General features: G+C 40.5%; 1 protein-coding gene across 1 annotated transcript; it reads right to left on the bottom strand.

The window, feature by feature from the left end:
* Positions 1 to 24791: 24791 nt before the first annotated feature.
* Positions 24792 to 25265, bottom strand: LOC133364130 (mitochondrial import inner membrane translocase subunit Tim8 A-like). Its single transcript, XM_061584274.1, has one exon. It carries the CDS (start codon positions 25210 to 25212, stop codon positions 24958 to 24960), a length of 255 nt encoding a protein of 84 aa, XP_061440258.1. The 5' UTR covers positions 25213 to 25265; the 3' UTR covers positions 24792 to 24957.
* Positions 25266 to 72089: the final 46824 nt, after the last annotated feature.

Below are 72089 nucleotides of genomic sequence, written 5' to 3'. Positions count from 1 at the left end.
GATATGTTCTGCTACAGATGAAACAAATAGTGTGATAAAATACACCCCTGTCTCACACACTTTCCAATTGGGAACCCATTGGTTTCTCCATATTCTGTCCTTACAGTAGCCTCTTTTCCAGAGTATAGGTTGTGCATCAGGACAATCAGATGCTGTGGCACCCCATTTCTTTTAAAGCATTTCATAGTTTTTCATGATCTACACAGTAAAAGGCTTTGCTGTAATCTATAAAGCAGAGGTTGATTTTCTTCTGAAATTCCTTGGTCCGTTCCATTATACAACATATGTTTGCGATATGATCTCTGGTGCCTCTTCCCTTTCTACATCCATCTTGGTCGTCTGGCAATTCTCACTCCATATATGGTAAGAGCTTTTGTTGTAGAATCTTGAGCATTACTTTACTTGCACGGGATATTAAGGCAATAGTTTGATAAGTACTGCATTCCCTGGAATCCCCTTTCTTTGGAATTGGGATATATATTGAATGTTTCCAGTCTGTGGGCCATTGTTTAGTTTTTCATATTTCTTGACAAATGTTTGTCAAAATTTGGACAGATTCAGTCTCAGTGGCTTTTAGCAACTTTATTGGTATGCCATCTGTTCCTGGTGATTTGTTTCTTCCAAGTATTTTAAGAGCAGCTTTTACCTCACATTCTAAAATTTCTGGTTCTTCATCATATGGTTCCTCCATGAATGAATCTGTCATTCTTGCATGTCTTTTATAGAGTTCTTCAGTGTATTGCTTCCAACTTCCTTTTATTTCATTTCGGGCAGTCAGTGTGTTCCCCTGTTCATTATTCAACATCCCTAGTCGTGGTTTAAATTTCCCTTTCATTTCTCTAATATTTTAGAATAGGGCTCTTGTTTTTCCCTTTTTTCCCTTTCCCCCCCTTTAGGATGCATGCCTTAACATGGTGAGGGGGCTTGAGAGTGTTGACGAAGCTGAGAGCAATGCCATCAGGAGTCTAGACCAAGAGGCTAGACTCCTAGCTGGGGCACCCAAGGCAGAATGGTCAAAGCTGAGACACTAGACTAAGACGCATCCAAACTCAGAGGAGGGCAACTGGTCAACCACCTCTAGACTCCTAGCTGGGGCACCCAAGGCAGAATGGTCAAAGCTGAGACACTAGACTAAGACGCATCCAAACTCAGAGGAGGGCAACTGGTCAACCACCTCTTAATACCTCTTACCATGAAAACCATATGAACAGTTACAATTAAATGGCCCAAAAAAGTAGTAATTACTGTTACAATTGCAATTGCTCTGAAAGTAACTGATGTAGACAAGGTGCTTGCAATGATGCGGCCGGCAACGTGTCCTCTCAACCCTTGTCCTTCTTGGCTTATTAAAGCTTGCCAAGGGGGGTTGACCGAGTGGATCCAGAGTGTGGTCAACGCATCATTGCGGGAGGGAGTGGTTCCAGCCGCCTTGAAAGAGGCATTGATCCGACCACTCCTGAAAAAGCACACCCTGGACCAATTGGTTTGTGACAACTACCGACCAGTTGCAAATATCCCCTATTTAGGGAAGGTGATTGAGAGGGTTGTGGCGCAGCACTTGCAAGTACTCTTGGATGAAGCAGATTATCTTGACCCATCCCATTCTGGGTTCAGGCCTGGTTATGGGACTGAATCGGCCTTGGTTGCTCTGATGGATGACCTTTATCGGGAGAAGGACAAGGGGAAGTGTGATCCTGTTATTCTTACTTGACCTCTCAGTGGCTTTTGATACCATTGACCATGGTATCCTTCTGGGCTGACTTGGGGAGGTGGGTATTGGAGGGACTGTTTTACAATGGTTCCGATCCTATCTCCAATGTCGCTCTCCAAGAATAGCATTGGGTGATTGTCTTTTGGCCCCCTAACTGTTATGCTGTGGGGTGCCTCAGGGTACCATCTTGCCCCCATGCTGTTTAACATCTATATTGACTCCAATATTGTAGCAGTTGAGCCTAATGAGGTGTCCGGAGCACAGTCCTGTCCTGTTTTATTGGATGAATTTCAGTTGGTTCAGCTCGAGGACGTGGACAAGGTGCTTGGACAGGTGTGGGCGACCACTTCTGCTCTGGATCCTTGCCCCTCATGGCTAATAAAAGCTAGCAGGAACGGAACAGCCGGATGGGCCAAGGAGGTGATCAATGCCTCTTTACGAGAGGGAGTGGTACCACTCTGCCTGAAACAGGCGGTGGTGAGACCGCTCCTAAAGAAACCCTCCTTGGACCCTGAAAATCTTGACAACTATAGACCGGTAGCAAATGTTCCGTTCCTGGGCAAGGTTTTAGAGCGTGTGGTCGCTCACCAGCTCCAGGCTCTCTTGGATGAAACTGATTATCTGGATCCATGTCAATCGGGCTTTCGGCCGGGGTTTGGTACAGAAACAGCCTTGGTCGCCCTGTATGATGACCTCTGTCGGGAGAAAGACAGAGGGAGTGTAACTCTGTTGGTTCTCCTTGATCTCTCAGCGGCTTTTGATACCATCGACCATGGTATCCTTCTGGGACGTCTTGCGGACTTAGGAGTTGGAGGCACTGCTTGGCGGTGGCTGTGCTCCTACCTCAAGAATCGTCTCCAGAAGTTGGTGCTTGGGGAGCATTACTCGAGTCCCTGGATACTCCAATATGGGGTCCCACAGGGTTCAGTTCTGTCCCCCATGCTCTTTAATATCTATATGAAGCCGCTGGGCGAGGTCATTAGGAGATTTGGAGTGCGTTTCCAGCAATATGCTGATGATACACAGCTCTACTTCTCCTTTTCATCTTCTTCAGGTGAGGCTGTTAATGTACTAAACCATTGCCTGGCCGTGATAATGGACTGATGAGAGCTAATAAACTGAGACTCAATCCTGACAAGACTGAGATGCTGTTGGTGGGGGGGCTCTCTGCCCAGATGGTTGATGTCCGACCTGCCCTAGGTGGGGTTACACTCCCCCTAAAGGAGCAGGTCTGTAGTTTGGGGGTCTTATTAGATCCGCTCCTGTCACTGGAGGCTCAAGTAGCCTCGGTGGCACGGAATGCGTTCTACCAGCTTCGGCTGGTAGGCCCAACTACGACCCTATCTGGATAGGGAGAACCTTGCCACAGTTATCCATGCTCTGGTAACCTCTAGATTGGACTACTGTAATGCACTCTACGTAGGGTTACCTCTGAAGACGGTTCGGAAACTTCAGCTGGTGCAGAATGCTGCGGCCAGAGTTCTTACTGGGACAAAAAAAATTGATCATATAACACCTGTCCTGGCCCAGCTGCACTGGCTACCAATATGTTTCCGGGCCAGATTCAAAGTGTTGGTTCTTACCTATAAAGCCCTTAACGGCATCGGACCGCAATACCTGGCGGAACGCCTCTCCCGCTATGTACCTACCCGGTCGCTGCGCTCGACGTCGAAGGCCCTTCTCCGTGTCCCAACGCATAGGGAGGCACGGAGAACGATAACTAGAGCTAGGGCCTTCTCAGTGGTGGCCCCCGAACTATGGAATGCCCTCCCTGATGAGATACGCCTGGCGCCTTCTTTGTTATCTTTTCAGCGCCAGGTAAAGACCTACCTCTTCGCCCAGGCATTTTAAAAATTTTAAAAATTTTAAAATTTGAATTTAAAATTGAAAATTTTTAATTATGTTTTATTGTGTATCTACATCCACTTGTATTTTAACCTGTTTTATTATGCTGTACACCGCCCTGGGAGCTTATTGCTATAGGGCGGTCTAAAAATGTAATAAAATAAATAAATAAATAAATAAATAAATATATGAAGCCCTTGGGAGCAGTGATCAGGAGATTTGGGGCAAGGTGTTAGCAGTATGCTGACAATACCCAGCTCTATTTCTCTGTAACATCTGAATCGGGAGAGGCCATGCAAGCCCTGGACCGGTGCCTGGACTTGGTGGTGGGCTGGATGAGGGCCAATAAACTGAGTCTGAATCCTAGCAAGACACTAGCAAGGCACTGTGGGTTGGTGGTTCCTGAGTTCGGATGATTGGTCGATTGCCTGCTTTGGATGGGGTCTTACTCCCTCTGAAAGAGCAGGTCCATAGTCTGGGGGTGCTCCTGGATCCATCTTTGTCGCTAGAGGCCTAGGTGACCTCCGTGGCTAGGAGTGCCTTTTACCAGCTTTGACTGATAAGACAGCTGCGTCCATTTCTGGACTGGGATAGCCTGACCACAGTTGTCCACGCACTGGTAACCTCCAGGCTGGATATACTGTAATGCACTCTATGTGGGGCTGCCCTTAGGTTGGTCCGGAAGTTGCAGCTCGTACAAAATGCATTGGTGAGACTGCTCACTGGGGCAGGGTATCGCCAACATGTCACCCTGCTGCTGAAAGAATTGCACTGGCTGCCCATTTGCTACCCGGGCAAGTTCAAGGTTCTAGTTCTGGTGCACAAAGACCTATATAGCTTGGGACCATGATACCTGAAAGACCATCTTATCCCTTATATACCCAGTTGATCACTGCGCTCTGCAGGCGAGGGCCTCTGCAGATACCATCTTATCAGGAGGTCCGTTCTGCACAACATAGGAAATGGACCTTTAGTGTGGTGGCACCTACCCTATGGAATTCCCTCCCCTTAAATATTAGGCAGACGCCATCTCTGTTATCTTTTTGGCACCCATTGAAGACTTTCCTCTTTCAACAAGCCTTTTATGTTAAGACTTATCCCAGTCTGCGTCTGTGTTGGAATTGCTTTTAATATGTTTTTGTAAAAAAAACTTCCCCCCCCAAACAATATGTTTTTTAACCCTTTTTATTTAATATTTTTGTAAAGCTTTTTTAAAGAATGTTTTTAAAGTTGTTTTCTTTTAATGTTTTAAGGCCTGTTTTTATGACGTTTTAAAGTGTTTTTACTGCTTTTGATTGCTGCCCTGGGCTCCTGCTGGGAGGAAGGACAGGATATGAAACAAACAAACAAACAAACAAACAAACAAACAAACAAACAAACAAACAAAGAAACAAACAAAGAAACAAACAAAGAAAGAAAGAAAGAAAGAAAGAAAGAAAGAAAGAAAGAAAGAAAGAAAGAAAGAAAGAAAGAAAGAAAGAAAGAAAATCAGTATTGTAACACGAATAGCTATCCAGGGCAGGAATAAGTTTCTATACATTAAGGAAATACAGTGCAAACAACCAGTATTCTAGTCAAGGCATGACTCAGATTCCTTTGAGGATGGCCTTTCCAGACTGTGGTAGTCAGTAGGCATCAACATTGACCTGTCTGTACTTTTCTTAGAACATCATGAGTGAAGAATAGAGACTTGAATTATAGCATGAAGGATCTGGCAAAGCTCATTTGGAATGAACCATTGGGTATGGTTTAAGCACATTTGAAAAGGCTTTATACAGATTTTATGTTGTGAAAAAGAGAGAAGCTTTTATGAAAGTGGCTAAGAGTCAAAGAGCCAAACGTGGAACACAAAACAAAGTCAGTAGTAGCTTTTTGGTGTCCATTAGATGAGAAGGCTTTGACATAAAGTCTGCTGTGTGGGAAGTTCATGCAGCTCAGTTACAATTATTGCTAAAAAAAACCCCACCAACAACTTATTTTGACAAATGTTTCTTCAGGAAGGGAAAAGAGAGCAATTCTGCTTCAAACAGTATAGAGTTGCCTTCCTTAATGTGGCGCACACCAGATGTTTTGGACTACAACTCCCAGCAGCCCCAGCCAGTATGGGAGTTGCAGTCTAAAACTTTGGAAGGGACCAAGTTAGGGAAGGCTAGTATAGACACACACACACACACACACACACACACACACACACACACACACACACACACACACACTGAACAATAAGATCAAAGAGAAATCCTTCCACCCAGATATCTTAGGCCTCTTCCTTCATAATTACTGTATTCCACAAGGTAGCTTTGCAAAATTATGTTGAAAGATCTGAACAAATAAACTTAGCACTATGAAACTCTAAACAACACATTCATTCAAAATGGCTGCTACCTTAGCGTTAAATTTGCTGGTGGTGTTCCCAGACCTCTTTTCCTCCATGTAGCCACTCTTATTTATTTTTATTTATTTTTGCATTTATATCTCACTTTTCCTCCAAGGAGGTCCTCCTCCCTCTCAATTTTATCCTCACACCAATCCTGTGAGGAGGTTAGGCCCAGCCACATTCACACATCCTTCAGATTACATTATTCCTCTGTTCATGGTCCACCTAAGATGGTCAAAAAGAAATTTTCAGTTAGTATTCTACTTTAAGCTGGCACCTATGCACAGCTGTTACATACACCTGGGGGTTTAAAACAGGTGGTGGTGTTTTCTTTTAAGTGCACCAAATATAAATTTCTATACTGACAACATAGTCTGACATTTGTCCTATCCTTCATATTTTCTGTTACTTCCTGACATTCTCTGCTATAGATGGAAGGATCTGACCATTTCAGTTCTCTCTGTTTCTCATTTTTCCTATCCTAAATTCATTTCTTCATATTTCTGCAGCAATCTGCATTTTTTTTAAAAAAAAAATCCGTATGAAAATTCTTCAGCAAATTTCTCCTAACACACACATTTTTAAATGTATTTTGCAAGCATTTTCTCCTAATATAATGCATTTTGTATGTTATTTTCACAAATATATTCATTTTTATGCACACTTTCCTTTAATATATGCATTTTTGTAATAAACCTTTGGTTGGAGAACTGCATTGCAAAATTCGGATATGCGTGAATTTTGAAGGATGGCTGTGTTTTGGTTCTCATATTGTTTCACAAATTGTGTATTTGATAGATTCAACTTTAAATGTGAACTGAATCAAATTTCTTCCCTATCCCTATTCCATGCCAAGCACCATGGGAAATGACTGGAATGCCATACAGATCAGACACTGGCTCCCTGCTTCACTTTGGCTGCTGCTTGAGTGGGGGAGCTGCACATAATTCTACCTGGGAGACTTACACACCAGTGCATCATCCACCTGGCTTGGAAGTCAGGTGGTTCTGGGGAACAAATCCAGGCATGTCACTGGCAAAGACTCTCCCCCCTTCTTCTGCACTCAGTATATTGGGTATGAGTTCTTTCACTTGAGGGGCTACCCATTCCATGTGATCCAGTGTTTGAATTACTAGCAAGTAGAAAGATTATCTGGAAAATGAACACTGGATTCTGTCCTCTGAATTTAAGTATATGGGTATTTTGGTGTTTAATCTCTCGGAATTATTGGTAATTAAATGGCTGAAATGAAAGCTGAGGGAGCAGTTGCTCAAAGGGTTATAGATGATAATAGCCTTTGGGATAATAAAAATAAAGGATATTATTAAAAGTAGTGTGAAGGAAATTGGCAAGAGTACTGAGACAGAGTACTGGGATAAAGGTTAATGTATTTAATCTAGAAATGGGGAATTTCATGCTCTTTAAACAACTGCCTTATTTACAGTATTGAGAGGGCATTGTTTGTGTTTTGCAATTTAATTTATACAATCTAGGAAGATTCATACTCGAAAGTTAACCCTGTTGCCTGTATGCTATGGGATTGCACTAAATATATCATGAACAGGAGTAACTTTGTCCCAAGCAGATATCATGGAGGGTAGAAAGAAATGGAGTATAGTCAGTGCTTTTTTTGGTAAAAAATTAGATGCCAGTGTTCATGCCTTGATAAAAGTACTGTGGGTGCCAGCACAAAATGGTTGCCAATGGCAGCCAGAAAAAGAGGTGCTGGCACTCCGTAATGCTGAGTTCTATCACAAAAACAGCCCTGAGTACAGTTATGTTAGATCATATGAGATAATTGTGGACTATTGGGCCACATGGAAGCATGCAGTTGTTGGAAGTGTGATTCACTTTCTGTCCAGTAGGTGGATGCCAGAGAGCCTACTTAGGCTCTGCCATGTCATTAAATAATAGCAACAGCAAAAGATGACTTCCATCTGGGCATCTTTTCACTTGGGGAGGCCACCCCATTTCCTCTGTGCACCAGACTACTGGTCTACAGCCTGTATTCAGACTGCCTACTTCCAAGATAGCTGTATGCCCTCAGGCCTGAGTGCCCAACATCCCACTTCTATTACAATAAACTTCCTCCATTTAGTTTCAGCCACTGCTGCATCTGATTTTCAGTTACTTGCACAGATTTCTCAAAAGTTCTTTATTCTTCTCCTGTATTTCTCAAGCATTCTAGTCCCAGTCGAATATTTACAAAAGAACTTGAGGAATAGGAAATACTGATGTAAAACTTGTTTAGACCACACAACTGCTTCATTAGCACCAGTTCTGTAATACTGAATATATAACATGAGCAATGGACTTCACCAACTTAGCCTACATTGTTTACATGAAAACAATCCTAAACCTGCCTTCTGGTATGGATGATGGATGATGATAACTGTATTTATTGCCCACCCTTTACCCATTGGTCCAAGGGCAGGTTGCAGAAATTTACAAAACAGCATTAAATATAATCGAAACACATTATTTCACAAGAATAGGGTGGGTCCTGAAAACATACATCTCAAGTGCCAAAGGCCGGGGTAGAGAGTTGTGTCTTTAGTACTTGCCAAAAACTGTACAGCAAAGGTGCCATATGTATCTCCATAGGTAGATCAGGATATAAGATGTGATGATTTCAGGTGATGCTGTTGGATTCATGGATTTCTAAATTTGCTTATATCTTTGTATGTTTTGAGGGGTGGAAACTATAACTTAGTAGGAGACAACATTTTTTTGTGTATAAAATCCCATGCTCATTCCCTGTTGTCACCAGATAAAAGTATATCTGAGGAGTTTCCAGGCCTTGCTACTAGAGAGCTGTTTTGAGGAAAAACAGAAAAAAATGTGTTAGATTGGCCAATAATCTGACTTAATATAAGGCTGAGACAGTATGTTTCTGAAAACCAGTTGCCGGAGCCTCAGGAGGGGAGAATGTTCTTGCACACAGGTCCTGCTTGCAGGCTTCCCCCAGGCACCTGGTTGGCCACTGTGAGAACAGGATGCTGGACTAGATGGGCCACTGGCCTGATCCAGCAGGCTCTTCTTATGTTCTTAAGGCAGCTTCCCATATGATAAGTATTGATATTCAAAGGCAGGATACAAGTTCTGCCAGATTTTATGCAGAAGTTAAGTGCAACAGAGTAAAATGAATTTACTCTCAAGTGTACATATGTTTGTAGCCTGGCAACTCAATCTTGAAACCATATCCACTGAGTCAATAGGACTTTGCCCCCACACCTGCAGAGAAGACTCATGAGGCAGAACTTGGATAAAATGTTATATTTACTAAAATACGACAGCTTGCAAATCTGTAAGAAATTATATATATCTAATTAACCAAATTAGAAACTATAGACAGGTGAGTCATTCAACTAATTCTGGTAGGGAAGCATCGCTCCAGACCCCTGGGCATGGAATACAGCTAACAGCTATGACTCCCTAGCCAAAGATATGAAATAACTCCCTCCTTCCTTGCTGGAGAACCATTGCATGTGGATCCTTCATGCATACCATAGCCCCCATTGTACTTGTGTTCACCCCAATGTACATGACAGGCCACAAGGGGCACTCCCCAGTTCCCCCCAGACCTGAAGACCTGGCAGAAGGTGTCTTAACCTTCAGGATACCTAAATATTTTCCCCAATGTTCCTCATCTACCCATACCTCATGCCAAAACAGGCAGGCAACTGCACCACTCCCTAAAGCCAAATGAATTAAACAAAAAAAAATCTTACTTGGCTCCCTAACAGATGACTGCTTTGCCCACACTGCATGTAGAGAAGGAGGGAGGGTGCAAAAAATGCAAAGAGAAGGTTTGTGGGGGCGGATCAATATTTTAAACCATATCATATGCCCTTCCCTCATGCTATTCACTTCAGGAATCACCCTCCCAAGTCCTCTTTGCTAAAGGGGTGGGGATGAGGGCAAACCTACCCATTATCATGGGAATGTTATTCTTTTTCCCAAGAAAGTGTGCATTGGATTTCAGCTCTACAGCATGATCCTCTATATTTACAGAGAAGCTCACTGAGTGACCTTGGGCCAGTCACTGCCTATCAGCCTAGCCTACCTCACAGGGTTTTTGCAAGGATAAACTGGGAAGAGGAGAACTGTGCACACCATCTAGAGCTCCTTGGAGGAATGGTGGGATATAGATATAAATAAATGAGTTCTGCTGTGTTTAATGGGGCTAATACACATGTGCTTAGGATTACAACATCAGACTCCTTTTGAGTAAATGATATTTGTTTGTGACAATTAATCAGTATCAGAATTAAATGAAAAAAAATTAACCCAATAATATGGAGTAGGTCTGTGTGATGTCCTTATATGTTAAAATGTGTAAATAAGGTAAGTGCGGGTTTATTAAGGGATATATGGTAAGTGAATTGAATGAGAGGGGGGAGAGCATGGGTTGGAAGGCTGGAGAATGCTGGATGATGATTGCCTGAGTGTTTGAATGGCTGAAGGTATAAATGGGAGGATGACAGTTGAGAGGGGGTCAGTGGTGAGAGTTGTTGGGGAGTCGTTAGTGGAGAGTTATTTGGATGGGCTGGTTGGCAGAGGTCTGAGGGAGGGTTGGATTATATTTGGCTGATATTTAGACAGTATATATATGACCAGAAACATAAAGAGTGACACTATATGAAACCATACACTTGTTAAACATTCCTAAAGTAATCTTGTTATTTCCTGGTGTTATCAAATAAATGCTTTTATTGGTTTACCAAAAGCCTGATCCTTGGCTGGGAATACACAGACCAGAAGGGAGGGCAGGGTAATTACCAAGGCTGAAGGGAAACTGTATCATATGGTGGCAGCAGTGAAGGGAGATATTGTAACAATGTCAAGTATCCAGAGCAACCCAGGATTGTATGCTTTATAGACAAAGATACAAGGGGGTTGTGGACAGCAAGGGCACCCAGACACAAAGTAACAAGCTACAGAGAGACTGAGGCAAAGTCTCTAGCAGTATTGTTTACAGGGAGTGATTGGTGGTGCTCCCTAGCAGTGGGATCTAGTGAGATCTGTACTAGAGCGGAGTGAGAAAAAATAAAAGCGACGATCCTGACTGGTGGTGTCCTGAGGTGGTGCCTAGTGAAAGGCGGTAGCCACAAGCAGGTGGGAACCTGACAGGGGGAGCCAAAGGTGGGATCGTCACAGTCTGCAATATTTATTTGTCCTAATCAGTCTAGTGAAGGCAGGGGTGCTTTTAATAGAAACAAACTGTTCATGTTTAGGCCCTCCAAGCCCATTATGAATAGGGCCCCAAACACTTCTAAGTTCAGGGCTGTGAAGGAGTAAGACTTTCAGCCATTTTGTGTTGGGTTTTTGGTTGTAAAACTTAGGTTGTAAAATGATTGCTTTTTGTTTTAAAGGATCTCAAGCATAGAAGGATAAAAATTTCACAGGAAGGTTAAAAGTACAAGGGGCTGTTTTGCTTAGGAAGCTGTTCGCAGGAGGGTTGAAGGTTTAAGAGTTTTGTTCAAGGGGAGGTTGTGCACAGGAGGGTCAAAGGTTCATTCTAGGAACATGGCAATTAAGGGGAAATAGAAACTTAACCAAAACTCTACTTTCTTTCTGATTGACTAAAACGTTAGGAAGGGGAGTAAAAATATTGCATAAAAGACAAGCTACAAAATAGGGTAGTTAGTCAGAGCATTGTGGAGTCAGAAACTTGAAGAACTGGAATTGAACTGCAACAGAGAAAAAGGGTTGAAACACTTTTAAAGGAGCTAGAAAATGTTAGAGAACACGAGTGCTGCCGGAGGATGCCATGACAGCAAAAAAACCCCATGAGGAGCTATGGCAACTGTAGTAATCATGGTTCCTGATGTCCCCACATCCAAAGTGGTGCTCTTCATAAACCTGTCTACCCCGACTCACTACTTTTCCTAGCTATTGTATCTAAGCAGTCTCTGCAATGTGTGGGGAGAGTTGACTTAGCACTAGAGTCTTGGGAGGTACCTGGTTAAGTAGGGAAGGTCTTCATGTGTAAATGACGGCTCCAACAGAGTTTCACCCTCTGAAAGTCTCTCTTCTCGCACCTCCTTGTGCAGTGCGAGGGAGACGATCCTCCAACAGCCCATCCGATAGCATGGCTTCACTAGGTGACAGCGTGGGCTCTGGAAGTGGGATGCTGATTGGCGGGGAAGTGTTTGAAGAGCCGGGTGGGGAATCCTGCATGGGCAGCGTTGGCATGAGCGGAGGGTCACTTTCCAATGGTTCAGGCGGGGAACTCGCAGGCGGGGCTGGAACTGCCTCGATGGGGGTGCTGGCCATGGGGGTCAGTGGCCTGTCTGAGCTCTCTCTTCCTCCAGTGCCCCCAGGAACCTCGTCCTCATCTGATTCCTCTCCCTGTTCTAACTCTCTCTGCGTCTGGGGTGCAACACTAATAAGGCAAATGGCACCTTCTTAATCTTTGAGCTCTGCATACAAAGTTGTTTCTTCTGACTTCAGTGACAAAAATAATTTGTACTTGTCTTAATCCTAGTTGCTTTAAAGGGCCAATCCAGTTCAGAGCTGGATATACTCTACTACATGATTAATGTTAACAATGCATTATGTTTTTGTTAGAAAGCCCAGTTTGTTTAAATTCAAGGTTGTACAGTCAAGCCAGGATGAAACATTATTTACAACAGGTTAGAAATTAAGTTCCCACCTCTTGCAGAATAATTTTTAGGAGTTCCTCATTGAGTAGAGTGTATCCATGTTTGCTCAAATATTGGGCTTTGTTAAAATATATTGCTAATCAGATTATATTGGCAGGGTTGTCACCTTTTTCCCCCTGGGGGAAATTCTGTGTCCTTGACAGCTGCAACGAAGATATAAATTCATATAAAGTTTTCCCAGAAGCCTTCCTGAAGAATTTTAGCCATACAGCTGCAAAAACTGACAGAATCTCTGTAAAAAAACAAATGTGTTTTTCCTTACTCAAAAAGCAGAGGACAAATGGCTCCATTCCTAGCTGGAGGTAATCTAACCTATCTATACAATTTAGCCATCAGGAGGAGCAGACTATTACTTTAAAGTTCAGGGAGTGGATAATATGCTATGAAGGAAGACATCTATGTGCCTCCATTGTGTGGGCTTGCATCCTTGTGACATCACAAGACTATGTAAATATGTTGTCCAGGTTCTGCTGATGTTTATTTGTTAATTATACAGCCACAAGAGTGGCTGTATACTATTGCCAGCGTGGTTTTTTCACATTCTACAATGTTGAATTGAAAATACCCCCATGACATTCTGATGCTTCCCATAAGCTCATTTCAAAACAAAACCTTACAAAACTTATAGTCCTGAACTCAGAAACGCTTGCTTAACAACCCTCTCAATTTTCATACACAAAACAGAGAGAATAGAGAGTTCAAAGTCTAAAAAGAGAGAAAAAACCCCAGAGCCCTTTTGGACTTTTTTCTCTTGAAATTCATTAAAAATCAGCCATGTTCACAGAGTACCTGTAATCCAGTTACTGACCTTGCCCCATACTCTGACCTTCATCTTCTGCAGTTTAAAAAATGCCTGGCTGATTTTTAATTAATTTAATAAATTTTGGCTGGGACCCTATGATAAGCCCGGGCATGCTCATTAAGAACCAGTGTTCTAAAAGCCAGACTCTCAGCTGCTGGGCTTGGCTAATCAGGGGGCCACACCCACACCAGACTTTGATTTCACATGACACAGTCATGGCTTCCCTCAGAGAATCCTGGGAAGTGTAGTTTGTGAAGGCTGCTGAGAGGAGACTCCTATTCCACTGACAGAGCTTCAGCGGCCAGACTGGTTTAACAGTCAGCCACTCTGATTGAAGGTCTGTGAGGGGAACAGGGCGTCTCCTAGCAACTCTCAGCACCCTTCACTAACTACACTTCCCAGGATTCTTTGAGAGAAGCCATGACTGTCCAAAGTGAACTAAAGGCCTGGTGTGGATGTGGCCAGGGACAGCTTTAGTTTAAATTTGGGTGGGAGGCTACATGTGCCTGCTGTAGGATAAAAAGGTGGAAGAAACACTGAAAAGCAATGATACTGTTCACAGTGTTTTCCTTTTGCTATCTCTGCTATCTCTTTGGCGCATTTTGAAGACTTTTCCTCTTTCAACAAGCCTTTTAAGTTGAGACCTATCCCAGTCTGTGTTAGAATTACTTTTAATATGTTTTCTTTAATAATGTTTTTAACCATTTTTTTTTAAAAAAGATGTTTTTAAAGCTTTTTTAAAAATGTTTTTAATGTTGTTTTGCTTTAATATATTTTAAGGTCTTTTTTACAAAGTTTTAAATTGTTTTTATAGTTTCTGTTTGCTGCCCAGGGCTACTGCTGGGAGGAAGGGCGGGATATAAATCAAATAATAAATAAATAAAGGAAAGGTGCTTCCCTCCTGCCTAGTACCCACCCACCTAATCTCCTCCTCCTCCCCCTCCACTCCCTGCCCCTCCCCCGGGTCAGTGTTGGACTACGATCTGGGAGACCAGGGTTTGAATCCCCACACAGCCATGAAGCTCACTGAGCAACCTTGGGCCAGTCACTGCCTCTCAGCCTCAGAGGAAGGCAATGGTAAAACCACCTCTGAATACCGTTTACCATGAAAAACCTATTCTTAGGGTCAATATAAGTTAGGATTGACTTGAAGGCTGTCCATTTCCATTTTCAAACATTTTCAAACGCAGCCAAAGCTCTGCTCATGGCCGGAGTTCAATTCCAACTGAAGGAGGAAGTCGAATCTCCGGTAAAAGGGGTCGAGGTCCACTCAGCCTTCCATCCATCCATGGTCAGTAAAATGAGTACCCGGCATATGCTGGGGGGTAAAGAAAGGCCGGGGAAGGAACTGGCAATCCCACCCCATATATACGGTCTGTCTAGTAAATGTCGCAAGACGTCACCCTAAGAGTCGGAAATGACTCACACTATAAGTGCGGGGACACCTTTACTTTTTTACCCTCCCTCCCTCCTATCCCCTTCCTCTTGCCTCTTCCCTCCCCCTCCCCTTTGCCCCTCCCTCCCCCTCCCCCTCCTCCTCCCCATGGTCAGTTTTACCTAACTTAAGCATGATTGCACAAAAGTAAATGCCATTGAACACTATAAGCATGCAAATGATCAGACCTGCTTTCCCCCTCCTTCCCCTCTCCTCTCCCTTCCTCCTCCCCTCCCCTCTTCCTTCTCCCCTCCCCTCTTCCTTCTTCTTTCTCCCCTCCCTCCCCTCCCCCGGTCAGTTTTACCTATCCTAAGCATGATTGCATGGAAGTAAATTGCACTGAATTCAATAAACATGCAAATGATCAAACCTGTCCTTCTCCTCCCCCCGTCCTGCCTGCTCCCATCCCAGTCCTCCCCTCTGTGTTTCCTCCCCTCCCTCCCTCCTCCTTCTCCCCTCCCCATCCCCTGTAGTCAGTTTCACCTATCCTAAGCTTGATTGCAGGGGAGTAAATCCCATTGAACTCAATAAGCATGCAAATGATCAATCCATTCTCAGCAAACTTGGACAGGATCCCATTTCTTACCTCCTGGATTAAAAAGCAGAGAAATTCACTAATAGGCAAAAAACCTTGTAGTTTAAGAATGTACCTATAGCCAACAGATATTTCTATCACAATTTAAAAAGCAGGGAAATTGGCCAGCTGTAGTGAATGCCCCAGGGGAGCAGGAGACTTGACTTCCTCTCTGAGATATTGTACTTCCCTACAAAGTTGTCAAAATGCAAACACAATTTGGGTTGGTCTTTCACAGTCCAATCCACTTCCTCCGTAGTTTGGAAGAATTTGGTAACGTGCTTCTGAGCATATGGTGAGTGGTGGCAACACCTGCAATCAGCGCAAATAATAGAAAGAAGACATGTGCTGTGTTGATCTTGTTTTAGCAAGGAGGAAGCAACATTATTAAGACAGTTGATATAGTTCAGATGGTCACTTTAAATATGTCTGCAATTTTAGTGAAGTTTCCTATAGGAAATCATTTTCTTTTCGGCGCCTTTTGAAGACTTTCCTCTTTCAACAAGCCTTTTAAGTTGAGACCTATACCAGTCTGAGTCTGTGTTAGAATTGCTTTTAATATGCTTTCTTTAATAATATGTTTTTAACCCTTTTAAAAGATTTTTTAAAGCTTTTTTTAAAAACATGTTTTTAACGTTTTGGTTTAATGTATTTTAAGGTCTTTTTATGATGTTTTAACATGTTTTTAGCATTTCTGTCTGCCACCCTGGGCTGCTGCTGGGAGGAAGGGCGGGATATAAATCAAATAATAAATAAAATAAAATAAATAAATACAACCTAGCATATATAAGCACAGTGGGTTTGAGGTATCCAGGATCACCCAGCTGTAAGGGTGGGATACTGTGGCGTGCCCAAACGGTGAGTGAAAATATTTTACATAAAGGTTGTGAGGTGCTGAATAGCCTCTGTACATATGTAAAGGGTAGAGTATGGAGGTAGAAATCCCCCTCATCTGCTGCAGGAAGGCAGGGATATATGGGTGTGGATGTCAAAATCCTCACAAACACTTGTGAAACAGAAAACATAATATGATTTTAGACTATGAATAAGAATAGGACCCCCTTCTCATGTCCTCTAATCTGACCCTCTCCCTCAGGGTCAAAATCTCTCCCAGAGCCAAGGTATACATCATGCTGAAATGAATGCATATTTCCATTTGCATATGTAAAGCTTTGCAATAATAAAAGATAGCAGTTAAGCTCTTCTCTGCCCCAGCTGGTTTGGGACTATGGCGCAGGCAAGTGGGGGTTTAACCCTTTCCCTTCTATTGGTTTTTGTTTTACACAATCAAAGGGAAGCAGGAGAACCTCCCAAATGGTCAGTGCTGCTTAGTAAACTATGGAATTTGCTTCCATAGGAGGCAGTGAAAGCCACCAACTGGCTTTAAAAGAGGAAAAGACAAATTAATGGAGGATAAGGCTATTAGTGGCTACTAGCCAGGATGGCTAGGCCCAAAGCTGGAGGCAGTATGCTTCTGAATACCAGTTGTTGGAAACTGCAGGAGGGGAGAGTGCTCTTGCACTCACGTCTTGCCTGTGAGCTTCCCATAGGCATCTAGTTGGCCATTGTGAGAACAGGATGTTGGATTAGACGGGCCACTGGCCTGATCCAGCAGGCTGTGCTTTTGTTCTTATGTCTCCTGATGTTTTTGCATGGTTCCCTTGGCTTCTTCTGTATATGTATCTTTTATTTTTCTTGGCCTGTTAGTGAAGGGTGAGATATGATATTTAGAGATAAATAGGTGTTTCTAAGTAAATGTTACAGTAGCCAGCTCTGTACATTTTGATTAAATATTGAAGTTCTGGTTATTTTCACTGACTGTAATGCATTGTGTTGTCCTAGGAACACAGGACACTGCATTATATCAAGTCAGGCTATTTGCCCATCTATCTCAGTATTGTCTACTCAGACTGGTGTTAGCTTTCAAGGGTCTGAGGTCTTTCACGCTACCGGGGATCTTCTGTATAGCTTTTATCACTGAACTATGGTCCTTCCATGTCCATACAACTTGGCTCTGAGCATGGGGCAGAAGGACACAAGTGGACTAAACCTGACTCTGTGACAAAGTAAACATCCCCCCTTTTCTCCTGCTACATATCATCCCTCTGAAGATGACACAGTACCTTACAGCTTCTTCAAACATGTATGTTGAAATGTTGAGATAACACTCTTTTCATTTAGAGTTTTCCCTTTGGAACAGAGAGACAACAGGATGGCATTTGACTTTCAAGCTTTTCTTCTACATCTCAAATGCCCAGATGGATATTATTGCTACTTATAATGGCATCCATCACATTTTTTATTTCATACAGCCTTCCTTGACTTCTCTGATGATAAATGGCTTGTTTCCTTGCTTGCTTGCTTGCTTGTTTTAAAGTTCTCTCTCTTTTCAGTGCTTCGGGAGGAGGGGGTGACTCATGTGAGGGCTTTTCAGTTTTGGCATCCTCCTTCTAGAAAACTCCTTTGGAGATGTGTCTGGCATCTTCCCTATTTCAGTTCCATAGGTTGTTTGAGACAGACCTTTTCACTTGGGCCTTTAGGTCCTTGTGAGGGTGTGAACTGTTTGATTAATGAGTAGCCTATTAGAAGTATTGTCCTGCTATTGTTGAGTGTAATGATTTTGAATTTGCTAATTTTATTTTATACATGTTGTGAACCACTCTGAGATTTTGTTATGAAGAGTGATATAAAAAGAGATAATAAATAAATACATATAAATCTTGAAACTTGTCAATCTAAAACATAAAATGGACCATTTTTTTCAATAAAACAATTCTTTCCCATTCTCACTCTTACTAGTTAGGCACCTTTGCCATTGTATTGAAGATCAAAAAAGATAGAGTCAGAATGAGGAGTGATGTGATGAGAATGGAGATAGGGATTCTTACCATGTTGGTACCAGTGCCACACATTTCATAGTCTTGACAGGCTTGACCTATAGCCTCTGTTCTGAGATCAGATACAATGTCTGTTATGCACTTAATAGGCCACTTTTTGAAAATCTCATAGAATCTTTCAGAACTCATTATTGTTTCAAACTCTCACAAGCAAACTCTGTCCCTCTCCCCACCAAAAAAAACACCAAGCAAATGATGAGTATATGAACAACTGCTTCAAAAGTTCTCAAAAGGCAGAAATGTCATCAGCATAGCATGTGAACGACTGGAAGATAAACGCCCATTCTGACCTGACCTAACCCTATTCTGGAGAAGGAGATCCAACTGCCTTGTCATTGCTTTAGTTTCTACATGTGTTCAGACATGCATCATTAAAGGTGCTGCTGAGGCTAAAGCCTAACACACTTATAAGGGAAGAAGTCCCACTGAATAGCAGTAGGACTTACTTATAAATAAACATTCATAGGAATGTACTGTAAATCTTGCTACAGTCAGAATCCAAAGATCAAAGTTCAGGCTTCTCTATGAATCCCCTAAAGACTTGTACCCAGAATGACAAATACTGAATGTCTTCATTTAGACCCTTTGTACCACTGACACAGTTATGTAGAGTAGCCGTGAAAATGTGATCACATGCATAAGATCTGTTTTTATGATGTTTTGAAGTTTTTTGGTGCTTTGTTTGCTGCCCTAGGCTCCTGCTGGGAGGAAGGGCAGGATACAAAATAAATAAATAAATAAATAATACATCTCAGAATTACAGTGCAATCCTAATCATGTCTACCAGAAAAAAGTCCTATTGAATTCAATGGTGCTTACTTCCAGGTAAATGGAGTTAGGATTGTAAAGTCTTCCATATGATCTGCCCTCATAAAGGTCTATGGCAGACAACCATATTTTAGTTAAGAAAAATAATAAATTCAGCATTATACAGTAAGAACCATTGCTAAAAATTCTAACTTTAAAACAGCCTTCTAAGGATGGCAGGCAGTCTCAGTTTTGTACCTGGATGGATGTGCTTCTGCCAGGCCTTTTTTTGTAAAGACTATTTTTGGGTTTCAGAATAAAATATATGTTTACCACAGAAACATTCAGCAGACATTACAAATTACACAGATATAACTGAGTATTCTGTATATATAAGGGAAAAGATAAACAACCCCTCCTTCAACTACCCTCCCTCTAACCCCTCTATAACTTAGAAAGTGTATTATTATTATCATTCATAGCTGCTGGGACCCATAATACGTAAAGGTCATCTTGATGATCTGTGAAGAGACTTTACATACATATAATGTCACTCATTCCAATTATTAGTGTAATGGGGCAGTGGGTTTATTCTTTTGTATAAATATGGGTTATAAAATGGGAACCATATCAAAGCAAAATTATGCATTTTAAGGGCACAGTGTGCTGCCTTAGTTTGTATGTCAGTTTCTCCAAAAATGCAATAAACCAAACGTTATGATACCAATATTGTATTGTAGAGCCATGTAAATCTTTCCAATGACTTGCTATGGTAAGGTGCGCTGCCATAAGCAAATGCCCCACCAGTGGCTTGACCTTGCCGTCCAAATTTTTCAGCTAGAAAATTCAGAAGTGCCACCTGTGGTGTCCTGTGCACGGGCCCAGGCACAATCAATTGGATCTTGTCAAAGATTAAATTCTAAAATGTCTGGACTTCCAGACATGACCACCACATGTGATGATATGTCCCAAGATCTGCACGTACCCTCCAGTAGCATCCTGACAGGTCCAGATTTATCCACAAGAGCCTCACTGGTATAATATACCACCTGTGAGCCAATTTCAACATTGACTCATGGAGGTGATTAGAAGCAGAACTAATCAGTGGCCATTACCAGAATGCCCGCCATTCACCATCATCAGTGGTGGCATCCCAATCCCCACTACTTTTTAAGGCCAGAAAGGTCTGAACTTTGCATTGTTAATAACATCAAATACAATTGGGAGACTATGCCTCTTCCTTTATCCCTGGCAGCCAAAATAAGTTTTTCAAAAGTAGTAGGACACTGAAGAGCCTGTTACTTGACCTGTGCCCTTGAAAGAAAATCATGAATTTGGCACCACTGAATCTAGGTGAGCTGTGTGTCTTTTAATGCCATGCGAAAGTCCTGTTCTGTCACCAACAAAAAAAGTCCCTGATTTGGAAAAAAACTGTCGACCACCATTTCTGCCAGGCTGTTTGTCTGTTCTTATTGTAAAAGTCAGGAAGGAAGTAGAGTTAAGAGTGAGTTTATTTTAGTCAGAACATGTCTATGTTTTCCCCCAACATTTTTTAAGGACTACAGTAAACAGAGTCTCCATTAATTGCTACATTGTTACCCTACTCATCTTCCTAAAAAACATCGGGCTGAGAAGTATGCCATCCGAAACTATATTTTCAAATTGAACCCATCTCTTTTTGGTGCTCTCTAAGATCATAAAAATTAAGTGATATAATTGGTTTGCCTCATAATATAATCATAGGTTGGAAACTTCCTACCCATCCAGTTTTGTATGCCTGTTCAGTAAAGTCTTCCATATCCTGGGTTTTTTTAGAATTCAGTATAAAATATTCCCACTCCTTCTGCCAAATCCTAAACTGCTTCTTCATGATCCATACTGGGAGAGTATGGAAAAGGTAAGCAAATTTAGGAAGTGCATTCATTTTAAGTGCTGCTATTTTGGAGCAAATAGATAGATGAAGTTTTCCCCAGTATTTCATATCCAGTGGTCCAAAGTTTGCTGTAATTAATTTGTTTAAAAAATTGTGTATTTGTACCCCCAAATAGCGCTGCTGTCTATGGCATAACATGAAACCTAGTGCTGTTGAGAATACTTTTTGGTCCCAGGGAAGAATGTGGAAGCATAGAGCCTCTGATTTCTGAAAATTAACCCTTAAAACAGACACACTTTCCAACTGCCCAAGTTCTTGTTTGATATGGGGGGGGCAGCTTCTTGTGGGTTAGTAATCATTAGTGTCATATCATCTGCATACAGACTCAATAAGTAAGAATCACCAGATGTTGACCCCAGAAATGGCTGCATTATTCCTAAGTCTTTGCGCTAATGGTTCTATTGCCAACAAAAACAGGAGAGGAGAGAGAGGACACCCTTGTTTAGTCTCCCTTTGGATAGAGATTGCTGGTGAGTCTACACCATTCACCCTGACTGAGGCATAGGAAGTGTCATATTTTATCTAAAATCAGTAAAAATTTAGGGCCAAAATTCATTTTACGAGCAATTCCCTTAAAACAATTCCAATTAATACAATCAAAGGCCTTAAAGATGTCTAATGATAAAAAGGCAAGAGGGGATTTATGAATTTTACAATGCCAATTATATTAAGAATATGATGAACAGGATCTGCTATTTGTCTTGCTGGGACGAAACCTGATTGATCTGAATGAATTAATTTAGCAATTATTAAATTGATTTGTTTCATTAGAATCATGCAATCATAGAGTTGGAAGGGGCCTATAAGGCCATCGAGTCCAACCCCCTCAAGGAAGGAATCCAAATTAAAACATACTTGACAGGTGGCTGTCCAGCTGCCTCTTGAATGCCTCCAGTGATGGAGAGTCCACCAACTCCCTAGGTAATTGGTTCCATTGTTATACCATTCTAACAGTTAGGAAGTTTTTCATGATGTTCAGTTGAAATCTCGCTTCCTGTAACTTGAGCCCATTAGTCTGTGTCCTGCACTCTGTGATGATCGAAAAGAGATCCTGGCTGTCCTCTGTGTGGCAACCTTTCAAGTATTTGAAGAGTGCTATCATAGCTCCCCCTCAGTCTTCTCTTCTCAAGGCTAAACATGCCCACTTCCTTCACTCTCTCATCATATGGCTTTGCTTCCAGTCCCCTGATCATCCTCATTGCCCTCCCCTGAACCCTTTCCAGTTTGTCTTCACCCATCTTAAAATGTGGTGTCCAAAACTGGACGCAGTACTCAAGATGAGGCCTAACCAGTGCTGAATACTGGGGAACCAATACTTCATGTAATTTGGAACCTATACTTCTGTTAATGCAGCCTAAAATATCATTTGCCTTTTTTGCAGCCATGTCACACTGTTGGCTCATATTCAGTTCGTGATCAACAACAATCCCAAGATCCTTCTTTTTCCTAGGTATAGAACTTTGCATTTATCCCTGTAAAATTTCAATCTGTTGTTTTCAGCCCAATGCTCCAGTCTATCAAGATCACTGAATTGAATTTCTGTTTTCCAAGAAACTGTCCCTCCCAATTTTGTATCATCTGCAAATTTTGATAGGCGTTCCCTGCACCTCCTCATCCAAGTCATTAATAAAAATGTTGAAGAGCACTGGGCCCAGGACCAAGCCCTGCGGTATCTCGCTTGTTACCTCCCCCCCAGTTTGAGAAGGACCCATTGATAACCCCTCTTTGAGTATGATTCCATAGCTAACTGTGGTTCCACCTGATAGTTGATCCATTCAGTCCACATTTAGCTGGCTTGCTAATCAGAATATAATGAGGCACTTTATCAAAAACCTTGCTGAAGTCAAGTTGTATTATACCCACACCATTCCCACAGTCTACCAGGGAGGTTACCCAATCAAAAAATGAGATAAGATTAGTATGGCAGGATTTATTCTTGGACTCCTGCTGGGAGGAAGGGTGGGATATAAATCAAATAATAAATCAAATAAAATAAATAAATCCATGTTGCCTTCTAATAATCACTGCATTGTCTTCAAGGTGCTTACAGATTGATCGCTTTATAATCTGCTCAAGAAGTTTCCAAGGCTGACTAGTCTGTAATTCCCAAGTTCCTCCTTTTTGCCTTTTTTGAAGATAGGGACAACATTAGCCCTTCTCCAGTCATTCGGCGCTTCATCCATCCTCCACAATTTTGCAAAGATAATGGACAGTGGTTCTGAGAGTTCTTCAGCCAATTCCTTCAATACTCTAGGATGCAGTTCATCAGGCCCTGCCGATTTGAACTCATTCAAAGTGATTAGTTATTTCTTGACCATGTTTCTTATCAATCTCAAGCTTCAATCCTGCCCCTTCTACTTCATGTTTGCCAGGAGAGTCATAGACCTTCTTTTGGAAGAAGACTGAGCCAAAGTAGGAATTGAGCACTTCTGCCTTTTATTTGTCATCTGTTATCATTTTGCAATCCTGATTGAGTAGCTGAACCACCATTTCTTTTCTCTGTCTTTTACTATGGATGCATTTGAAGAAAGCTTTTTTGTTGCTTTTAGCATCCCTTGCTAACCTCAGCTCATTCTCAGCTTTAGCTTTCCCAATGACATCAATGCAATTCCGTGCTGTCTGTACTCTGCCTTTGTGGTCTGGCCTTCCTTCCACTTCCTGTATGTGTCCTTTTTTGTTTTCAGGTCATCTCTAAGCTTTCTTTGAAGCCACATTGTCTTCTTCTCCTGTCTTCCCCCTTTTTTCCTTGATGGAATTGTTTGCCATTGTGTCTTTAGAATTACTTCTTTTTGAAACTTCCATCCATCTTGGACTCATTTTCTCATTAGGGTCTCTTGCTACTGAACCTAACTTACCATTGTTCTGAGTTTATTAAAATCAGCTTTCCTGAAGTCCAGGGTACGTGTATGACTACTCTCAGATTTTGCTTCCTTTAAAATCAAAAACTCTAGTGTAGTGTGGTCGCTTTCCCCCAAATTTTCTGTAACTGCCACTACATCCACCAAGTCATCTCTGTTGGTTAGAATCAAGTCAAGGATAGCTGATCCTCTAGTTGCTTCCTCTAGTTTTTGTCGGAGAAAGTTATCTCCAACCATTAAAATGGATGTAAAATTTTTATAATCCAAATTTAAAAGAGAAATTGGTCTATATGATTCTAAAAGTAAAGGGTTCTTAGAGTGTTTTGGTAACACCACAATTTGGGAGTACTTCCATGTGTCCAGGAGAGTATCACCCATTAGAATTCCATTAAATAGAGTTAATAATGTTGAAAGGAGATTTTTACAATATTTGCAAAATTCATTGGTGAAACTGTCCATGCGAGCAATTTGTTGATTTTTAAAGTACTAAAAGCATCTTCAAGTTCTTCAGTTGTGATAGGGTTAGTGTGTGCGTGTGTGTGCGTGCGCGCACATCTCCTCTCCTGTCAATGCTGTGAACTACATATTGGACAGATACTCTTTTGCCATAGCTATCGGGATGCCCTTGTCACTGTAAAGATTGCTGTAAAAATTGGCAAAGACTGCATTGATTGCTTTAGACTCCCAAATTAGTTCACTGTCCTCTTTGTGCAGTTTGCATATTCCCCTTTTTTGCCTTTTTCCTGATCCAATTAGCTAGCAGTTTAGAGTCTTTGGTCCATATTCCTAAAAGTTTTGTGTATGACATGCCCACCAGTGTTTTATTTGCATCTAATAGCTCTAATTCTTTTCTTTTTGTGTCTATCAAATGAAGTGGTTTTTTTCAACCTGTTCTCCTATATTTATCCACCAGTTTCTGCACTCCTTGATTTGATTTATTGATTTATTAGCCTGCATGTAGCCAAGATCTGGTTCTACATGACCTGGTCTAATGCCACTTGGGAACAGACAGTCTTGCATGAATGGCTCTTCAAGCATTTCTGCCCTGAGGAGGGACAAAAGGCTGGGTACTGTTAAGCCTATTGACCAAAGTGGACCTTTGTGGGGCAGTCAGTGGCCTCCTTTCTGTAGTATTTGTGCAAAGCGATTGGTGATGGACAGTGTGGTGTCTATGAAGCTGTTGACACAGTTGGCAAGGCAAGTTTCTGTTCTGGAATCCAGCTTGGAACCTGGCTTGTCGACACATTTATCCCAGCAGACCTCCATGAAGTTGTGAACCTGGGCGGTGAGGCGGGCCCGCTGCTCCTCGACGGCCACCAGGCGCTGCAGCTCCGAGGCTTTGGCCTCCCTCTCCGGGTCCTCCATGGCGGGAGGTGGGAAAGGCCTCTTTGCCGCAGCAACCGCCGCCGCCGCCACAGGAAGGACACGAGCTCTGCACTCCTGTGTTAGGGTATCAATCTGTAGTTTCTTTAATTTTTTTTAATATTAAACAAATCCTTTATGCAGACGCCACATATGCTTTCCTTTATGGCCTTTCATTGTATTGTGATAGTGGTGTCTGAAGTCTTGTTATCAATAAAGTAGTTTTTTTAGGCTACCTTGATCAGTTCGGTGCTTAATAAGAAGAGCCAGGCTGAACCTCCAAATTGGAGAGCTTTTAGCAGCGCTCATATTAAAGAACGAACCCGCAATCGGGTCATGGTCAGTTATACCAATGACTCCTATTGATGCTTGACTGATCTGTGAAAACAATGTCCCTGAGACCAAAATGCCATCCAAACATGTGTGAGTTTGATGCACCTGAAGAAGAAAGCGAAACTATGATCTCCAGGGTGCATTTCAGAAAAAATGTTCTTCAGTCCCAATCTATTCAGCAGCTGCAAATTTTTTCAACTTGTCCTTTAATGAATTATGCTTCCTTTGATTGATCAGCCCAATCAAGATTTAGTCAACAACTCTGGATCTAAGCCTTTCAAATTGATATTTAGGTCTCCCCTAGGATAAAATCACTCTTACCACATTTTTCTAACTTCGGAAATAAATTATTCAGGAATCCAATTTGTCCAAATTTGGTACATATATGGAACCTATTATTAATAATCTGGAACCCTCCAAAAGACCCATTAAGAATAGGAAACAACCTCCCAGGTCCCATAGGATTTTATGTACCTCAAAAGGAAAAGTCCTTTTAAAAATAACAGCAACCCCCCTAAACTTAGGTAAACCAATGGCCAAATAATGTTTGTCAAGGTAACCATGTTTTAAAAGTTGAACAGAAAGATGTGGGGAATGAATTTCTTGAAGAAAAATGCTATCAGGTGCCACATCTTTTACATAACGAGTCATTCTTTGTCTTTTTACTTTGTCCCCCAACCATTTCACATTGTCACTACCTTTACTTCAGTCATAATGATTTTTTATAAAGTCGATATTTTGATCCCCCTTGTGAAACGTTTCAATAAAGTGAGTCCTTAACAGCCCCCCCACCACCTTCTTTTTCCCCACTCCCAATCCTCACTAAACTTTCCCCAACTAACTGAACCATCTGAACCTGTTCAAATCATAGACAATGTGATGCCACCAACACTAAAGAAGGCTTAAAATTCATGTTCGGTATCATAATAGGCCTGACCATGTAAATCCATATAGTTTCACTGGAACCACACTTATGCATCCAAGCAAAGAACTGGGACTTAGACCCCTGTGTATTAACAGAAAATAATTTGGAGGGAAGGTCACCAAACAAAGTTAAGAAATATAATAAAAAGAGAACCATGATCATCTCTATTCCATTCCCCTCCAGAAACATTATAAGAATGATGTTATTTTAATGCAGAAATTACCCCTCCTCACAACTTCCCCCTCAAAGATAAGCAAAATATACAAACAGTATTTTGGACTCTCCTAAACAAGAAAAACTTCCAAGCAGTCATGTAAAGGTAGTACTAGTGTTATGTGTTCTCCTTAGCCAAAGCAGGAACCTGGTCCTCGAAGGACCTGGTCTAGGCAATTTTTCAATTGCTGGTCGACAGTAGATTCCAATGGAGTAGGACGCTTATGAAGACGCCAGCCTCCACAGCTGCACTCTCAGTTTAAATCTCTCTTTTGTTGGATGTCTTCCTCATTTCTCTCCATGTCTTTTTTCCTGAGATCTTCTTTCCTGAGGTCTTCAGGAGGTTCCAGATTACATGCATTTAACAGAGACAGGGCTTCCTTCATGGTGCTCGCTGTCAACAAGTCTCCATTCCTTGAAATGCTCATCTGAAAGGGAAAGTCCAGTCGGTATTTGATGCCCGCCTTGTGTAGGAGAGCAGTGATCAGGAGTGTAGCAAGACAATTTGCATTGGGTGGGCAGAGATAAAAATTGGGCGGCAGGCAGAATGGTTGGGGCATCTGTCACTACAAAAGAGGTTTCTGGGGGAAAGTTTTCTTAAGTAATGACAAAAAAATAAACCCCAATTTATGCATTTTAATTAGGAAATATAATTTGTGAAGTTTATAGAAAAGCACATCAAATTAAAATGCAATATTTTCCACATGCAAAATAGTTATGTAAACTAAATAACAGTGACTAGGAAGTAAATGTATATCGTGCAAGTCATCCTACCATAATGATCTGAACTATTAATAGTCTGATGTGCCGTGATTTCTCTGCAAACATGCAAAGAACTGTTCACTTGAAATTCCTTCAAATATGTTACTTTCAAAAGCCAAGATTACGAAGTTTGCTGCCTGAAGACAGCAGGAGAAGCCAATGTGGCTTCACAAAATGCTTGGAGATTACCTGAAAACAAAAAGAGAGTCCAAACATTAGTGTGTGCTCAGATGTGAATATATCTGATTTGTTGTGCACAATGAACTTTGTTATTCATTTAAGTAGAGAGGCTACATCTCTCTTTGTATATAGATTGGATCCCTTTGAAATGAATATTAAAAGTGTTGTGCATGTAGGAATTTGGTGTATATGCTGGAGTATCAACATATTAAAGTATTTGTTGGTTCAGGAAAACTCTGTCTTAAAGGGGGGACTTTGAAATGTATCAGGCCGGGTGTTCGCTGTATTCCAGTCATCAGCACACTTTCAGTCACCCAAGAACTACTCGTTCTATTGGACACATATTGCACTCACTGCACATTTCTCGTAGTGTCTGGGACATTTTAATTGGCAGGAAATGAATCTAATTTTAATATAAAATGACTTTTGGAAGGGTTGCTTTTCTAAGTGATGGTGTAAGCAAAATAATAGAAGAAAAAGAGAGGTGAAAATAATGCTAACGAGAAAGGTATAATGGGGAGGGGGACATGATTTTGATAATCTGTTCCATACTAAGCTCTTTTACTGGCAATTTTAAAAGATAGCTGATTTACTTACAGTCTAGGGATGTATCTCTGAAGACAAGGCTTTTGCCCTCAAATGATTACAGCGCCATCCATTTCAAATGATGAATTTTCTAAAGTAAGATAAGCCTTTGCAAAACTGAACAGCTCTTCAAGACTTTTGTAGAGGTAAATTATTAAAGTTAATAACACAGAAGTATTTAGTACATTTTCTAGCTTGCCTTTAATTGGCAACAAAATCCATTATAGTCCACAAATCCTCCCTAGAATTATTTCTCATTATGTACCCAAAATGCATTGATTTTTTTTCTACTTCTCTTCTCATTCTTTTGTTCTGGATCTTTGTTAGTAGAACATAATAGTGTTTCTTATGGGACATACAAGACTCTGTGTTATAAATAGCTTAATTAATCACTGTTTGGGAAATGCTGTGAATGTAAAAAGGCTATGGCTGTTTTTCTTCTCTTGCTTCTTTTTAACTTGGGATAGTATTATCCCACATAATACATATGAAGATGCAGACAGGGTATGTATGATCTCCTAGATGTGCTCATTTAGATAAATGCCCCAAACATTTTTCAAATGAGTCATATTGGTAATATGTGCAAATTAAGGAAGAGAAAGGTTTCCAATTACTCCTTCCCTTCATTGCACAATTATAGCTGGGATTGTAATTTCAGGTTTGCATCTCAAGCAACATTAATATAAAATCTTGTCTTGATTTAAGGATCATATTTTAGTTTAAGCAAACCTCTTCTGCACATAGGAAAAACTGATAGACCTCAAATTACATATACATCCTTTGTTTTAGCTGTTGGGGATCTCTATTAAAAAGTTATGAGTGGGTTCATAGATTCAAGACTTTAGCTTTGGTTTTAAGAATACATTTCTATCTCCAAGGATTTCTGAGACAATCTTGGAAATATTTAACCCCATTTATCTGGGAGTAAGCACCATGGAGTTCAGTGGGCCTTACTTCTGAGTAGACTCAGTTAAGATTGCAGCCTATTTATTTATTTAGTCAAACAAAGATGTATACCCTGCCAATAACTATTAAAACCAGCTATAAAATACACTAGGCAGTATTCAATGTTAGTCCTATGCAGAGTAGACCCATTGAAGTTAATAGACGACTAATTAAGGTTTATTCATTTCATTGGATCTACTCTGAGATGGACTTAGTTGAATACAACTCACAATATTCCAAAAATGAAAGTTAATAAAAACAGACAGGTGCAACAGATGAAACAGAGGCATTGGATTAAAAATTATATATCCAAGAAAACAAAAGCCTGCCTAAATAGAAAGGTTTTTGCCATATGGTGAAACACCATGAGAGAGGGAGTAAAGAATTTCATAATTTAGATTCCAGATCAGACTACAGGCAGCCAAAAGCAAGGGTTCAATAATTATTATCCTTCTCTATATGCTTACTACTCATTCCTTTCTTGTTGCTTTGGTGATATGATTTATGAAGATGTGTGGATTAAACTATGCAAGAAAGATGTGTAGGGATGCTGATTTCCCTATTGCCTACATTGTCTTTGGGCATTAGGGCAGTGTTCTGCCAAGAGGGGGGAGGCATGGGCGGTGCATGCTTAAGTAGTCCCAGCTGCCCCACCCCACATGGCCATGCCAGCATGCAAGCATGCTGTGTACTCACTCCTGCCATCTACCAAGATGGCAGAGGGGGCATCAACCCCAGGCCACAAAGCATGCCCCATGGTCAAGAATACTCACATTTATTTTAAAATGTATACCCCACTTTTTGAAGAACCTCCTCCACAAAGGAGCTTATCTCCAATAAAAGCCAACTCCAATCTTCAATAAAAACCAGGTAGGCCTCTTTATGTATAAATACACACAACATCATTATCATATCACAGTAACCATTGTAATTTTTATTCTGTTCTTCAGCCAAAAAAGGCTACCAAGGTGGTTTACAATATCCATAAGCAGACAGATCCTGCCCTCAGGCTCACAGTCTAAGAGACATAACACGAAAGGAAAAGAGACTGGAAGGCAGTAGGGAAAAAACAAACTCAGACCCCAATTCCTGGTTATAGAAATCTTGTTCTCTGTAATGGAATGGAAAAATTTGGTGAGGAGTCAAAAACTTCTGGTCTTTCAACAGATCTGATGTAGAGGCCCTGTAGTGCCCTCTCTTTCAGAACCTGATGGAATGGCTGCTGTAGACAATTTAGAGATGAGCATGACGGAGCTGGTCGCACATGGAATTGATACTTGGGATTTTACAGAATACAATAAGCAAAACAAGAACAGAACCAAAAATAAGGGGAAAGGAAACTGCTCCAAAGGACTGCTCTAAACAATTCAGATGTCAACAATGGAGGGAGGGAATGGAGGGTAAAGTCAAAGGAGATTGGGGGAAACAGGAAAACCAAGAACAACAAGGATAAATCTAACTGAGTAAATTCAAACTGAGTAAATTCAGTTACATGCATTTAAGCTTCATTTCAGTTAGTAGTGAGGACTAAAGTGCTAAGGTGAAGGCTTCATGGTAGAGTCCTGCCTTATCTATGAAGATGCACAAGGCAAGACAAAAAGTCAGCAAGATGCACAAATCATTTATGGGAGTTGTGAAAAAGTGAGCATGAGCAATATGACCTTTCATGGGATGATAGTGTGCAGCTTTCTGAGAATGGGTATGATATGTGGCTGAAGGACATGAAAGAATGGTTGACTGGGCTCCTTGAACTGCTACTAATTTGGCTATTCAAATTATCTAACCCCTGTGAAACCTCTTAGAGAAGAGCTGACTAGTCAAAGTGGGGTGTTTAAAACAGAAGTAACCCTGCTTGGATTAGTGAGGCTTCTGTTCAAGACAAGCAAAAACCCCTTCAAGCTTGCCTTGCTTTACCTCATACTTCATCTATACCAGCCAGTGGTTAGATTGCAAGTTATTTTGCCTGGTTCTCTCCCTCTTACACAATAAGATATATATATTTTGCACTGGACATCTTGCATACCTAGCAGCAGGCATCAGCACCTGCCATCCTTGAGCAGCTGCTAGGGTCCACCAACAATAGCTCCCTTGGACATTCTCCAACCATGCTGACTGGCTGACTTGAGCCCCCATTTAAATTTCCCACAATGCCCCAGAGCAATACTCCTTTGGGTCACTGTGTAAAGAAATTAGGTAAACTCAGATGCCAAATGCTGGTCAGAGTGCTGCTACTGCCAATGTCAGATAAAGCCACCAGGATCCACTAATAGGCAAGGGGAGCACTAGAGGGTCTCCAGGGAACCCCTAAACCTGGAACTAGCCTTGTCTAGCAATAGCATTATTTATTTATTTATTAAATTCCTGAGAAGCAGCCCAGGGCAGCAAACAAAAACACTAAAAGCACTTTAAAACATCTTAAAAACAAATCACTGGTAACAATCTATGTCTACAGATTAGGAAGAGTCCATGGCTCAGTAAGGTGACTGATATAAGCTTTATATCAGGGTGTGTAAAAGGTAGATTGGAAACTACTGGTAGATTTCTGGGTGATCTGAAGTTTATCAACAAGGATTTCTGACTCCCAATTGTTTAACAATGGCAACAACAAAATGATCCACACGTTCCTTATATTAGTGAAATGAAGAAAGTTGGGAGAGGGATAACCAGGAATGGAATTTTGTGTGGACTGTGAGTTCAGTCCAGTTCTGGCACTCAGGACCAATTACTGGCCCCAGGTTTTGTTTTTAAAAAATCTGCATGCATGCACCAGCTCTGGTTGATGGATCTTGGGGTTTGAAAACAAACAAACGTAGATTCTGAATCTGTCCACCCTTGTTTTACATGCATAAGGTCCCAGATCAGTTCTGAGACCTTAAGAATCTCAGATGGCAGGACTGGGAAAGACTTTGGAGGCCAGTTGCCACATAGGTTATTGGTCTGACTTGATATGCATGTTCCAATACAGATTTTCACATTTATGGTCTGCCTTTTAACATTTTAACAGATGTTCTGTTTTAACATATATGCTACCAAAACTCCACCATAAATAAAATTGGATGTGGTAGACTATTGTGTAATTATGTTTTCAGGCATATATGAAACTGCACTAAAGAGGAATGTAGCCAATAATGAGATATAGTAAGAAGAATTATATTTTGTCTTCTTTTAAGAAACCAGATATTGCTACAGATAGATTCTGGTCACTGAATGCAATGGGTTTCCACTAAGAAAATTATGAAAATTTTATCCTGATGAAGCATAATAGAGGGATCATTTTGTTAGCTTGTATTAGGGATGAATGAATCTGTCAATTTTGGTTTCCCTCAGTTCATTTCATGCATATTTCTCCTTAGTCATTTCTGTGAGTAATTTTGCCTAATATACATTTTACAAGCAATTGTTTTTTTTCAAAAATATGTGTATTTTTGGGCTGAAGAACTAAATTGCAAATTTTGGACAACCATGAATTTAAAAGGATAGCTGCGTTTCTGTTCACATATTCTGGAAAATGTGAATTAGGTAGGTTCATGTGTGAACCAAATTTGTTTGCACTAGCATGAAATTATATATGGTTCAGCAAAACTGGATTTTTTTCCAAAAAGGACTGACTGGTTGTACATTGATATTTTTTAAAAAAATATTTCTTTGTAACTTACTCGAGCCAGCTGAATGCTGAGTACTTCACCATCAACTGTCATGTTCTTTCTTACACCCTAACTTAAAAGAATTATATTGGTTAAACATGTCCAGGACATCCTGTCATCAAAGGTACCCTTCAACTACATGACTGCTTAATCCCATTCACCTGTATAACCATATGTAGTTTGAAACTAGATAATGATAACCATACTGGGCACAACAGAAATTGCAAGGCTTTTGTGGTATTACATAATATTATTCATCAAACCTTCATGTACTCTTTTGACTAAGCCAAATGCCACTGGCACCAATTATACAATTATTCTATTCATGGCCTAAACTGTAAGAGATGTATTGTGCTGCCAAAATTTTCAGCAAAGGTCAAGCTTTCACATGTGACTATATTATTTTTTACCCAGACGTACACTTTTGGCACATATCATTGCACAATTTTCATTATGCATTATTATTGTTAGAAAATACTGATTCTTTAAAACTTAGAACTCATATCTATTTATATCCTTTTAACATGGCATCCATCTGTGCACTTATCAGTTTTTCAGTTCAGGAGGTCTGCTTTTACTTATCACTGCTGTTTATTCAATGAGACATTCTAAGGTCATATGCTCTCCTTGAGATTAACACAGAGAAATACTTGCTTTGGACAAGGCTGAAAACCTCACACATATTCCTTAATCAACTATGTCAATCAACCTTTCATATTACACTTACAAAGTTGAACAAAAGCTTTTTAAAAATAAAATTAATTAGGCTTCAAAGTCAATGTCCCATATTCAAACACTTTAGAGATTAGTTTTTGGGAAAATCATTAGTAAGCAGTAAAGATCTAATATGTATATACACACAAGAGATAAAACAGAATGAGAAACTATGGATCAGAGATTTTTTTTAATCTATGTGTTTCTGAGTTGGCAATGTGGCATCCACAGGCTCCATTGTGCTCACCAGTGTGTACCACCTATGGTGCCCACCAGTAAATATGCCCTCCAAAATCGACAATGCACAAGAGATTTTTGTACATTCTGCACAGTTCCTGTTTGCACTGGTTTAGCCTCTCCTACATTAAACATGCCCCTTTACTCACCCTCCCATAAATTCTGAACAGATGAGGGGTGCAAAGAGCTTTTATCTGTGAGTGAGCACAGCAATGACTGATATAGGTGCCTTCCTCCCACTGATGGGGCAACTGATGGGAAAGTATTCCAAAACCATTTTGTGGTCCTGTCTCTTTTTCCTGCTCTTTTAGATGTGGCAGCCATTTTGTGTTATGCCACATGTCCATAGCAGCAATATTGTGTTATACCATACCATATGGCAGCTATTTAATGACTGGCACCAAAGCACCAAATGTGCCCACTGAACCCAAAAGATTGATGACTTTTGAACTAAGGGATGGATGAAACAGTCTATTTCGAGTCATATAACTTTTACATCTGTTCATTCATAAGTCTGTTCCATCCCAATTCCACATTAATCTACAGTTTTATTTTTTAAACGTTTGCACAAAAATTCACATTTAAATAGTATTTAAATAAATATTTTTGAACACATTTTCTCACAAAAATGCATTTAAAATACATTTTGATTTTTTTCAGCCACTTAGTGCAACACAAAATTTAAAGAAGTGCAAAATGTGATGGATAACCATGTTCCTCACATTATTTTTGGAAGTGTGGATCAAGTCAGTTCATACTGGTATTCTCAAAGGTAAAGTTCCTCAAGAATCCATAGTCAGACTTTCCGAGCTCAGCATTATCTGCACTGATTAGCAATGTCTCTCCAAGGTTTCAGGAAGGAATATTTCCAGCTCTACCATGAAAACCTGGGACCTTCTGCATGCAAAGCACATACTCTGTTTTATGTATATGGAGGCATATGTTCTATATATGGGATATGGCCATTTCCAACTTTTGACTTGTCAGTTTATTTTATGAAGTTTCTAGCTTTCAGGGGGGGAAGGGAAAGGAAAAAAGAAAAAGACAAAACTTAATCCCATTATGTGGAATTGTGTCACCTTCTCCCAGTAGCCTTTGAGCCTTATGCACACTGGCAGCCTTGGCAAGCTGGCTGTTAAAATGTCAGCCCACAGGACTAGCTGCATGAAACTTCATCGATTGGTAGGCAGAAAAGGTTCGTAGAAGAGACAGTAGCATATTAAATCCCAGTGGATTATAACAGATAACCGGAATTAAGAAAGCTCAGTCTTACTTCCTACTTTCTTAAATGAGGGCAATGGGTATTGGGATATATTCTTGGGAATTTTGGTCCTAGCACCAGTATGATATTTTGCTCCTTAACAGCCCAATCCTGTACATCTCTACTCAGATGTAAGACCCACTGCATTCAATGGGACTTGATCCCAGATAAGCATATACAGAATTGCAGCCTCATAGTTATAACTCTTCTCACCCTGGAACCATAGTGGTAAATCTCAACTGGGAATGCTCACATTCTGCTGTTGCTCTAGGCATGGGGGGGGGTTTGTATAGCTTTCCCAAGAACATTTGAAACATAATTTTGTGACTGAGCAATCAAAAGTCAGTTTAGAGAAGCAAGTATGATTAGCAACATAATTTTTGCTTTTTCCATAAAACACAGTCCCCCCTTTCTATTAGGAACCTGGGAAGCTGCCTTAAACCAAGTCAAACCATTGGTCTATCGAGCTCACTGCTGTCTACAATGATAGTCAGTGGCTCTCCAGGTTTTCAGAAGGGGAACATTCCCAACCCTACCTAGAGATGCTTACCTAGAGATGCTCAGTTGCTCTACCACTGAGCTATTGCTGAGTGAAGAACATTCTGTTAGACTCTGGAGAGCAAGCAGAAGAATAAATCACTCAGAAAATTAGAGAGTGAGCTGAACTGTCTTTTGACCTGAAATTCTAATCCTATAAAAATTCAGGTACTGTGTTATTGCGTAGGGTAATAAGCAGATGCCAAATATTTCCGAGTTTATTTATTTATTTATTTTGTATCCCGCCCTTCCTCCCAGCAGGAGCCCAGGGCGGCAAACAAAGCACTAAAACACTTTAAGACATCATAAAAACAGATCTTAAAATACATTAAAACAAGACAGCATTAAAAACATTTTTTAAAAAAACAACAACTTTAAAAAAGGGTTAAAACATTATTAAAAAACATATTAAACAATTCTGACACAAATGCAGACTGGGATAGGTCTCAACTTAAAAGGCTTGTTGAAAGAGGAAAGTCTTCAAAAGGCGCTGAAAAGATAGCAGAGATGGCGCCTGCCTAATATTCAAAGGGAGGGAGTTCAAGCATAGTGATTTCTACCATGCTGTAGAAATGTTGGTTCCTAGAATGAATGCACTCTGTCAAATATTGAATACATTTTTGATACAAAGAGTAGGTATGCCAGACTTTTTTTCCTTTGCTGTTGAAGGAAAATATTAACATAAAGCAATATATGCCTTCTTCAGCAAATGAACAGGGCATTGGAGTTCAGACAACCTCACACAATGTATTTGCTACAGACTCCTGATATTTAAAATGAAGTTTCTTTAGAAGATATGAGTAGATAGAAAATAAGTAGCATGACAATTAAACAGTTAGATATCAGTATATTTTGCATAAAAATAGCAACTGCATGTTCCAGTGTAGGATATTATGAGTCAGGATTATGTAGATTATTTTAATGTATAACATAGTTGCCAAACCTGTAAATAACAGCAACAAAAATCACATTTACACAGTACTTTTGGGAGTGCAAAGCACTTCACATGCAGTTTGTTTGTTTATTACATTTATATCCCACCTTTCTTTTATCATAGAAATGCAAGGTGGTTCCCAGGCAGTCTCCCATCCAGTCACTGACCAGACCTGCTTAGTAATCTTTCCAATAACACTTTAAGGTGAACCAGTAGTATTATTGTTCCCATGCTGCAGACGTGGGGCTGAGACTGTGAGAGTAGTGGCTTGCTGTACCACTACTAAAGCATAGAGAAGGGCAGAGGGACAATTTTCATCAACATTGTGACTGGGGAGAGAAGTCTTAAATCAGGACCAGATCCCTAATTCCTCACCACCCACCATCCCATGGGTCAACTTTGACATGCTATGTACTGCTGTTCTTTCGTGGGGCAAATGGGTGTGGTTTGTGGGGAATGGCCTCACATGCCCAACTGAGATCCATGTTAGGTCTGCAGGTTGGAGTTTCCCCACCAATGGCTTAAACCATTAACAAAACATGTAGTTAAGCCCTATAACTAAGTCCCATGCACCCCAGGTGGAAATAATGCAGCTGGGCATGTTGAAGAACATCCCAGCCTTAAGTATGAGGTCTGTGGGGTCTCCGCTGCCCACAGCAAGCCCCCCCCAACACATACATGTTCTGCCACTTGCAAAGGCGCATTGCTTGGAAGGGGAAAACCGGCGGGGAGAGCTGGCTAGTGGCAAACTCAACATAATCAGAGAAAGTTTAGGTTCAGCTTGTATTGAGATAGGCAGGATTTCCAAAGTGTTTGAGTTCTGTTTCCAAACTCCTCAGATTTCAGATTTGCTGACATCACTATCCTTGAGGTGAAATTTGAGCCAGGGATTTCCCAAGTCTCATGATCCAATGCATGTTTATCCAGACGTAAGTCCATTGATGTGGAACAGAAATGGGAGGAAGCACAGCTCTGGGACTTTTTTCAGAGTAGGAGCCCAGTCTGGCAAAAGAATGTGATACAGAGACATTCAGGTATTTCTATTGGCTATGACAGATTCACATAGAGGAAATTAAAGAATGAGGAACTATGCAGAGGCTGGATCATGCTTTCCTTTGATGGGATTGTTACTTCAATTAGTTTAAACTTCTTTGCATGTTTGTTTGCATATCTAATTAAAGGCTAAATGTTTCAGCTGCCTGTAGGTCATTTGTTAAAGTTACATGTGCTTTATATATTTAGCCTATGCTGTCAGAATTCAGAACCTCTGAGTTCAATGCAGCTCACTTCTAGGAAACCGTGCATAGGATTGTAATCATGCCACATGGCTTCCAACATGTTAGCCACTACCAGGGATGGCCAATGGAATGCCCCCCAGGTGGCACTGGATTACAGCTCCCATCAACCCCAGCCCACATGGTCAATGGTCAGGGAGGATGGTAGTTGTAGTTTGGCAACATCTGGAGGGTATAATGTTTGCTGTGCCTACATTACAACATCCTTTGCCAAGTCATTCTCCTATGAGTGTCAGGTGATCCTGACAAATTGAGTATTATAATATGTACTGCTGTTCTTTGCTGGGTGGGTGTCTATCATAGATCAACATAGATCAACATAGCTGCCTACATTGGATTCTCCTGGAGGATGTGGCAATAGGATTTCCTTCTTTTCTTATTAGTGTAGCTAACGATTCTCCTTACAGGCATGGCACTATCATGATAACTTCATTTACTTCAAAGTTGCCCACTCCATCACTAAGTCCTATTGAGTTCAATGGAGCTTACTCTCAAGCAAGTAGGCATTGGATTGCAGCCTAAGGCTCTAATCCTATACATACTTCCCTGGTAGTAAATCTCATTGATTTAGGACTTAATTTTGAGTAGACATACATAGGATTGCACTACTGATCACACATTATACAGGCTTTTCTTTCCCAGTATGCAAGGAGGCTTTAATGAGACAGTGTGTGTATTTTTAAAGGAATTCCTGTCAGCAGCATCTTTAGCCTAGTTTTCTGGGTCAAGGAAGCTGCATGTCTGCAGCTGAGGAATTTGGCCTTTAGAGTTTGTTGTTATGAAATGCAGAGGGTGGTATCATCTGTGTAAAGATGGGTATTGACACATTTGGCTCAATAACAGGGATCTATAAGGAATGTTTGTGTAGCTCTGAGGTGCTCTGCAAAATTAGATTGCAGCTTCCAAAACTGTCTTTATGACTTTAACCAACTGCACAATTAAAGTTAACATGTAATAGTACTATCTGGTAGTTTATATACAATCATTATAACCCATTTCAAGCTTTGTGTCTTTGCATTATTATGGATTCCTTCGGCAGCATGCAGTCAACTAATTTATAGATCCATCTTTCTTATGTCTAATTCCATGACCATTTTCCTGAAGATGAACTGTACTGAGTGTGTTACGATGAGTGTATGCTGCAGCGGGCTACCAGTTTCTTTCTCAGAATGCCCCCCAAAATGGTGTTACATCATGATGTAGCCTTGTTCCAGCACATGCTGGGAGAGGAAGCAGTAGATGTTGGGAGGTGGCTGCAGGAATGGTCTCCTGCCACCTCTGACAGCAAGAACAAAGAAAGAACAAACAAAAACAAAAAAGAAACATCCTCCCTCCCAAATTTATGAAAGTTTTTGTGCTCTATGAATTTTGGGTCCCTTTTGTTCCATTCTCCACTGAGGGATTATGACACTTAAGTTTCAGCTCAGTACTTCTGGCTTCAGCCCAGGCCAAAATCTACAAGTCCAGTGGTTCCCCAACTTTTTTCCCCCATGGACCACTTGAAAACTGCTGAAGATTTTGGTGGACTGCTTAATGATTTTTCTGCTCGTTGTAGGAATTGTAATGCACTGTGTACATGCTGTATGATTTTCAATTGTAGTTGTATGGCTTCTTTAATTTCCTATATTGTATTTTATAATATTACAATTTGCATTTCATAGAATTCAAATTATAATAAAGTAAAATAAAGGAAGCAATAAAATGCAATTAAAAATCAATATGAATATTTAATGTGGCCATGCCACGGACCACCTGTATAACGCTCGTGGAGCACAGAGTAAAAATCCCAATTCTAGTGGCACTGCATGGGTATAGCAGAAGGGCCCCCAAACCACATGTCTTCACAAGAGTTTGAGGCTGATGGCTATCATTAACTGAACAGCCACAATACCTTCCAGTGAGAGGCAAAGTTACCTCTTTGTATCAAGAACTTCCAACAGGTTGTGTGATAAGTCCCTCAGGTTTATGTGAATTCCGCTTAAAATCATATTCTTGTATCCAGCTACCAAATCTTGCCCCAAACAAGCTCTAGATAATAGATTTATTGAAGTACCCCAATTATAACTTTCTTTTGCCTGTATTTTGATATGTGTATTGGATATATTAGCTAGAAATCTGAGTACTTCACTTTCATTCAGTGAAATCTCAGAGCTTCACAATTTTTACTCTCCCCCCCCCGCCAAAAAAAATACCCATATAGAACAAAACCCAACAACTGTAGATTCCTTTTGCTCGGAGCCATATGTTTATCTGAGAATATGTTCAAACTGGAGAGAGATCGTTATGCATCCGCACTGAGTATTTGAAAAGGTAAATTAATCTAAAGTGATCATGAGTAAATGAAAATGAGGTGGGACTAGGTGGTGAGGGAGGGGATGGGGTTGATGATTGCTCCTGGATAAATTGTTTTGGCACAGACATTGTAAAGATGAGTATGCTTATCTTAGAATGCTCTTTGTTGATAGGGTTTAAAAATATGGTTTAAAAATACTGTTGTCATTTTCTGCGAGACTAATGAAATGATCCTGAATCACAGCTGAAACTAGTTTGGTAAAATCATGTGCATGTTACATGAAGCTTGGAAAAGACTTTTAAAAACAAATGCAATGCACTTCAATTCACTGTGTATGCATGCATAAATACACATGCATGTACATATATACACAACACGTGCACCGCCATGGGTGGTGAAGGTGAAGCATTTACTCCAGACCTTTGGTCATTAAGCAATGTTTGCTTGTGTTGAAACATGTAGAGGTCAAGGGTTGTACCATCTTGCCTCATAAAGTCTTAACTTGATCTTTATCGAGGTAATAAGCTCCACTATCAGTTGTAACAAGGAGCCGATGGAGACTGCAAGTGGACATGTGGATTTGAGCAAGAAAATTTTGGAATTACAAAGAAGTTCAAAAGGTCAGCTGCAATTTGATAAAGAGGATTAATACAGTGAAGGAGTCTCTGCCATAGTCAAAGAACATTGCTAAACCTAATCCGATGGAACAATGGATTCTTACATACAGTAGAAACTTATTTTTTGAGTTTTCAAATTGAACTCAGGCAGTTCAATAGATATTTTCACTTTATATCTTTTTTACCTGTCCCCACTTGTCCTTTCTACACATTATCCTAATTGTAACAGCACATACTAACAATTTTCTCCCATTATTCCTTTGGCTCTAAAAGTGCTTTGCATCAGATAGTTTGGCATAGCTTCTACTGCTGCCTCCAGCATCGGAAGCAGTCTGTCTCTTATTACCAGTTGCTGGGGAGCACAAGTGAGGAGAGTACTGTTGTGCTTATGTGCTGTTTTGTGCTTATGTGCTGTTTGCAGGCTTCCCATAAGCATCTGGTTGCCCACTACGAGAACAGGATGCTAGACTAGATGGGTGTTTGGTCTGATCCAGCAGGACTCTTTATATGTTCTTATATATTGCTGCCAATATTATCTTATTGCTATACTGCAGGTGTGGGGAACCTTTGGCCCTCCAGATGTTGTTGAACTACAGCTCCCATCAGCCTCAGCAAGCATGACCAATGGTTACGGCTGATAAGAGTTGTAATTCAGCAACATCTGGAGGGTCAAAGGTTCCCTACACCACAGGTTCTGAACAACAAAGGTTCCCTGCATCTGCTATATTGCCAAGTGGCATTATAGTTTTCATCAGAGAAATATGTAAGAATAAGAACTTGCAATCAAATCAACTAGAGCAGGGATGGGCAGAAGGTAGAGCACTAACTAGTCTACTGGATGCTTGTGTGACAGGATTGTGAGCTCACTTCTGGAGCTGAAAACAAATTCCTGGCTGAGCATGTGCTCAGAGGCATCCTGTTCCTTAATTCTATGTGTATCCCCTGCTCAGAGCCACTATCTTGGACCTGGCTCTGGTTGGTGAACATTGGGATTCAAACAAAGAACCAAACAAAAAATAGATTACACAAATCTGAAGTCTGTCCAACCCTGAACTAGAGTGTGTTTGCACAAAATCACTTTCTGGATCCATCCTGGTATTGTGATGGACGTGAGTGAAATCAAATAGTTTAGAGGAGAATTCATCCTGGAATGTGAAAATAGAAAATAGGAAGGAAAGGGAGGGGAACAATATGAGATATTATGAGGTATCATCATCATCAGCCTCCATAATCTAGACCATGATGTAATGTATCAGACTCACAACCAGAGATGAAGTGTGCTTCAAAGAGAAGCCTGCAGAGCCAGTATCCCCATATATATCAACCAAGAGAGCAAGCCACATGCTATAGCAGAAGGCAAAACAACAGCAATAGCAACAATAACCCAGGGCCTCTATTTAATCTGACCTTGATTTTCTGCCAAAAAAACAGTTCCATGTAGCTGGAATATATAAAGGGGACTTACCATGTAAACTGACACTCTGTCAGGAAAAGTATCTTTTCCAGCACTGCAAGTTTCTGGGTCCCAATATTGTTGACATGGAGATTTTTCCACAACATTGACATTGATCTATGTAGCGAGCCTCTTACATGTGATACAACAGTTTTATGGTGAACCATTAATGCACCACAGTAGTTTTAACTGACATCTATTGTTATAATGTAGGAGAGCTGCATCTTCCAAAGAAAAAAGTGTGTGTATGAGAGAGATTAACTCATCATCCTGACTCTAGGTGAAGCAGTCCATGATGTACCTGAGGAAGGAATCTCTCTCACACACACACTGGGTGGTGTGGAAGATGAGTTTTATGATACTACAGGCCACAACTGAAGTACCAGAATAGTAACCACAAACACATTCAGCTATGACTTGAAGTCAATGTGAATTATATTTTTTTATGTTGTACGTCGCCCAGAGTGGCTGGTAAACCAGCCAGATGGGCGACTAATAAATTTAATAAATAAAAATAAATAAATAAATAAATAAATAAGGTGCATTACTTACGACAGGCCACCCAACAGACTCACGACCAATTAGGGAGCTGCAGATTCTTGGGCACATTTACCATCTCTGTACTTCATTTATGTCATCATTATGTCATCAGAGATATGTTTCCTATATAGTCAGCACAATTCTTCAGGGGGTTTGTGGTATGTCAGTAATAGAGGTAATTGACTGACATTGTTGGTAGAGATTAGAATGGGAATGAGAAGCAGCCAGTCTGTCACGCTATCCACCACCAGATGTATTTATGCAGTAGAGCCAGTCTTACAACTTTTCCAAGGACGGGTAGGAGTTGGCTCAGGGGTGCCAATTTGTTGACAAAGCATCAGACTGTAATTTCCCTCAAAGAAGGAACCTTGTGCTTCTGTATGCATTTGTCCCAAAAGGATATAGTGGTGAACCTGAAAAACTAGTGCAACATTTCTTTGCAAATACTCGTTCATATTTTAAGTCCATAAGCAACTGTATGTAAACCTTTGTTTTCAGTTTATATTGTGACAAAATGTCACTAAAATAGTTCTAGAATGAAATGAAAATTGTTTTCAAATCTGAATGCATTGTATTCTTAAATTTAAAGGGTCGTTTCACTGCCTACCTATTGGTGTAGGCTCCATTACTGAATGGCAATTATATTAGTGGATATTATACAGCCACAAGAGTGGCTGTATACTATAGCCAGCGTGGATTTTTCACATTCTGCAATGTTAAATTGAAAATACCCCCATGACATTCTGATGTTTCCCATAAGCTCATTTCAAAACCAACCCTTACAAAATTTATAGTCGTGAGGTCAGAAACACTTGCTTAACAACATTCTCAATTTTCATGGTGATACACAAAACAGTCAGAGAGAACAGAGAGTTCAAAGTCTGAAAAGAGAGGGAAAAAGAGCACTTTTGGACTTTTTTCTGTCAGAGTTCTCATAATCTGTTGAAATTCATTAAAAATCAGCCATGTTCACAGAGTACCTGGAATCCTATTACTGACCTTGCCCCATACTCTGGCCTTCATCTTCTGCAGTTTAAAAGTTTAAAAAATGCCTGGCTGATTTGTAATTAATTTAAGAAATCTTGCATTGAACTGAATGATAGTGTCAGGCATGCTCATTAAGAACCAACTGTCAGTGTTCTAAAAGCCAGACTCACAGCTGCTTGGCTTGGCTAATCAGGGGGCCACACCCACACCAGAATTTGATTTCACTTGAGACAGTCATAGCTTCCGCCAAAGAATCCTGGGAAGTGTAGTTTCTGAAGGGTGCTGAGAGAAGACTCCTATTCCACTGACAGAGCTCCAGTGGCCAGACTGGTTTAACAGTCAGCCACCCTGATTGAAGGTCTGTGAGGGGAACAGGGTGTCTTCTAGCAACTCTCAGCACCCTTCACTAATTACACTTCCCAGGATTCTTTGAGAGAAGCCATGACTGTCTAAAGAGAAATGTGCAAATATAAGAGGAAGGCAGGAAGAGGGTGATGATTCACCAAAGGTTATTCCCATAAGGAGTTGGCGCCTTCCTCTAACAGAGAACTCAATTTCTTCTGCTTACTAGTGCTATCGTCTCCAGAACTCTATTGCCCAGACTGTGCTAGCAATAGCAGTGAGGGACAGTAAGGCTAACAGGAATGGGAAAAGAGCAAAATATAAAAATACCCATGTTGTAACTAAAAGAAAAATAAATATAATTGCCGCTTAGCTCTGCTTTTCTGCCTCTTCCTGGCACTTTAACTATAGAATGGCCATTTCAACCTATACAGCAATATATATTTTACGTGCTTCTTATCAACACAGGAAGCTACCATATGCCAAGTCAGGCCATTGGTGCCTTTAGCTCAGTATTATCTATACTGAATGCTTTTGGCTCTCCAGGATTGTGGGCAGGGAACATGCTCAGCCTTACCTGAGCCTTTTGGTGGAAAGCATTTGACCTGCCATAGAGCTAAAAGTTCAAAGGCCCAGAATGGTGGATGGGGCTGACCAAAAGATCTGAAGGGGAATCAGGTTGGCAAAAGCTGGCTTACATATGTTAGAATTTTATAAAATTATTATCCAACATTGAAAAAGACTGTGAAGTCCAGCAGATTCTGGTAGGGGTATGAAGCACTGTGAGAACCCCAATATGTTATATCAAAACTGTAAGATCAACCATTAGCCATACATAAATAAATTGATGAAAATTGTTAGCCATTAACAATTGAATATAAATGAAATATTTGTTTCAAATTGGAGGAGTATAAAATAATAAAAATGAGTATGTTTTCAAAGCATATTTTTCCTCATGCAGTGCCTAACACAGATCCCAGACATTTTGAACAGTGTAAATATTAAATATTTTACAACTGTTGAGACAAGCAAGCAAACAAACAAAAAAACCCAACTGTTTGGGGTTAGAACTGTTGAGTCTAGATTTAGCCTATTATAAATTGCCGCATGGAATTAATTTGAGCTATAGGCTGTTTGTAATGATGTTCCAGTTTATTGTTTTATTATTCATGGGGGACTTGTAGCATTTATTTAAATCACATATTTTTATCAATTTGAATCCTTTCAAATCACCATCACCTATCAAATTCTTCCCCCCTTTTGGTGAGATGAACTATATTTTTAAACCTCTAATCCATTTTCCAAAACATATTGTTTGTGCTTTGCTTACATGCTGGGAATTTGTGAGTTTAAAATTTAAGCCATGCTCAGATGGGGCCTATTTCAGAAACCAGGTCCAGCATTTCTGATTGGTGCAGTCCAGAGATGCAATGTTTTTAGACCCTTACAGGCTAAAACAGCTTATTAGGGACTCAGTGAGCGGGAACCATGACGTCTGTACAATTTGCTTCCTGCAGTAAGGATGGAGCACTGGCTTGGGCTATAGAACCACACTAGGGATGGAATGATGTGTCAGTGTTGGTTCTCTCAATTTCTCATTTTTCTAATCTTAAATTCAGTTTTCCACATTTTTGCAGCAATTTATGAACTTAAATACAATCATAAAATTTCTTCAGCATTTTAGTGTGAATTTCTCCTAATAAATACATTTTTGTATGTAGTTTTGACAAATGTACACATTTTTGCAAGCAAGTTATGGTAGTGTAATGCATTTTTGTATGCTATTTTCACCATTATGCATTTTATACATATTTTCCTTAAATATATGCATTTTTATAAACACTGGTTGGTTTGAGAACCTCATTGCAGAATTCAGATAACTGCGAATGTTGAGGGATGGCTGTATTTCAGTTTTCATATTATTTCAGAAAGTGCAAATTTGATAAATTTGGTTTTGCATGCAATTTGAATTGAATTTCTCTCCCATCCCTAAACCATACTAGGAGCATGGAAACCTATTATTTGAACATTACTTGGTCTCCTTTGCAGAGTAACCATGTCAAATATTTTTCATTCTCTTCTTCCCTTTCCCATCCATACCTCTCTGCTGAAATGTGTTAGTTATCAGATCATTAACTGAATATAGTATATAGAGCTTGCTTGGAATAGTTATTTCCTATGACAGAAACATTCTACATTAGTTCAGAGCCAGAAGATTGCAATCTGCTTACCATGTGAATTGTCCTAATCATAGAGACTCCCCACACCAGTGTATTGTTGAGTCTCTTTACATGATCAGGGCCCTCCCTGTGATTACCAGATTTATATGATATAATCTCCCGCTTGGAATACAACAAATCAGAAGTGGTTTTGGGAGGGGAGCCCTCTGAATTGGTCTTAACGCTATCATTGACATTTGTCCCACTAGCCCCATTTGCCCAAGCAACAATTGATAGACAAGTTCAATCTTCACAGTCTTAGCATGAATTTTAATGTTTTTTTATTAAGTGTATAAGTATTTGTCAAGACAAGCAGCTTCAATCTCTATTGAAATATTAAAGTTTGCCCCACACCCGGAATGAAGACTCAAGACAGGGATTGGATAAAGGTTATATTTATTAAAATATAACATGAGGAAAACCTGTGGCAACCAAACAAAAGTGTAGTAAACAGAAACTCCTGCCTGCTGCTAAGGGCCAAAACACTCCAGAGCAACACCTCCACCCAAGTTGTCATGGAGGCTAAACCATCTTCCCATAAAGGGAAGCCATAGGTATGTGGCCTGACAGGTGCCAGCCACCCCTGCTGCTCAGTGTTCAATAGGTGGCAGTTCCCAGGCCCCTAGAGCACCACATCAAGCAGCCCCCCAAGCTGGTTGACAATAGGGGATGGTTGGTGAAGTGGCCTCCACCCAAAATGCCTTAGATTGATGGCTATTATCTAAACCTGCTACCTGCCCGCACTAAATGCCAAACAAACCAAACAGCAGAACCAATCCCTAACCCACCATAAGCCAATCAAAATTCAGAGCAGTGTGAAGTAGGCAAAACAAGGAGCAGCCAAAATTAGGGTGCTCTCAAAAAAATCATACTCATCCCCAACTATGGTGACTGGCTAAGCCCACATGGCCAAAGGGTAGGAAGGTGGGATGCCTCTAATAAGAGAAGGGAGATTCGTGGGAGGGATAAGCTTTTATTTGCAAGCCCCTCCCCTATGACTCTATTGGCCCTAAAGGCCACATGGTGAGGAGCAAACCTACCCCCAGCCATGCAAGACTTTCTTGTTGGGGTGGAGCAAAGCCAAACTCAGCTAATGGTTGGGAGTGACCTTCTCACCTGTCAAACAGTCTTAGCATACAATATGTCAAGATTTTTGGGATATCCCAGTAAATACTGGTTTGCATCCTTTGGGCTGTTCCTCTCTTTTCCTGCTGTGGTTAAGTTTTCTCACCTAGTGGAAGTGGCCTGGAAATGTGTGAATGTGTTTACAGTAACACCCAGGCTTACATTATATATGTGGCTCACTTGAAAAGTCTTTAGAAACTCAGGCTGGATTAGAACACGGTAACCGAGCTGCTAACACCTATACTTAAGGATTTTCATTGGCTCCCGGTTCATTAGCTTACCAGTTCAAGGTGATAGGTTTAACCTTTAAAATATAAAAAGATGATGGCCCACGGTACCTGAAAGACCACCTACTTCCTTGAGAACCTACCTGGCAGCTGAGCCTGAGATCATCACTGGAGGCCTTCTCCGGCAGAGGATAAGCAGAAGGCTATTAGGGAAAATGTCTTTCTCTGTAGTTATCCTGGGTTATGGTCTAAAGACACAGGGGGCCACCAGCTTGCTGAAGCAATCATATCTAGTGTCTGGTCAGTGCCTGGATGGTAGGCCAGCTGGGATCCATATTTATGACATCTTGATGGAAGAAAGGTAGGGTATACATCCCACCCAGTCTGCTTCCGTATTGGAACTGATTTTAAGACTTTTAAAGATGTTATGTTTTTAAGATGTCTTTAAGATGTTTGCATTGTTTTATCTTCATTTGTTGTTTGCTGCCCTGAGTTTTTTGTGGGGGGAAGGGCAAGAAAGAAATTGAATAATTAATAAATACATAACAAATGTAAGAAAATAAATGTGTTAGCTCACTATTGATTTTAGTTATATTTTTAAATACTTGTTTTAACTTTGTCTTTTATCAACAAGTTTAATTTTTTCTTTTTGGTGAACTGCTTAGAGGTTCCATTTACAATCAAGTAGTATATACATTTTGTTAAAGAAATAAATTAAATGAATTGTATCCACACTGTGGAATACCATCCCCAAAGTTATGTCTGGCATTTTCTTGACTATATTTTAGGTGCTAGGCAAAGACTGTTCTATTTACCTGGGCTTTTGGTGTTGTTCTGTTCCTTGTCTTCTGGAGTCATTTAACAGCTACATTTCATTTGTATTATTTTGTTAGCTGTTCAATGGCATGTTTTGATATATATCATCTGCTCTTTTACATTTTTATGATGATTGCTTCTGATATTTGTATGCTTTACTGTCAAGCTACCTTGGTTACTCTTTGGAAAGGCTGTAGGCCATTTAAAAACAAATAAATAAATCACAACAGGAGAATACATACCCCCTGAGGTAGGTTCTGTATTCACAGCATGGCAAACCCATATTTCACAAACAGCAGTCATAAAAAGGCATGGAGTGAAAACATGAACTTTTACGTTTTTTGGGAAATTGCTCTAAGTGCACTTGGGAATGTTGTGACCCACCACAGAGCAGCATTAGTTAAAAAAAATCACTCTGAACTGGCATCAGTGAGGCATAGTATAATTTTACAGATGCAAAACTGAACCAAATGTCACAAAAATGTGAAACTGGAGACTACATTAGATGAGATGACAATGCAGAACTCAATGCAAGCCCCACCCATTATCCATACTATGGTGTAATAAATGATTTACAGCTGACAGGTCTCTGGCTGCTTTGAAATAGATATCTGTAAATAAAACACTAGCCAAAATCTTTTCCATCAGTCTTTTTATGTAAATAGCACAGGTATTTATGTAAAGGTAGTTTCCTGTTGGCAACATTTCAATTTTCTTTAGCAAATACAGTAATGCTTATCTATTGTCCCTCTACCATTGAGCAAGTTATTTCCAAAGAATGACACTTAATTCCACCAGTCCTACTATGTCTTCTTAGCATATGTTAAAGGTTGGTTTCTATGGTGGCCTGTCTTCACAAGATGAGTTACATATTTATTCATTCATTTAATTTAGATTTCCCCCCTCTCCACAGGGGATCCTGGAGCAGATGAGAACAATAAAAAACAGTTAAAAGCATATCATTAACACATCTATATTTCATATCTCTTCCAAATATTTTTAAAAAGTCTATCTCATGGACTGGAAGAAGAGGCCTGTCTTCAGTTGGCACAAAAAGTAAGACAGAGTAGGCAGCAGCTGGGCTTCAAAGGACAGGGTGTTCCACAATGGGATGCTATTGCTGAGAAGACCTTCTGGTGGGTCAAAGATCTCCTGACTTTGATTAATGTTGGCACTATGAGAAGGGACTCCCAAGGTGGCCTCAAACCCTGGACAGGACAAGCTGCAGAGAAGTTTTTTTAGGTGACTCGGTCCTAAGCCATTTAGGATTTCATGCATCAGAACACAGAACTTGAATTGGGCCCAGTGACAAATAGGCAGCTGGTGCAGATCTTTTTTTCTGTGATATGCCTTTTGATGCCTGCGCTATTGCAATTTTCCACCAACTGCAATCTCCTGATCATCTTCAAGGGTAGCCCCATGTAGAGTGTATTCAGTGTGTGACCAGAATCATGCACACAGCAAGGCTTGCAGTGGAAAAATGCTCATAAAAATTGGGCCAAGGAGACAGTCAAATTCTCATTGCAACCCCAAAGACTGATTATGAACAACTATTTAACAATATCATAAGTGCATTAAGGTTTAGCTACAAGGGCATGTAAACATACTCTCTTGATGGCTGTTCCAAATTATAATATTCCCTTTTTTCAGGAGCAGCATTGATATGCCAGGGCTGGGAGGAAGAAGGTCACTGTTGCTTAATTTTATGTGATTCCAGATTGACCTTGAAAATGCAAGGGACAACAAGGGAGTGAGTAACCATACATTCATGCTATCATCAGTGTTACATTAACAGGAAACATACTATAATCAAGCTTCCCTAAATCCAACCTGAACACTATCCCTTAGTTTTCTTTTCTACAAAAATAAACATGCGTAGTCGTACGTTTATTTTAGATATTTGCATATTTAGTTTTAGCTATACACTTAGAGCAGTTTTCTAGTGCGTGGCATACATAGCTCAGAGATAGGGCTGGCTCTAAAGGGCAGTGAGGTTGGGCCCTGGCCAAGGGCCCCATGGCCCAGGGGGCCCCCTGAAGGGCCCCTCTTTAGGGTGGGGGTGTAGCACTCCCTTTCTGCGATCCACAGCAGAATCGCTGCCACTGATAGCACCGCTCATTCATTCCCTTGCTCTGCCTACCTTTCCTGTGCTTTGCAGCTGCACTTGCAGTGCTGCCCTTAACCAAGATAGCGGCCGAGGTTTCCCTAAGAGGCTGACGCCTCCACCGCCATTTTGGTTGATGGCACGCATGCGTGCTACGCACACAGAGGTCTGCCATCAACCAAGATGGCAGTGGATGCGTCAGCCTCTTAGGGAAACCTCTGCCTCCATCTTAGTTAAAGGCAGTGCTGTGTGAATAGCTGCAAAACACAGGGAAGAAAGATAGGTGGAGTGAGGGAATGGGCAGGTAGTGCGATCCATGGCAGTGTGTGCCGAGGCCCAGGGCAGGCTGGAGCCCAAGGGCCCTGGCATGCCTAGGGCCAGCCCTGCTCAGAGACAAGAACCAATCCTAAATTCATGATATGTAAGCATGCCCCATTGATCTCTGTGGAACCTTTTTCACATAATGTATAGTGGAACAGAGCATAAATGTCAAATACATTTAGAAGATTAGGTTCTGCTTTCAGTTGTTGCAGTGAATAAAAATCCAGAGTAGCTCTTCTGCAGCGGTTATTTGATTATGTGACTTTAATCTACAGTAAGATAATTGCTGCTTATTTTATCAGTTAGAGGAATTTTTGCCTTTTTTATGATTGGCATTGTGTGTGTCCTTTTACTATTTAGGTTATCTTCAAGTAGTGTCTATTTATTTTTAGCACTCTTAATGGTATGCTTACTTACAGCATGACAGCCCTGCCTCTTCTATAAGGTGAATGACTCACAATCATTAAAATGAATCTTGATACATTTGGCTACTCACATACAAGAGTGGTGCATAATAAGGGGGAATTAGAGGACACAGAATTCATTAATCTACAAGGTGGCCATGATGCGAAGTAGAGATGAACCTGTATTTTCTCATGCATGCTTGATGTAGGAATGATTCTTGAATGGCTTAGAAATTGTGAATTATTAATATAGGCGGGTCTCCTGGCTCACGGTGGAAAAACTGATCTATGGACATGAACATACAAATTTGTGAAGGAAAAATATATCCTATCACTTCTGTTTTTATTCATATTGATGTTGATTCAGCAATTTTGTCATTCAGATAAATTTCATTAGGCATTTATCAGTGAACATAGTATGTATGGAAATGCAATACATGATTAACATCTGCCTTACATATTACTGTCATGATCTTTTCATTTATTCTGTGTAGAGGTTTGGACACTGGTCTAGTCCCTATTAAAACAATGTCATTTACTAGTATTTTTACAGTGTGGCATAGTGGTTAGAGTGTTGGACTGGGACATGAGAGACAGGGTTCAAATCCCCACTCCATCATGAAGCTCTATGGGTGACCCTGGGCCACTATTTCTCAGCCTAACCTACCTTATAGGGTTATTGCAAAGATAAAATCAGGAGGGGGAGAACCATGTTTCTACACCACCTTGAGCTCCTAGGAGGAAAGGTGGAATATAAATGTAATAAATAAATCAATAAAAATACATGGAATTAAGCTCCAGTGAGCTCAATGGGACATATTCCCAGGTAAGTGTGTATAGTATTGCAACTTAAAGCTCCTTTTCCACCAAAAAGGCCTACAAAGCGGCTACAAGCTTAAAGAAAAAATAAAATAAAACCAAGCATCCAAAACTGCAAGACATCACTGCAAAACTGCAGTGGAGCTCACAGACCTGGTTACATATATTGTTGATTTCAGGCAATGGGGTAGGTCCAGGCCTGTAGCCAGGGGAGGCAAATGGAGGTGCTGCATCCCTAGAGTTGTGCTTCACGCCCCTAGGATTTTGGGGGGAAATTGTTTTCTTTTTAATGTGTAACATGACAGACAATGAAACCTCTGTTTAAAGAATGATAGTTGTTTTAAGAACAGGAGCAATTTAAGAATAAGGGCCTCCGAAAATGTGAGTGAATAAAGCAGGGCGGGTGGGCAACAAAAGGCTCTTGTGGAAGAGCCACCAAAAGTCTGCTCACTCAAGATTTCTCTGACTGAGGGTTGATTTTTCATGATCCTGAAAAAAACAGCCTGTATAGTAACATGACCCTTGAAGAGCTAAATATTAGAACTTTGTATTATGGGCTAGAGTTAGACTCCACCCCTTGGAGTTTCCTTTGATCTGCTTTTAAGTTTCAATTTAAGTTGTGTTGCTTATGCAGCCAATCATAAAGAAGCATGTTTGTTTGCCTGCAGTAAGAATTAAGAGTTTGTTTATTCTGCAGTTATTATAATGAGTAGAGTTGGATTGGGTGCTTATTGCTAAAGTGTGAATAAAGAGATACCTTAAAGGGATCTGAAAAAATAGCTACCCTTTACCCTTTTAAAGCACTCGCTATACTCACAATCATGGTGGATTTTTTCTTCTTTTCCTTTATTACTTGATGGCAAAGGATAAAAACAGCCCTAAAGGAACAGAAATATTGCTGTGTACATTGCAGTTAGCTATCTGGCTGGCTGGACATCTCAGCTGTAACTCAGGCCTAATTTTTTATGTGCAGCTCAGCATGAGGCCTTTTCAGTGTCTCTGGACAGAAAAATCAACTCAGCAACCAGTAAAAAAAAATCCAATTGCTTTCCACAATTAGATTTCAATTTCTTGGTTCATCCTTTATGTAGCAGCCAGTTAAAAAGTTTTCCCTTGAATGAAAATCTAAATGCCAGGAACAAGACTAGAAGGAGGAATTCTCAAGGAGGAGTTAACAAATACAGATTATAGTATTTATTGTCTCTCTGCACTTCCCTAAACTTGTAGCATGGACAAGTTTGTTTTTCAGGTAGATTCTCAAGAAGGAGTTACCAAACACACCCCATAGTATTTTTATTTCATTTTCAGTTGTGCTGCCTACCCAGCCAGCAATAAAGCATGTTTTTCACTGTCCTTCTCTAAACTTATAGTATGGACAAGTTTGTTTTTCAGGTGGAATCTAAAACTGAGATACCTAATGTAGCATACTCCACCCAAATCAAATGTTTATTCCACACTGAGAATTTTGATATTTTACAAGCTAGTGTGGTTGGTAGGTTTCCTATATCCTCCAGTAGCTCTGACAATATGCTAGGCTTGGTTTATTTTTAGTGTGGAAATAAGTAATAATTTGCATATTAATAGCACTTTTTCAGGCAATGATTTCAAGAAAGACACATTACAAATGCTAATTAACTAAGATGCACAGCCCCAGTCTGGGAAAACAATGGACACTAGAGAGACTCTATGCTGGGCCCCTTAAGAAGAGCTCTTACTGTCAACATTTCTCATCACCCTCATTTCTAGATCTGTACTGCATCATACAAAGTGATAGAAGTCATTAATGCAGCTGGGCTAACAGGTGTCACTATCAGAGTTGATCTATGAGATGAGAGGGAATACTTGGACTTCTTTAAATTCAAATACATTTACTTTAAATTCAAATACATTTATAGCTCAGTCAGGGTCGACTCCACCATTGGGTAGAGTGAGTCACCTGCATCAGGTGGAATATACTGAGGGACAGAGAGTGAACAGAGCAATATGTAACACATGGCCTGCTCAACACTCCATAAGCTACTCTGCTGCTCTCAAATGCAGTGGAGGATATTTCCCCTTTGCCAGTATTGAAGGAAGATTCAACTGCCAGTCTGATATATGGCTTGGGGGAGGCACCATCTTATTCTTTGCCTCAAGAAGTCTCAGTGTTCTCCTGTAAGCTGAAAGCAGCTGCTCTGCCAGCACAAAGAAAGGACAGACTGGTTATAAATGGCTTGTGCCCTATCCCAATGCATCCCCCTCCTCCCAAAAAAACTGTTCCAGCTGTGCTTCTTCGGTCACCATAGCCAGCTTTTCCCCTTCCTTAGTTTTCTAACTTTTTCTAATAGTAGATGGTCCAGTTGCATCAGGCTGGGCTGGTACATCATTTTGATAATCATAGGAATGAATCCCTGTTGCTTCAGTCCTGGTGAGTACAAGGCTTGGCACCTGCAGGATTACACAGAGGGACCAGGTGGTACACAAAAGGTGCTTATAGATCAATCGTGGATTCAACAGGAGAGCACATGCAGCAGTGTTTTCATATGGAGAGCAGATACCTAAAGATGAAACTCTGCTAAGTAAGCAGCAAACACCTTCAATAAGTATGGGGTGAAATGAGAGAGGAAGGGGTCCCCATAGCACCTTTTTGTCCAGATACGGAGGTGTAATGAGCTGGATCAGTGTTCTTCTTCAGATCAAGAACCTGAACCACTGGCTTCCTTCCAGCCTGCCACAAAAGCAAGTTAGATCACAACAGAATTAATCAAGCGACTAGTCTCATCAATTTCATCCAGACGCTTAATCTTATTGAAAATCTGACACTTGCTCTTGCTGCCAACTCTATTTCCTTGCAGTTTATATTTTAGCATCTAGAGAGTGGAGTCTGGTCATGCATCAAGGCCAAAAATAGATAATTGAAGCCATGAGATGTTACATCATCCATAAACCATAGAGCTTATTTTTTCAGGCTTGATATTTCAGCATGCATATCTATGGTAAGGGTGGCAATGTTAGTCTTCCTGAAGAAGAAAATAAGTATATAACACTTTAAGAATCAGTCACTGTCTGAAGAAAAAGAGGAGAACCTTACTTCTCCTGTACCTGCTGCAACAATGGAACCAATCTCCACGACAACTTACTGGAGTCTGTAGAAGTCAACATTTCATTGGGAAGTAGAATCTCATTGAAAAGCAATGCCTACACTGAATCAATTAGCCAAAGTGTGATCAGTTTGGGAAGGGAGCTGCATGTATAGTGCCTGAATTCAAAACAAAATGAACAGCAAGAGAAAATTCAGAATCCAGTATGTGTCAATTTCATGTACATGTCAATTTCATTTTGGTTGGTTCACTCATACCTGTATCAATGAGCCATTACAGAGCAGATACCACAAGGAGAACGTTGGTATCATTTCATTCTGTGCCCATAATAATGCTGATCAATGGAGTCAGTTCACACTTGTCAATAGTAAATAATGAAATAATGAGTAATCAAGAAATGCACATACATGCGCGAAACAGCCTTGAATTTGAGTGACCTACATAATATTGAGATGAAGCCTGATCCTCTAGCATTTTGACATAAGAAATCCATACTTAACCAAAAAATGTCCTGCTAACTCACTAGCCCACAATGCAAATGTATATTTAGAGTTGCAAAAGAGGTTATAAAATACAGTATGGTCCAGTCTAAACTAAAATTTTAGAGGTAATAACATTCATGAAACTGAACTCCTGTTGTTGCATAATAATGTACAGCTTTCTAAATGGACATGTTTTTTATTAAGTAAATCTAGTTAACACTTTTTAAGTTAGTAGAAGGGTAGCAGGAAATCTGACAGCAGTGTTATTCCCCACCTGTCAAACTGGCAGAGATGTAGCACTCTGCATTGCTTCCTTAAAGAAAATAACAAACTGAAAAAAAATATAGAAGTAACACTGACTACAAATAGATTAAACACCAGAGAACTAAAACAATGCTTAGTCCTGAGAACATTTGCACTGAAACACTGGGATTGTTATTGGATTTGAGCTTTATTGTGCAATCCTATGCATATCTACTCAGAAATAAGTCGTATTGAATTCAATGAGACTTACTCCCAGGTAAGTGTGTTTAGGATTAAAGACTCAGCTGACTTGCCAATATCTAGTTCCCAATGATGCCATTGTGCTTATGTCCTTGTGAACTTCCCATAGGTATCTCGTTGGCTACTGTAAGAACAGGATGCTGGCTTAGATCAGCCTTTGGTCTGATCCAGCAGGGCTCTTCTTATGTTCTGAAACTGCACAAGAACCAAGCACATGGTAAAAAGAGTGATGGCATGATAAGAGTAAAAACCATCAGAATGCTAATTGCATCGCAATCCAGATCAATCAAACTTACCTAGAGAGACTATTGAACAGGATTGTAGATAAGAGGGATGTTTACAGATTCTACAGAGACATTCAAGATACCAATGAGAAATTACCCAGCACTACTCTCTGAGATATACTTTTCAGAAATGAGCAGAACTTAAGAGTAATCCTATGAATGTCAACTAAGTCCTCAAACACATTACCAACATCTTATGATCAATACTACTGAAATCTCTTGAGGGATCTCATGAGACCAACAAGGTAAAATTACCCCTGTCAATCTATGGGAGTGAAGTATTGATCAAAACAGTTTCAATACTATATTCAGGTCAAATGCTGGAGTGGAGCAGTCTAGGAATCCAAGTGCATTCAGATTTGCAAGGTATCCATCTGCTTTTCCACTATTACATTCTAAAAGAGAGATAGAATGGAACATCTGAAACAGGTTACCACATGACATACATTTGAGAAGAAAATTGTCCACCCTGAAATAAGTGGAACTGTGCTTGTTCTGAACAAACCATGTCCAATGTTTTTCTAGAATAAATGTTTCTGTTTACTACATTCAGAGTAAGTTCAAAACAATATTTTCATTTACAATGGGACATGGTGATAAAGTATCTTAAAAATATTTCAGTTTATGAGAGAAGGGAATGTAGTATAATTTAACTTCATGTTTTAGTGCTTCTGCAGAGACAGTTCATTAATCCTGTCGCTCATTGGTTTTCTCAGGAATATGGTTGCAGTCAGCAGCATCAAAGTCACATTGCCTGAATGTCAGGGACTGAACAACATGTCTAGAGTAGACATATAGGCATGAAGTACACTATAATATTGGTGAGGAAGAGCATAAAGTATGCCAACTTTAAATAAGATCCTGATATGAAAAGTGTGAAGCATATGGTTCAGGGCATGCACATACAAAAGTTCTTCAGCAAACAGGAGGAAGGGATAGAAGAAATGGTTTTTCATTTTACCCTGAGTTTTAATAGAACTAAATGTCATAGGAAGTAAAGCTAAATGTCATGGAAAGTAAGGTAAAAGAAAAGTAATTCAAAATATTAGGAAAGAATAGCACCTGACAGTTTTTTGGAACCTGATGGTGATAAGCCCTTACAATTCCCCTAGTTTTTATAGTTGCTGACACTCTGCCCCTGTTCATGCACCACTTCTGAAATCTGCTTTGTTAGACTTCAAATGTATAGAATGAGAGATAGTTGTTTGTTAAGATACAGAAAAAAGTGTGCATATTCATTTAAACTTTTGTTTTCAGTCTAAGTAGCAGTAACACAAACAATCAATGCACCACAATACATAAATACAAGGGAGCAAAAGAACATTGAGAAACAAATTAGCTAAGCCTAATCTTTCCACAGAGATACATGATAAAACAAGGCACTGGGCAAGGGTCTAACACAGGTAATATAATCAAGACAGAGAGGGAGTAAAAGATGGGCGGCGGGGTGAAATGACAAGAGGGTACAAATAATCCACCATTAAATTGCTCATAAGGATTTGAATTCATCAAAAAAATGTATTTTGCAGGAATAAAACATCTTTGAGATTGTCTCTGTATATGAGCCTTGAACATCCACCAATCAGCAGCAAAATCTTCCAGTTCTACCTTGCCCCTTGATACTTGTCGTAATTTCAGAGATGGTGATAAACATGATCTTCTTATACCAGTTACCTAGTATAAAGCATCTTTCCATCCCTGAGCCACAACAGACAACAACCAGCAAGATTTTATATATTCTGTGTTTTAAATTTATTCCTTATCTTTTGACAAAGCAATTTTTTTTATCCTTTCATTATTTCTTTTGGTAAGGTTTGTTTTCTTTGTATAATCTATGTAAAACTATATTTCATTTATACAATAAATATTATTTTTAAAACACACATGCAAAAGTAGTGTTGAACTTCCAGTAATATATTTTGGATCTATACATTCTTCTTCTTTTTTGGCATGAAAATTGGGGAAACACCAAAGCAAAATATTTTCCCTAGCATGTTTATTGAATACAGCTATACTAGTAAAGCAGTTCAGAAATTAGTCTGTATTTTTTAGTACTATTTCAGAATCACAGCAGGTCATTGAGTGCAGTATAAATTAACTATTACTCTTAAGAAAAATATATTCCATTGCCAAGAAAAAGTGAGTTTAAATGTGGCTATTTTAAAGGAGCCACCCTAACAATAAACTTTGAAAAATATCTAAGAAAACACACATGGTTTTTTCCCTATTTTTCTTTTTTAGAAGTTTTCATTGAAATAGTTGTGAGCATACTTCTGTAATAACAGCGTAACAATATAGCTAGCAAGCTATTCATAGAATCATCTACGTGGTGAATAGTGTTATGAATTTGGGATTTGAACTTCCAGATCACTGTGTATTTTATTTTACCAAACAAAAAATGTAAAACATATTGAATTTCAAAACTCCAGTATGGAGTTAATAGCAATATTCACATGCATAAAATAACACCTGAAGTTATTTGCTGTATCTGGTCATAGTGTCCAGGATAAGCATACAGAAAAAGATGAGTGTGTATGCATGTGTACTTGCAGGACCAGCCCCAGACATACCGGGGCTCTTGGGCACAAGCCTGCCCCAGGCCCCAGCGCTCCCCTTCTGTGATTCATGGCAGGATCGCAGCCGCAGATTGCCCACCCCACCATTCCCTTGCACGCATACATGCCATGAGCCAAGATGGTGGCAGAGGCTTCAGCCCCTTAGGGAAACCTCAGCCGCCATCTTTGTTAAGGGCAGTGCTGGTTGTGCAACCACAGAACAAGGTAGGTTAAGCAAGGGAATGGCGGAGCTTTGAAGCTCTCGCCGTGCGATCTGCAGCAGCGATCCTGCCTCAAACTGCGGAAGGGGAACAGAGGGACCCCTCAGGGGCCCCTGTAGTCCCAGGGGCCCTTAGCCAGTGCCCCAACCTGGACACCCATTAGAACCGGCCCTGTGTACTTGCCATATTTCAGTGTGCACATAGTATGCATCTGATAGTCCAACATTTAAAAAGTTTATCATTTAGCTCAACTGACTTTGGTTTAATGATTGCATTCAGGGGCTCAGAATGAATTAAACTGAGTTGCATTTACATCCTAGTGATATCAATTAAGGCTGTGCATCAGCTCTGAGGGGTGGTCAAATGAAAGGTTAATTAGGGTGCCTTTGCCTCCTCCCACATTAAAGCACAGTGTCAATACCCCCCCAAGTCAGATGAGGACCCCCAGAAAGCCACAGAGTACCCTTTCACTCTGTTGTTCTCTACTTTTTAGTAAAGAATAGCTGCATGTTTTCATATATCTCTCTGTTTCTCTAGATCCATGGGCATTGCATCAAGTGAGGCTGTCCAAAATGCTGCCTATGGAGCACTGAAGAGCTCTGATTCCTTGTTGTTGTTCAGCAAATTGGTGGAAGAATTGTTTTAAAGTTAAAAGCTTAATTTAAGTTTTTAACAAATCCTACATTACTCTGTTTTAACTTACAAACAACCTGCCCCTCCCCCCTAAAACCCCCAGAGCTTTTAGAAATCCACAGGCAGTGTTTCACGGCATCATATTGTAAGGCCTGTGTCAGAGACCTTGGAGGACACAGAAAAGGCCTGTAAGGCTGTCAGATGGCACCAGAAACTAAGGGTAGTGTGAAGCTACGAACTTTTAAAAAATGTAAAAACAAGAATATACACCCACTTTGCCACTTCTTGATGATTTAAGATGAGAAAGCAGAGGTAGTGTCCCCTCCCTGAGCAAGAGACAAACCACCTACTCCCCTTTCTCATATGGGATTATGAAGGCAATTGAATCCCTCTTACTTTCCCTGCAAAAAGCCCTTGGACCATGTTGTTTGCAGTTTGGCAGGCTTAATCCACTATGAAAGCGCTCCTGTGTTTATACATTTCATCCACTTTAGACAAAAGGGGGGAAAGCTATAGCAGTTTTTAAATTCTCCATTATTGTGAATGGAAAAACAGAACATCCTTTTATATAAAGCGGCCCAGGACTGAAATAGAGAGTGCACACTGCAACTCAGAAAAAGATCAGATTTTTTTTAAAATGCACAGATACAGATGCAAGACAAAACTTTCCCTAATATCAATGGAACTTACATTCTTTAGTGGAAAAAAAGTATAAAGTTCTTGGGGGGAAAAACAGCGACTAACATACCATATGTATTTCAACAGGAAAGAAATATGACTAATTTTAATTGAATCAGAGCCAAGTTCTTTTAGGATGGTATGCCCACACCACCTTAATATTCAGTAAGGCTTGTAAATAATTGACAGCAGAATCCTATACAAATCTACCCAGAAATAAGCTTGAGTTTACAGCTTACTCCCATGTAAGTGGACTGGGTGTGCAGCCATCAAAAACCTGTACAGCAGCATTCCCAACTGTTTTCTATTTAATTTCCCACTTCAGATGCAATAATCCCTCAGGTGCTTTGGATTCAACGAAGTAAAACAGGATTTGTAAAAAAGAAACAAATGAACCAATCTCCTTTCTCACACAGCTGCTTCTTTCACCATCCCACACACAATGGGTGGCAGAGGGGGCATTTACTTCATGCCACTTGCATGTGTGTTAGCAAATGACTGCAGTTTTAAATCCCAGAAAAAAATACAGTTGGATTCCAGGCTGTTGTGAATTATTGTATGAAGCACTGAACTTGCTTCCATTACCATATACAATGGTGTATCAAGGATTTATGAGCCACAGGTGGTGCAGGTATATATAAATGCATGAGAGGAAGGAAAATGAGAAACCCACATTAGTGTTTAAAGCCCTACATCTTAGGTCCCAAATATCTGAAAGGCCGCCTGCTTCCTGACAGACCCTCTAGGGCAGTGGTTCCCAACCTGGGGGCCATGACCCCCATGGGGCCCGCAAAGTAATCCAGAGGGGGCTGTGAACAGTAAAGCAATGAATTATTTATTATTTTTTTAAGAAAGTCTTCACTCCCTGGACACTGTCTGCTCCCCACTGCCGTTGCAAACAACACCTCCCCCTTGTTCCAAATGAGAGGGGAGGACTTTTGCTGAAGTGCCAGAGTGTCTTTCAGGCATGCTGAGGGCAGGCATCTGCCTATAAAACACATGACAGATGCCAAAGGAGGCTGAGGGTGGAGTTACCAGGAAGAAGAGGGCATTACTATCACTGACTCTCCTCTCCTCACACTGCCGCTGCTGCTGACGTCCGTACTCAGAACGAGAGGAGAGGGCTTTTCATGAAGCAAAAAGAAGCAAGGCTGAAAGTAAAGGCTGCTTTTCTCCTTCCTTCCTGGCAGCCAGTCTGCCTGCCTTTCTTGGCTCCTGAGTGACTGCTATCTCATGTTAAAAATTATTATTTGTGAGGCTGCCCAGATCTCACCTTTGGCCCAGACGGACCCAAGGAGCTCTCTGAGGCTAAATGTGTGCGCATTCCCCCTTTCTTTCACCTACACTCAGTCCTCCCATCTCTCTCTCCAAGATGCTGTGACAGTTGAGGGCTTCCCCCCTCCCACCTGCCCAAATGCATGCATGGCTGCAGATACTTGCAGAAGGGGCAGGTGTGTTTTTATGTGTGCATGAGCTGATCTGTCTTCTGCTCCACTCTCATCCCTCAAGTGCACACTAACCAAGTCATCAGTTCTGATGATCATCCCAAGGCCTAAAAGCACTAAGCCCCTCCTCAATCTATCTGCCATTTTGTCTTCACAATCTAGCATTCCCACCATGACTACATTGCTGCTTCTTTTTTATTATTATTATTATTATTATTATTATTATTATTATTATTATTATTATAAAAGGTCAGCAGGTTGGGTGAGTCTGGGGTCCACATACTGCAGCTAAAATGTATTTATTTAATTATTATTGCATTTATATCCCACCTTCAAGCTGCTCCGGGTGGTGCACATAGTCCCCCCCTCCATTTTATCCTTACACCAATCCTGTGAGATAGATCAGGGTGAGAGACTATGTCTGACTCAAGGTCACTTCATGGGTGGGTGGGGATTTGAACCTGGATCTTAGTCCAATACTGTAACTCACTGGTGTTGGGAGACAGGACTGTACATCTTCAGATTATGTGTGTGTGTGAGAGGGAAGGGATTACCAATTTGATGAACCTTTGCATTAAGAAAATAAAGCAACACCTCCCTGTCTGCAGGGAGCTTTTTATGGAAAAAGATATGTGGAGATGTGATTTTGCCACACACCATTTTTTCAATTAACAGAGGCTAAAATTACAATTAGTGTGGGGAGGGGGTCACAAAATGTTTTGAGCTTACAAAGGGGGTCCTGTACTCATAAAGGTTGGTACCCCTGCTCTAGGGTGTTAAGGTCAGCAGAAGAAGCCTTCTTGGTAGTTCCACCACCCTAAGAGGAGAGGGGGTCCAGGAGAGGGAATTCTTTCTGACAGGCCCTAGGCTTCATTGCATCTGGCACCTTCATTGTATAGCTTTTGTCATACAATATACTGAAGATGTACCTATTCACCTGACCTTTGACATCTGAATTTACATATTAGGACCACCTTCTTTTGATTGTAAATTGTTTTAACTGATTTCAACATTGTATTTTACATTGCTGTAGCCCTCCCTGGAACCTTGCAGTGAAGGGAAGGTGGTAATAGTAGTAGCAGTAGCAGTAGTAGCAGTAGCAGTAACAACAATAATACCTAATAGAATGTCCATGCTTCTATATTTAAAGCAAGTGAAACAATATGTTTTACTGGGATGAATGAAGATTAGCTTAATCCTACAGTTTTGACAAAGGCCCACCAGATTCTCCTTCCTTGCTCTGCTCTTATTGACAGACTCTTTCATGCAAGTGTGACTATTGCTCTTTTTTTAGTCTGCCAGGTTTAAATACCCAATCGAAGAAGAAAGGGTTTTTTAAAAAAATCCCACCCATCCCATTTCTCTGTCCTGTAGTGGTACTTTGGGAAGGCAGAAGCTTAAAGCCTAACTCCAACATATTCCATCCATGGATGCACCTTTGCTCGCCTCAAAATATGCCTAACCACAAAGAGTTGACTGCACTGAAGAAAGAAATAGCCTGATGAGCTGCCATCATCCAGCTCCTACTAGTGGTCCTTTCTTCCTCCAACTGAGCACAGAAGCTTCTGCAGAACCAATGTGCCCTGTGGTGGTGGGGTGAGCAGAAAAGCAGTTACACCTTTTTCTAAACCACAGGTCATTAATGTGGGTGCCAATGTGCCAACATTTGTTCTGAGAATAGCAATACAAAAATCTTCTCTCTGTGTGAAAGTGCAGCATTGACTGATGCAGGTGCTTTTTCCCCCATTGATGTGGGAAAATTGTTGGCAGAAAATGCCTTGAGTGCCAATCACAAAATTGTTAATAACTGACAGAAAACACACACGGTTTGGTCTACCTTCATGGGCAATAGCTTGGGAACAACAGCAATTGAAGTCAGAGTTCCCAGTATGGGAACTCTGACTTCAATTGCTGTTGTTCCCAAGCTATTGCCCATGAAGGTAGACCAAACCGTGTGTGTTTTCTGTCAGTTATTACTCACTGGAATTTGGTTGACTGTCAAAGTGAATTTATAGCAGCCCACAGTGTAGACAGAAAGGGTAGAGAATATTCTTGACCCTTATCCATTTCTCAAACCTCTCTCTGCAGTGGTCAAGTCTGTAAGGAAGTTTGGAGCAGCCATGTTAAAAGACAGCCAGGGCATTGCAGGCAGGGGGTTGCCAACCCTGCTTTGATATTGAAATCTTTGCAGAGATTTCTAGTCAAGCTTTACCAACAGCACAATCCCAATCATATATACTCAGAAGTAAGTCCTGTTGAGTTCTATGGGGCTTAGCCTCCTAATAAGTGTGTTTAGAATTGCGGCCTTCAAGGGCATTCATCTTTACTCCTGAGTGCTTCCCTCTAATATCTCCACGAGACTAGGCTCCCTGTTTCCTACAGTGGCCTTCTGGTGACTGACCTGGCCTAAGGGCACTTAAACCCTTCTTGCCAGAAGCCAGTAGGTTAGATTCAATGTTCCCTACCCAGGCTCCGTAAGCAGGTGAGAAGGAATGATCTTGTCACTTCATCTGGACCTGGGAACCCTCGTTTAACTAAGATTTCTACCTTAATTTCCAATCAGATAATTTGTTTTGGTTGAGTGGTATGCTCCAAGCAACTGTGTTTGATGCTTTATATATCATGCTTAATGACATCACTAGGGCCCACCCTTGAGACATCTCTAGGGCCCACCTCTGAAATCTCAGGGTTTGGGATGCTTCTGACCTGGCAACCCTAATATATTATTATTATTATTATTATTATTATATTTATATCCCACCCTTCCTTCCAGCAGGAGCCCAGGGCAGCAAACAAAAGCAACATATATATATTTCATCAGCATTTTAGTGTGAATTTCTCCTAATATATATATATATATATTGTATGCAATCTTGGCTAATATTTTGCAAAGCAATATAATAAATTTTTGTATGTTATTTTCACTAACATATGCTTTTTGCACACTTTATTCTAGCATGAGCATTTTTGCACACATTACTTGGCTGAAGAACTGCATTGCAAAATTTCAGAGAAGTTCGAATGTCAAAGGTTGGCTCTGTTTTTGTTCATGTACTGTTTTGTAAAGTGTGAATTATGTAGGTTCACCTTTAAATATGAACTGAATCCAGTTTGTTCCCCATGCCTACATTCTACCATACCACAGAGATGGGGGATGGGTGCTCCTCCACTGCAGCTCCCAAGAGATCCAGCCAGCATAGCCAATAGTCAGGAATGATGGGAGGGCCACAGGTTCCCCACCTGGAAAGCCACAGGTTTCCATTCCCCAGTGTATGATATGGTGAAGGTCTATAGCTCAGTAGGAATACATCCACACAGTCTCAGATTCAGTAAGTACCATGTTTGATTTAAAAGAAACTACCATAGAAAGGCTGGAAACACCTCTCTTCAGACTTGGAAGTGTCACTGAATGTCAGAGTAGATACTGTTTGCTACATTAGATGGACCAATGGTCTGACATAGGACAGCTCCTTATATTTCAGTTAATTTGGTTCAAGAATACCTTTCCTGATCAGTGCAAATCTTCAAGCCTTTCCTTCTCTCTTAACACCAGCCATAGACATAGATTTTTGTGTCCTCTTTATTCCAAAACTGTATAAATTTCCTACAGTGTAGTAGATTTTTGATGAAATGGAAATGACATAAAAACATAAATGACTTTATTCAAATTAGATATCAATGTATAATGCTCAGAGTGTCAGACTAGAATTGAAGAGACCAAGGTTTAAATTCCCTCTCCATTAGGAAACTTCAGGAACGGCTTGTCCAGTGGATAGAACCACAGAAATAGCATTGTGGCAGCAGAGTCTCTGCCACTTACAGGAAGGAGTGAGGCAGTGGTGAGGCTGGGACTGTGCGGGCACATCAGCAGGAGCATTAGATTGCTTTCACTAGTGTATCCGCACAGCCATCCTTGCCATCTCTTTGCCCTTTTCCCACCTAGTAAGTGGAAGTGAAATTGCTGCCGGGAGGTTATTGCCTTTGCTCCACCCCAGTGTCTGAACCACTCCCATGAAACTTGTCTTGGCATTATTTTCCTACCTGTCTTGCTGAAAACAAATACTGAATTTGCTATATTTCACAGTTCATTTCCCTGCCCCCTCTTGATAAGAGAGTCATAATTTAATTATTGTAAGCTTTTCTTCTTGATAACATAACACTACATGATATTCCTATTTTTCAAAATTCCATGGCAGAGGTGGGGCACCTCTAGCCCTCAGGCTTGATTAGACCTACCCTCCCCATTTAGCCCATGAAGCCATTTTGCCCACACCTACCTGTCCTGCACTGAGCTGTCCTATAGTCACAAGGGGGGTTGCAGGCACCACCAATCAGCTGGCCAGCGATGCCTGCAAAGCCCTATGCAAAATGTTGCATAAGACAGCATTTTGAAAGGGGCTTCACAAGACTCAACCATCAGCTGATTGTCAGGTCTTAAGGAGCCTCTTTCAAAGCACTATCTTGCAGAGCGCTTGGCAGTACCACTGATCAGCTGATCGGTAGTGCCTGCAACCCCCCCTTTGATTTTTAACCTGCTCTCCAAGGCTCCATTGAGCAAAAAAGGGTCCCCTGGCATCATTGTGACATCAGGTTATTGACAGGTGGGCAACTCCAAGCATTAATACTGTTACTGTGCCTTTTTAAAAAAACAGCAACATTACACTTTCCTTGTGGCTACTGAAACAGCAAAACTCCCACTGTCACTAGTGAGTCAGAATCAGCAACATAGCAAATAAACCATAACTCACTGAGTTAAATAGTACAATTCAAAATGGCACCATAAAACCATCCAACCTATTTATATTGTTCTGATATTTAACTCTCTGACCTCAAGCAGCACTAAGTTCCTCAGGCAAAATGGGGAAGTGACCATATTCTGCTTCGCTTCTTTCTGATTGCAGCTCATGTGTTAGGTTCTCATATTTATGGCACACCATTCAACTTTACAGAAGGTGTCATTAAAATCTTCAGATACAAACCTGTGCTGTGATTGAGAAAGTGCTATCATATCAGGGGTGTTGGATGTGGGCATTTGCTATCCCAATAGGACATGTAATGATTAGTTTAGAACTTGAGTTTTCTATCTTTCAGATAAAAGGGAGAAAAAAAGTACCTGCTTCTGAAGCCTGAAAATCTCAGTTCTTCAACAGAAATAAATTTCACCGAATTCTATACATGTATGTAATTTGATAATTCACTTTGCTTGCAAAAATAGCTTCAGTTGAAAAATCTTATAAAGGATTCCAACAGTAAGGGGAAGATGAAATGTTATTCATTAGTCACTGGGCAACTGCATTGTTGGCATAAGGGAACAGAGAGCTATATTGAGGAGGAAGCTCTGTGCAAAACAAGAACTCTGGACATATATAGAAACTACTATGATCTCTTGTGATATTTGACCCTTTTGTAGAAACTGTCCATTAAGGTGGAAATAATAATATAAAGTTAAAACAAACATATAACAATAACATATAAAACATTCCAATAAAACACAGACCTTCTACGCAAAATGTACTGCTGCTCTTTGGGGTGTGTGTGTAATAATGGATTGATAAAACTGCCTGCATTTTTGGATAATCCTTGGGCCATGGCTATGGACTCTGCATGGAGACATGGCTATGGGGTTGTGCAAATGAGTTTCTGTACTGCAGAATTTACCACTACACCACTGTATACACAACTCCAGTAGACACTGGAGATATAAGAGGTGTGAACAGGGTTCTTCCTCATTTAAGTCCTGATCACAACCAGTCATCATCCTTGACATGGTATTTTCCCAAGGAATGAGCTGATGTTTCCACACATTTCAGCTCGGACCTTTTCAGAGAGGCTTAACATAGGCTATACAGTCCATAAATTATAATGCATGCTTTCTAGTCATAACCATTTCATTATATATGGATTAAGACATGGAGATATATTTTTGACATAATTTAGTAGACATCAGCAAAAATGTCACAGTGTTAAACCTATCAGACTCTACTTCCCATGTAAAGGGGAACAGAAGCTAAATTAAATGGACATGTGGTTTTGCTATGCTCATACATATCAACAATTCCCAGATTCCATCTTTATATATGTCACTCTGGTAAGACCAAAAACAAGAATCTTTTTGTCCCTTAAAAATTTCCATGATAGTCTGTTGTAGCAAACAACAACAGCAACAGAGTCTTGTGGTACCTTAAAAACTCACGAATTTATTATGGCATAAGATTTCATGGACTAGAGTCCACTTCATCAAAGGCATGAAATGTGATCCTCAGCTGGTATGTATGTATATGTGTGAGTGTATATAGGTGTGTGTTTGCGTGTGTGTGTGAGTGTGAAGCAGGTGTGGGGACCCTATACCTTCCAAATGTTGTATATAGCATCCCTGCTCTATTTAAAGGGCAATCCCCTCATTTTCCATGCCTTTGCCCCACCCCCAAAATAGGCTACACCTTGTAACCACCACCAGTTTTGCTGTCACTGGGACCTTTATCTTAGGCCCAAATACACATTAGACATGTGAGGATGTATGTGTGAATACTACTGTTATGTGACTTTATATTATTTTGGTAAAGTAACTACGTCTCAGACATGGAATGAAGAAAAAACAAACAATTATTTATTAATACAATAAATGAACATTATAGTATTTATGTTATCAATATCAATAGAAGCTATTAATCCTACACTACAGTATCTAACTAACCAAAATACCCAGTCCCTCACCAGCACTAAGCCCTATGTTATAAATCCCCATCAAATCCCACTGCTCTTAAACAAATGTTAACACTTCAGAATCAAACCCCTATCTAACTGGCAAACTGCCAAGTACTCAAATATGAACAGTCATCCCCCAGTCTCTCAGCCAATCACACAACACTCATCGAAAACTCATAACTCACTCACTCCCCCATCCTATCACTCACTATTTACCATAAACACATCAATAACAAACATATGTACAATGGCACACCACACACTACAACTCCCATAATGTGATCCTACTGGGAGAAAGGGCGGGATATAAATATAATAAATAAATAATCCCTTACCACTGGCCATGCTGACAGGGACTGATGGGAGTTTGTGTTCAGCAAAGGTCAAAGGATCCCCATTCCTGATGCAAAGGAAATATATATATAAAGGTTGGAGTTAAATGGCAATGAAATGCCAAAAAGTACACTCTGTAACAATTCAGTTAATGGACAAATTTATGCAAAAGAAGCATAGTGGGCCTTACAGCTGCAATAACTGGTCATAATACAATAATCTTAGCATTGTGGAGTGAATTAACACCTGTAGTGGGACAGGAAACCATTGTTTATGTTCAGTGATTACGGTGCCACAGGACTCTTTGTAGCACCTTAAAGACTCATAACTTTAATGTCAGTCAGAAATGTTCCCAAGGGCAGGACTATGAAAAGGAAAGGGAAGGCTGTGCACATAGAGATTGGTTCCATTCTCACTGGTTCCCATTAAATTCAATTCAATGAGGCAAACTAAAGCAATTGCAGCAGGCTTGTAGCCTTGGGGGGGGAATGGGGGCACTACCTCCCAGAGCTGTGCTTTCCACCTCCTAGGATTTTTTTTGGGGGGGGGAATTGTCTTCTTTTTAATTTGTGACATGAGAGACAATGACAACATCCATTTAAAGAATGATAGCTTGTTTTAAGAACAGGAACAATTTAAAAATAGGATCCTTTGAAAAATTCTGTGAATAAGCCTCATTTGGAAGGGACCCCAAAAGTCTGCTCATTCAAGACTTTTCTTGACTGGAGGTGGATTTTCCATGATCACAATCACCCTATAATTACTTAAGTGATCCTGAAAAAAGCAGCCTATGTAGTAACATGACCCTTGAAGAGTTAAATATTAGAATTTTGTATAATGGGATAGAGTTAGACTCCACCCTTGAACTTTCCTTTGGTCTGCTTTTCATTTTCATTTTCAGTAGTGTGGTCTACCCAGACAGCAATAAAGAAGCATTTTTGTTTGCCTGCAGTAAGAAGTAAGAGTTTGTTTATTCTGCAGTTATTATAACAAGTAGAGCAGGATTGGGTACTTATTGCTAAAGGGTGAAATAAAGAGATAACTTACCTTTTACTCTTTTAAAGCACTCTTTATATTCACAATCATAGTGGCTATTGTTTCTTCTTTTTCGTGATTAGCTGATGGCAAAGGATGAAAACATCCCTAGAGGAACAAAAATATTGTTGTGTATACTACAGTTAGCTAGCTGGCTGGCTGGACACCTAGGCTGTAACTCAGGCTAATTTTTTATTTTTCCAATATGTGCAGCTCAACGTGAGGCCTTTTCGGGGTTTCTGGACAGAAGAATCAACTCAGCATCCAGTAAAAAAAATCCAATTGCTTTCCACAATTAGTTTCTAATTGCTTAGTTACCCTGGTATACAGCAGCCAGTTAAAATGTTTTCCCTTGATTGTTCAACAGGAAGGAAAATCTAAAGACAAGATTAGAAGGAGGGACTCTCAAGGAGGAGTTAACAAACACACCCTATAGTATTTTAATTTCATTTTCATTTTCAGTTGTGTTGTCTACCCAACCAGCAATAAAGAAGCATGTTTCTCCCTGCCCTTCCCTAAACTTGTGGTATGGACAAGTTTGTTTTTCAGGTGGAATCTAAAACTGAGATACTTTATGTAGCATCAAAGCCAAGCTCAGGAGCTCACTGTCTTCACCAACGTAATTCAGTTCATGAAAATCAGAACACGGGGTCAGACCACAGGTGAAATAGGACTGTAGCTATAGGCAAAGGCAAGCTTATGAGTCTGGTGTTCCAGCGAATCTTTCAAAAAAAGGGTGAGACAATTCCATAGATTCAACTTCATTCATGTAAGTTAGAACACTCTCTGGATGGAGGAGTGACGGGGAAGGTCACTGCCTTTCCCTTCCCCTGCACTGGCCTTCACATCCTCTCCACTAGGGGGGGATTGGCTGGCACTATGCACCTGTTCCCCACAATGCCCCACCTAGAAACGTGGCTGCCCCACCTATCAAGGAAGGCTGATTATGGCTGAACTGCAATCTGGACTGTTGTGAGGGAAGGGTTAAACTTCCCCACCCCTGACACTGGGAATCTCAGCATTCATTGAAAGTAATTCCCAAAGGGGTAATGCATTTGTCACTTAGGGGGTCCCTCCAATATATCCTCCCTTTCTCTCCCCAATCAGAATGGGACACATTTCTCTAGCATTAATAATGTTTTTTTAATGCAGTCATTTTATTTATTCATCTCTTATATTATCAGGGGTAAACATAATATTTGTATATCATACAGATTTCAACACCAGAGTGTCTTGAGAGAGAGAACAGTGAATGAGAGGACAAGTGAATAATGTTTGTCCTGCATTTTAATTTCTCACACCTCCTCCACACACCACCTCCACTCCTAGCAAACACAAATGTGTTTCCTATCTACATGCCTATGAAGCAAAAGCAATTTATTAGTAAGTTCCATTTAACAGGCACTGTTATTCAACCAAACTATCACATCTTCAGACCCTTCTACAATGTGCAGTATTTAACCTCTTGCTCCCCCAGAAAAAAAGCACAGAATTTAAAACAGGGGAGGCTAACTCCCGAGCACAAGCTATAAAATGGTTGTGTTCATTTTCATTTCCCTTGCGTTAGGCACTGGGAACTACTGAAGGCTTGACACCACTCATCTCTCTAGGGACAATGACTGCAACAATAATTTTGCAATTTGCCAACATGGTACAATCGGCTAACGGGTGACATGTCATTTCCACACCTATTACCATCTCAGCAGGGGATGGTTCACATAGGCAAAGTGTCGCTGCCAACATTGGAATGTGGACAGATCTGGATACACTAACCCAGATGGAGGTGCTGGTGGATCAACATGATGCCTCCACACAACCTTGTGTTGGCAGAAAGTGCCACATTCCCAGGATGGATCACATGGAGTTCATCTTGCACAGGTGAACAAGCCCATGTATAAAATATGCCAGTGTCACATAGCCAAAGAAAAGATACCTTCCTCTGTCTTTTCCAGGGGTAGTCGACACAGAGCTCTCCAGATGGACTACAACACTCATCAACCATAGCCAATAGCTATTGGTGGGGCAGTGAAGGTGAAAAGGCGTTGTGCAGCTGGCTTCCCAATGGCAAGCATTGCTCCAGCTCAATTGAGAGG

Source organism: Rhineura floridana, chromosome 9 (assembly GCF_030035675.1).
Source record: "Rhineura floridana isolate rRhiFlo1 chromosome 9, rRhiFlo1.hap2, whole genome shotgun sequence".
Lineage (NCBI taxonomy): Eukaryota > Metazoa > Chordata > Lepidosauria > Squamata > Rhineuridae > Rhineura > Rhineura floridana.
Note: the sequence above shows the minus strand (reverse complement) of the source record. Positions and strands in the feature narration are given on the sequence as shown.

Bases quoted from the DNA above. Each gene is read 5' to 3' on its own strand.
- LOC133364130 (XM_061584274.1), bottom strand. From the start codon at position 25,212: ATGGAGGACCCGGAGAGGGAGGCCAAAGCCTCGGAGCTGCAGCGCCTG.